General features: G+C 40.8%; 3 protein-coding genes across 13 annotated transcripts in view; all 3 read right to left on the bottom strand.

Moving 5' to 3' along the window:
* Positions 1 to 917: 917 nt before the first annotated feature.
* syap1 (synapse associated protein 1) lies at positions 918 to 14442 on the bottom strand. Of its 2 annotated transcripts, none has more exons than XM_053643339.1 (9): positions 14048 to 14442; positions 13395 to 13513; positions 5160 to 5226; positions 4990 to 5063; positions 4669 to 4808; positions 3325 to 3479; positions 2919 to 2977; positions 2411 to 2549; positions 918 to 1694 (listed from the first exon to the last, which is right to left on the bottom strand). In XM_053643339.1, the coding sequence occupies exons 1-9, from the start codon at positions 14235 to 14237 to the stop codon at positions 1543 to 1545; spliced, it is 1095 nt and encodes a 364-aa protein (XP_053499314.1). In that variant the 5' UTR covers positions 14238 to 14442; the 3' UTR covers positions 918 to 1542. The 2 variants fall into 2 exon arrangements, with proteins under 2 accessions (XP_053499314.1, XP_053499315.1); XM_053643340.1 differs by having other exon boundaries at positions 918 to 1667; positions 14048 to 14440.
* A 3178-nt stretch (positions 14443 to 17620) lies between these two features.
* LOC128619275 (AP-1 complex subunit sigma-2) lies at positions 17621 to 57007 on the bottom strand. 5 transcript variants are annotated; one of them, XR_008387906.1, is made up of 6 exons: positions 56090 to 57002; positions 53193 to 53371; positions 43269 to 43377; positions 43024 to 43161; positions 39732 to 42155; positions 25359 to 27906 (listed from the first exon to the last, which is right to left on the bottom strand). XR_008387906.1 is itself a non-coding variant. In XM_053643345.1 (5 exons), the coding sequence occupies exons 2-5, from the start codon at positions 53369 to 53371 to the stop codon at positions 20586 to 20588; spliced, it is 474 nt and encodes a 157-aa protein (XP_053499320.1). In that variant the 5' UTR covers positions 56090 to 56995; the 3' UTR covers positions 17621 to 20585. The 5 variants fall into 5 exon arrangements, 4 of the variants coding, with proteins under 4 accessions (XP_053499320.1, XP_053499322.1, XP_053499324.1 ...); XM_053643345.1 differs by lacking the exons at positions 25359 to 27906; positions 39732 to 42155 and adding an exon at positions 17621 to 20633 and having other exon boundaries at positions 56090 to 56995; XM_053643347.1 differs by lacking the exon at positions 39732 to 42155 and having other exon boundaries at positions 25359 to 27794; positions 56090 to 57003.
* An 8531-nt stretch (positions 57008 to 65538) lies between these two features.
* LOC128619263 (cyclin-dependent kinase-like 5) overlaps positions 65539 to 72089 on the bottom strand; it is a 78214-nt gene continuing 71663 nt past the window's right edge. For 3 of the 6 annotated variants that reach the window (XM_053643322.1, XM_053643321.1, XM_053643326.1), the window contains 7 exons: positions 71369 to 72089; positions 71115 to 71220; positions 70911 to 71025; positions 70257 to 70362; positions 69908 to 70030; positions 67194 to 67376; positions 65539 to 66357 (listed from right to left, as the gene is read on the bottom strand). The exon at positions 71369 to 72089 is cut by the window's right edge and continues 294 nt beyond it. In XM_053643322.1, the coding sequence (XP_053499297.1) occupies positions 65986 to 66357; positions 67194 to 67376; positions 69908 to 70030; positions 70257 to 70362; positions 70911 to 71025; positions 71115 to 71220; positions 71369 to 72089 (1726 nt within the window). In that variant the 3' untranslated portion in view covers positions 65539 to 65985. Of the gene's footprint in view, positions 66358 to 67193; positions 67377 to 68787; positions 70031 to 70256; positions 70363 to 70910; positions 71026 to 71114; positions 71221 to 71368 lie in introns of those variants that run through there. The other 3 variants (XM_053643325.1, XM_053643323.1, XM_053643324.1) reach the window with 3 other exon arrangements.

Below are 72089 nucleotides of genomic sequence, written 5' to 3'. Positions count from 1 at the left end.
TATAAAATTGTTAGCTTAATCACACGCATTTCTGTCACGGTACTTTAAAGGGGACCTATTATGGCCCCTTTTTTTTTTTTTTACATGATGTAATATACAACCCCAATTCCAAAAAAGTTGGGACACTGTGTAAAATGTAAATAAAAACAGAATGCTATGATTTGCAAATCTCATAAACCCGTGTGTTATTCACAATAGAACATAGAAAACGTATCAAATGTTTAAAGTGAGGAAATGTACCGTTTTAAGGAAAAAAATAAGGTCATTTTGAATTTGATGGCCACAATACGTCTCAAAAAAGTTGGGACGGGCACAACAAAAAGCTGGAAAAGTAAGTGTTACTGAAAAGAAACAACTGGAGGAACATTTTGCTAACTGACAAACATTAACCAAACACCGGCTTGTATTTGGCTAATGTTAAGTACTTCACCAACTCTTCACAATAGCATTTTAGATTTTTTTTTTTTTTTAGCTAACATTAGCCAAATACAAGATGGTGTTTTAGTTTATTGCTAGTTAGATAATTAACCACAGCTTAGTGGTTAATGTTAGTTTGCTACCTAGATGTGTGACATTTCATAAATAATTTCAGTTGTTTATGTGCAAGTGGCATTACTGAGCCAAAAGGCAGCTCTTGAGGTGAGTGTCTGATGATTCAGTTATACATTTTAAACCAGTAGCTATAAGCAGCTATATTTCCCTTCTAGTTAGCTACATTAGCTTTCTATCTCCAGTTTAAGACTAATGTAAACTTGGGGCAACACATGTTTAGTCACTATTGCATTTTAAATCGAATGCGCTAATGTATAAACCACAAGAATAACAAAAAAAACTGGTTTCAACGTCCAATTCCCAAAACACTGCATAGATTTACTACATAAGGTGCAATATAAGGTAAGTACTCAGAGATATCGATATGGTTTAGAGACAAAATAACATTTAATAAACACACAATATTATTATTGAGCAGCTTAGAGATGAGTGATGTACTGAGGAAAAAAAAACATATTACATTTCCTTTAATAAATTCAGTTCAGTTTTGGAAGGTCGGACGAAACGGAAAAACCAACGTTCATCTGCTTTCATCTTCTAAGGTCTCAAAGGATCTGTATGACTATCAGTGTCACATGCAGAGTCTCACACTCTCATTCTGTCTATTACAGATAGACAATAAAGAATAGATTACACACACTGATATCTTGTACTGTATATAAAAAGGTAGCACTAATTATTTGATTCATCCATCAGCGAGAAGAGAGAAATTTACTGTAGATGCTGTGCATTTTCGCTGTAAGTCCACTACATCACAGGAATAGATTACACCCCCTGAATGCAACTACTTTTCCATTTGAAATGCATTCTTAACACAAATCCCCGCCTACTTCATTTAAACAGAGAGAAACAGTTTATATGTAGCACAGAGTGTGATGTGTAAGCCTGTCTTCATTGTGGCTTGCTTGGTCCATCCTTTTACTTTCACGCTCCTTCTCTCTTCAGTGTAGCCATGTTTCCACACTGAAAGTGAGGGCTCATGGGAGTTAGCTAGTCAGCCTGCAACATCTCTTCAATCTCACGGTCCCAGTTTTCGTCTTGGTTATCCGCCTCGGCCACCACCTCGTACTCCTGCAACTCCTGCTGCAGCTCCCGCTCCCACTCAGACGTGTCTTCTGACAGGAGAGAAGGGGGGGGTGGCGCTATGTTACAAACATAACAATTCATCACTAGTTTATTACTAGTAAATTATCACTAGTTCATTACTAATAAGTCATTACTAGTTCATTACTGGCAAATCATTACGTGTAAGTCATTACTAGTTCATTACTATCAAATCATTACTAGTAAGTCATCACTAGTTCATTATTAATGAGTCATTACTAGTTCATTATTAGCAAATCATTACTAGTAAGTCATTACTAATTCATTACTAGCTCATTACTGGCAAATCATTTCTATTAAGTCATTACTAGTTCATTACAAGTAAATCATCACTAGTTCATTATTAATGTCATTACTAGTTCGTTACTAGTAAGTCATTACTAGTTCATTACTAATGTAATTACTAAAAAGTCATTACTAGTTCATTACTAGGAAGTCATCACTAGTTCATTATTAATAAGTCATTACTAGTTCATTACTAGTAAGTCATTACTAGTTCATTAGTAGCACATCATTATGAGTAAGTCATTACTAATTCATTACTAGTAAGTCATTACTAGTTCATTAGTAGCACATCATTACTAGTAAGTCATTACTAGTTCATTACTAGCAAATCATTACTGAGAAGTCATTACTAGTTCATTACTCGTACGCCATGGGCTATGTTCCAAAATACTCACTACCGTAACTAGATAACAAGCCTAATAAGTGTGAATGAAACCAGTCCCAAATCCTTAAACACCCTTCAGCTTACCGTCCTCGGTTTTCTTATCCAGCACCAGCTGCTCCATCCCCTTCCTCAAGTCCTCCTGGTTTATGTTACATGAGTCGAACGCGTCACTTACGAACTCAGACACGCCAGGGCTGGTCGAGATCTCCTCCTCCTCATGATGCTGTGGGGGAGAAGGGTGTGATATTGACAATGACATTATCCATAAAGCAGAGCTAAAATTCTCAAGGACCGCATGTGTAACATGAAATCCAGACACATGGATAGATCTGTCTGGGTTTGCTGATAATGCATGCAAAAAAAATCGAATTCATGCAATTTCTCCCCCAACTGACTCCGCCTCCCAAAGTCTGAACGCGAACTGTACCAGAAAGCAACGTACAGTTCAGATTCAGGATCAACTTAAATTCATATACTGACACTTTGGGCTATTTTTCTTAATATAAAAGTGAAAATATCCCGGCTGATTAACTAAATTTGGGACAAGTTAAACAAATTCAAAATTATGCAAATAGCTAAAGCTATTTTGTACCTCAGTGGACTTTGGCTTGGCGTTGATGGTTGTAGGAGGTGTTTTTGGTCTTCTGGATTCTGTAAAATAAAACAGATGATTTTAGGACGATCGTTTAACACATAAAAAGCAAAACAAGATAAGAATATGAACGTGAATGCCCTGAAATATAAGATGGAGAGATTTTTTTCCAATAATTCACCACATGTTAAGGAACGAAGTCATATTCAATTATCAGTGTTGCATTATTCAAGTAAGGGAATAAAACATGATGAGTTGGAGTAACACCGCTACCATCTTTCCAATATCAGCACGAACTAAGGTGCTTTATTCATCTTGTACCACAGCAGTCTGCTGATGATTAGATCAGTGCAGCTGTTATAGAAGTGAATCTGACCAATCAGACTCAGTGAGATGGGGACAGAACCTGACGTGCTCTCGCTCTGTGGATCGGCTCCGTTTTTGTCGTCCTCTCTCCTCTCCGCAGCCTGCTGCTGTGCCGCCAACGCCGTGAGCTGGGCCGACTGCTTAATGAGAGACACCCGGTAGAAATAGTTCCTCCAGAACACCTCCTCTTTCACACTGAAACGCACACAAAAAAGGTTTCAGAGCCACAATACAACTGCACTCAACCTATGGAGCATTAAAGACATCTGCTAGGTTGCATCCTAGGCTTACAGTATAGACAGTGAAGGACAAATATTGCACTTTGAAATAATGATTTGAAAGCTTAAGATGACTGTTTTTTGAAACAGGGTTGGTATATATGCGGTGGAATGATTATGATAAACCCACTATCGAAGTATCTCCTTACCATGGAGGCTCTTCTGCACCACGGAGAAAAATAAAAATAAAAAAGGTAACTGCAACTTTATACTTTATCTGAGAATTGCGACTTTGTTCCTCACAATTCAGACTTTTTTCCCCCTCACAGTTACAAGTTTACATTTCACAATTCCGATTATTCTCGCAATTTAGACATCCACTTGACACAGTACCTGAAATGTGACTAACTTCAGGTAACGAGCGCACACTAGTGTCTGGTTTTCCTAGTCTTGACTCGCTGATGAGTGTTGTTCTTAGTGTATATAGCCTATTTATAGAGAATGATTGATGCTTTATCCGTGCATTCTTTGTAACTCACTAAATGTCAAGTGGATGTCTAAATTGTGAGAGAAAAAAAATAAAATAAATTGAATTGTGAGATTTAAATTCGTAATTATGTGAGAAATAAAGTCAAAATTGTGTGTGATATGAACTTGCAATTGTGAAGGAAAAAATAGTAGTCAGAATTGCAAGATCAAGTCAAAATTGTGAGATATCTCAAAATTGTTAGAAATAAAGTCAGAATTCCGAGATCTCAAAATTGTTAGAAATAAAGTCAGAATTCCGAGATCTCAAAATCGTTAGAAATAAAGTCAGAATTCCGAGATATCTCAAAATTGCAAGAAAAAGTCAGAATGACCTTTTTTATTTCTCTGTGGTGGAAACGGGAATCCATACCTTATATCTTCACATTTCAAATACATATTTCTGACACCCTCACCCAAATTATTTTCCAGTGACCGGAAGCTTACGAGTTCAAGTTCAGAAATCCCAAACAGCCATTTGACACAGCTGTGAAACTGTCAAAATAGAAATAGCTGCAGTTTTACACTGAGAATGGGAATATCACTCCAACTTCTCGACACTACGACTCCCTTCCTACCTTCAGAAACAAGAACCAAACCTGGCGTTAGCAGGAGATGTAAGAGTTCTCATTCTCACTCACAGTTTCGGAACCAGGTCGAAGCGCATCCTGTTGAGAATCTCGTCTTCCTGCAGCATGACCAGAGCGATGGGATACATCTGCTCAACATCAAAGTGGAACTGCACACCAGCCGGAGGGTCACGAAGGAAGTTCCTCTTGTCCTGAGAGATGGATGAAACAAAACATTTTATTTATTTAGCAGATAATTACATCAAGGTTCCCTTCACTGCTGCTGCTGAATTTTCAATTCTGATTCTCTAGAACGGACTTTCGAACCGCTAATCTACTGACTTGACCTCAGTGAGTGACATGGATGTGGATCAGAGCAGATTACAAACTTACAGCTGATAAGGCTAAGATCTGCTGCTGAATGGTCTCCTCCTCACTGTAGCCCACCCAGGGAGGCACTGCTGCATCTACACATCCACAGAAAAGGAGGAAGAGACAGGATTTGTGATATAATCAGTCAACTAAACTTTTTTTTTGAAACGGCAAATTATATACACCTTTACCTGATTTCTTAGCATTCTTCTCCTGAACAAACTTTTCCTGTTCCTTCTGGAAATCTCCCAGAATGGTCTGTGGACAAAAAGATAGAGATACAGAGAATGAGAGAGGGCTCCAGAGAGACACCAGAAGGAAGTGAAGTGACATACAGTATACAGAGAGAGACAGAGAGAGAGAGAGAGAGAAATTCAGAGTAGGTGTATGGTTACTGACAGCAGGCCATCTTGTTTTCCGAACCAAAAAATTAATCAAAAACACCCCTAAACTTGAAACTTCAACACACTGTGAACAGTGTAAAGTCCATCTTCTCTACATCCCGAGCAAATTACCGCTTACAGGGCCACTTACTCTTTCAGCAGCCATCTACCCTCTTCGTTAATATAAAATAAGCACCACATGACCTCCAGCGACCGGGTAACATTTGGACGGTGCACCATTTTCAGCACAGCAGGAACACGGACATGGTGTTACCTCAAAACTGCGAGAAATAAAGTCAGAATTGCGAGATATACAATCGGAATTGTGAGAAAGTGTTACGAAGCGCTGACGGACACAAGCGCGGGCGAGCGGAGAGATGGCGTGTGACTGAACACAGGACGAGAATCGACTCGGGACCGAGCAGGTAAGCTGTATATCAGGGACGTAGGCAAAAGCGTAGTGAGGGACGAGCGTGAAATCGAGCACCAGGGAAAACACTTATAATGAAACCGGCTTGGTAATCAAACAGAGACGAGGCTGCTGAGCGGTTACTTCGCAAGCGGCTCATGCTAGGGAGGCCCTTATATAACCTTAAGTGTGTACAGGTGTTCGTAATCAGAACTCCGGCGAACTCGATCGCGGGTATGACTGGGAAGTGTAGTCCTCCACCGCCACGTCCCTGGGCGGCACTACACTTTGTGAGCTGCCGCGCCGATTTCGCCGTGTCGTAACAGAGCCCCCCCCCAAAGGGCTCACTCCGGGAACCGAAGTTCTCCGAGGCCTCCCCCCCCTCCGGGGGGCCGGTTTGTCTGGATGAGCCGCGTGGAAGTCCTTACGCAGGCCTGCGTCCAGAATGTCTCGGGCTGGGACCCAGCACTGTTCCTCTGGTCCATACCCCTCCCAGTCTACCAGATACTGAAGTCCCCCTCTCCTCCGTCTGGAGTCTAGAATGTCGCGGACGCGGTAGGCTGGGCGGCCTTCTATCTCCAACGGTTCCGGTGGGGAATCCTCCGGCACCGCTGTGGCCAAAGGGCCTGAGATCACCGGTTTGAGAAGTGAGACGTGGAAAGACGGGGCGATGCGACTGTGTCTCGGAAGGTCCAGACGATACGTGACTTCATTAATTTGCCTCAGTATTCGGAAGGGCCCGATATACTTCGGTTGAAGTTTTGTGCCCGTGAGGGGTCTCAGATCTCTTGTGGAAAGCCACACCCGGTCCCCGGGTCGATAATTGGGGTGAGCCCTCCGGCGCCAGTCGGCCTTTCGTTTAGCGATGCGGGATGCCTGCACCAGCTGTTGATGGGCACGTTCCCAGACCTGTTCACTTCGGCAGAACCACTCATCCACTGCTGGCGAGTCCGTGTGGGACGCGTTCCAGGGGAATAATGGCGGTTGGTGACCCAAGACACACTGGAACGGGGTGAGCTGGGTGGCGGAATGCCGTAGCGAGTTCTGGGCGTATTCCGCCCATGGAAGGTACTGACTCCAGTCCCCTGGGTTGGCAGAGCAGTAAGTCCGAAGGAACTGTATGACTTCCTGGTTGGCCCGTTCTGCCTGTCCGTTGGCCTGGGGGTGGTAACCGAACGTGAGATTAATGGCGACCCCCATCTTCCTCATAAAGCTGGCCCAAACCCGCGATGTGAACTGTGGCCCCCTATCAGTCACAATCTACTCGGGGATGTAGCGAAAGACGTGTTGAAACAGGAGTTCCGCTGTGGTGAAGGCAGATGGGATGGCTGGTAATGGAATTAAGCGCAGGGACTTCGAGAACCGATCTACGACCACCAGTATTGCGGAGTTCCCCTGCGACTTTGGCAGGTCGGTTATGAAATCGAGGGCCAGATGGGACCACGGACGTTCAGGTATGGGTAAGGGCACCAACTTCCCAGCCGGGAGCGCACGTGGGCCTTTGGACTGAGCGCAAGAGGAACACGAGGATACGATGCGCTGAACCTCCCTGGGCATGTTGGGCCACCAGTACTTCTCGGCCAGCAGTTGGTAAGTGCGGCGGGCCCCCGGGTGGCCCGTGGCCAAAGTCGTGTGGGCCTAGGTGATGAGTTCAAGACGGTACCGCTTGGGCACGAACTGCTTGTCAGGAGGACAGGCTGCTGGGATTCTTGCGCTGGGAATACGGGCTAAGTTCTGTGCTAGGGGCCACTCCAAGGCGCCCACTATGCAGGAGGGAGGCACAATGTAACTCTCTTGCTCTGTCGGCCGCTCTGGGGCATAAATGCGAGACAGGGCGTCGGCCTTTGTATTCTTTGAACCAGGTCGGTAAGACAGGGTGAACTGTAACCTGGAAAAGAATAAGGACCAGCGGGCTTGGCGAGGAGTGAGCCGTTTGGCGGTTCGTAGATATTCCAAATTCTTATGGTCCGTGAAGATAACAAATGGGTGTACTGCCCCCTCCAACCAGTGTCTCCACTCTTCAAGGGCCAGCTTGATGGCCAGAAGTTCACGGTTCCCCACATCATAGTTGCGCTCTGCTGGAGACAACTTCCGTGAAAAAAAGGCCACGGGGTGTAACTTGGGACTCTCGCCAAACCTTTGCGATAGAATTGCTCCCACTCCCACCTCCGACGCGTCGACCTCCACGACAAACGGCCTGGAGGGATCCGGGTGTCTGAGAATGGGAGCTGTGGTGAAGGCCCGCTTAAGTCTCTCCAGGGCCTCCTGGGCAGCTGGGGTCCACAGCAGTCGCCTGGGCTTACCTCTCAGGAGCGACATCAGGGGTTGTGCTACTTTACTGAAGTCTCTAATGAATCTTCGGTAAAAATTTGCAAAGCCAAGGAAACGCTGCAACTCCCTGACGGTTCGCGGAGTGGGCCACTCCACGACCGCCCGAATCTTACGCTGGTCCATGGCAACTCCCCTTGGGCTAATGATATACCCCAGGAAAGAGATTGTGTGCTGGTGGAATTCGCACTTCTCGGCCTTTACGTACAGCTGGTACTGCAGGAGGCGTTGCAGTACGTGCCGGACATGCTGGACATGTTCCTCCAGGGAGGTCGAATAAATCAGGATGTCGTCAATGTAGGCGATGACGTACTTTCCTAGCATGTCCCTCAGAGCGTCGTTGATCAAGTTCTGGAACACGGAGGGGGCGTTAGCGAGCCCATACGGCATGACCAGCTACTCATAATGTCCAGACATGGTGCTGAAGGCCGTTTTCCACTCGTCCCCCTCCCTAATACGAATTAAGTTATAAGCGCTGCGGAGGTCCAGCTTAGTGAAGAGTGTGGCGGACCGTAACTGTTCCAAGGCTGAGGGGACGAGAGGCAGCGGATATCGGTACTTAACGGTCACTTGGTTGAGGGCCTGATAATCAATGCATGGTCGGAGGCCCCCTCCTTTCTTCTCCACAAAGAAGAACCCGGCAGACGCAGGGGATGTGGACGGTCGGATGTACCCCTGCCGGAGAGCCTCCTGAATGTACTCCTCCATGGCCAGCTGCTCCGCTTGGGAGAGCGGGTAAACACGGCCCCGGGGAGGAGGTCAATGGCACAGTCGTAGGACCTGTGAGGTGGGAGACAACTGGCCTTCTCCTTGCTGAACACCTCAAGGAGGTCGTGGTACTCGGGGGGAGTTTTAACTGAGGCAGGCGACAGGGGACTCTCCACAGTCGTGGTGGCCAAAGGAACCGTGGGGCCCCTCAAACAATTCTGCAAGCAATACGGGGACCATTGGGTGAGTTGCTTGTCAGTCCAGGAGATTTGGGGGTTGTGCAGTTCCAGCCAGGGGAGTCCGAGTATAACGGGGTGTCTGGTGGAGACCGTGAGGTAAAGGACCAGAGTTTCGTGGTGAAGGGCGCTAACTTGAAGGCAGACAGGGTGTGTGCTGTGAGATATTACGCCTCCCCCTATAGGCGACCCATCAATGGATTGGAGCTCACGAGGACGGAGGAGGGGACGTACGGGAAGGCCGAGCTCCTGCACCGTCTTCTCTTCTATGAAGTTCTCCGCCACTCCGGAGTCGATGAGTGCTGAAAGAACAAAAGAACAGCCTGAATGTTCTATCACGACAGGTACAGAAAATACGTGAGACCTACAAGACTGGTTAGGACTCACCCGGGCATGACAAGGTGGGTTGTCAGTGCGCCCCCCGTTCCCTCGGCGCCTCCTGTGCGGGCATTGGCGGACGGCGTGGGTGTCCTCACCGCAGTAGAAGCACCGGAACTCATTGCGTCTTCTCTCCCTCTCCTCCTCGCGGGACCGTGCCCTTTCCGAGCTGCATGGGTTCGCTTGCTGCGCCCGGCTCAGCTGGCAGTAAACCGTGTGATATGGAACGGTTGGTACGGCGCAGACGGTCCAGCCTTATGGTCAGATCCACGAGGTCATCAAAAGTTAGCTGTTCACCCCGACAGGCCAACTCATGCAGTAACTCCGGATCGAGGCCACGGTGGAACACAGTCTTAAGGGCTGGTTCGTTCCAGCCACTTCGGGCAGCGATAGTGCGAAACTCTAGTGCATACTCTCTTGCAGTACGAGAGCCCTGTTTGAGTTGCATGAGCTCATCACGTCTCCCAGCCATCAGGAGAATGATCAAAGGCACGCTGGAACCAGGCAAGGAAGTCATCTAACGAGGGTCTGACACCCCCTCCTCGCTCCCACTCAGCCGTGGCCCACGCCAAGGCTGTTCCGGAGAGTAACTCCATAAAATGGGTCAACTTACGGACCTCAGGCATCTCTGGGTGACTCTCGAAGAACAGCGCACATTGTAACATGAAGCCCTTGCATCGCTCCGGCTCCCCAGCGTATCTCTCTGGTGTGGGCAGAGGCGGGTTGTGCGCAGCTGGTGTCGGCTGAACATGCGCTGGGGCGGTCGGCGGTGGTGACGCGAGGGCCGGGGGCGTGGCGTTGGTGGATGCGGAAACGCTCAGTCGCGAGACTTCGGTACGCAACGCGGATATCTCATTCCGGTACACCGCTAGCGCGTGGTTTTGTTCCAGGATGAGATGTTCCCAATCCGAGGCGCCCGCTGCCTCCATAGTACGGCGAAGTAATCTGTTACGAAGCGCTGATGGAGACAAGCGCGGGCGAGCGAAGAGATGGCGTGTGACTGAACACAGGACGAGAATCGACTCGGGACCGAGCAGGTAAGCTGTATATCAGGGACGTAGGCAAAAGCGTAGTGAGGGACGAGTGTGAAATCGAGCACCAGGGAAAACACTTATAATGAAACCGGCTTGGTAATCAAACAGAGACGAGGCTGCTGAGCGGTTACTTCGCAAGCGGCTCATGCTAGGGAGGCCCTTATATAACCTTAGGTGTGTACAGGTGTTCGTAATCAGAACTCCGGCGAACTCGAGCGCGGGTATGACTGGGAAGTGTAGTCCTCCACCGCCACGTCCCTGGGCGGCACTACACTTTGTGAGCTGCCACGCCGATTTCGCCGTGTCGTAACAGAAAGTCAGAATTGCGAGATGTACAATCGGAATTGTGAGAAAGTCAGAATTGCAAGATGTAAAATTTGAATTGTGAGAAAGTCAGAATTGCGAGATGTACAATCGGAATTGTGAGAAAGTCAGAATTGCAAGATGTAAAATTTGAATTGTGAGAAAGTCAGAATTGCGAGATGTACAATCGGAATTGTGAGAAAGTCAGAATTGCGAGATATCTCAAAATTGTGAGAAAGTCAGAATTGCGAGATACAGGGCATCCGGAAAGTATTCACAGCGCTTCACTTTTTCCACATTTTGTTATGTTACAGCCTTATTCCAAAATGGATTAAATTCATTATTTTCCTCAAAATTCTACAAACAATACACCATAATGACAACATGAAATAAGTTTGTTTGAAATCTTTGCAAATTTATTAAAAATAAAAAACAAAAAAAGCACATGTACATAAGTATTCACAGCCTTTGCTCAATACTTTGTTGAAGCACCTTTGGCACCAATTACAGCCTCAAGTCTTTTTCAGTATGATGCTACAAGCTTGGCACACCTATTTTTGGGCAGTTTCTCCCATTCTTCTTTGCAGGACCTCTCAAGCTCCATCAGGTTGGATGGAGAGTGTCAGTGCACAGCCATTTTCAGATCTCTCCAGAGATGTTCAATAGGGTTCAAGTCTGGGCTCTGGCTGGGCCACTCAAGGACATTCACAGAGTTGTCCTGTAGCCACTCCTTCGTTATCTTGGCTGTGTGCTTAGGGTTGTTGTCCTGTTGGAAGATAAACCTTCGCCCCAGTCTGAGGTCTAGAGCGCTCTGGAGCAGGTTTTCATCAAGGAAGTCTCTGTACATTGCTGCATTCATCTTTCCCTCGATCCTGACTAGTCTCCCAGTTCCTGCCGCTGAAAAACATCCCCACAGCATGATGCTGCCACCACCATGCTTCACTGTAGGGATGGTATTGGCCAGGTGATGACTGGTGCCTGGTTTCCTCCATACATGACGCTTGCCATTCAGGCCAAAGAGTTCAATCTTTGTTCAAACTTTGGTCTGAGAGTCCTTCAGGTGCCTTTTGGCAAACTCCAGGTGGGCTGTCATGTGCCTTTTACTGAGGAGTGGCTTCCGTCTGGCCACTCTACCATACAGGCCTGATTGGTGGAGTGCTGCAGAGATGGTTGTTCTGGAAGTTTCTCCTTCCTCCACAGAGACACGCTGGAGCTCTGTCAGAGTGACCATCGGGTTTTTGGTCACTTCCCCGACTAAGGCCCTTCTCACCCGATCACTCAGTTTGGCCGGGTGGCCAGCTCTAGGAAGAGTCCTGGTGGTTCCAAACTTCGTCCATTTATGGATGACGGAGGCCACTGTGCTCATTGGGACCTTCAATACTGCAGAGATGTTTCTGTACCCTTCCCCAGATCTGTGCCTCGATACAATCCTGTCTTAGAGGTCTACAGACAATTCCTTGGACTTCATGACTTGGTTTGTGCTCTGACATGCATTGTTAACTGTGGGACCTTATATAGACAGGTGTGTGCCTTTCCAAATCATGTCCAATCAACTGAATTTACCACAGGTGGACTCCAATCAAGTTGTACAAACATCTCAAGGATGATCGGTGGAAACAGGATGCACCTGAGCTCAATTTTGAGTGTCATGGCAAAGGCTGTGAATACTTATGCACATGTGCTTTTTTGTTTTAATAAATTTGCAAAGATTTCAAACAAACTTCTTTCACATTGTCTTTATGGGGTATTGTTTGTAGAATTTTGAGGGAAATAATGAATTTAATCCATATTGGAATAACGCTGTAACATAACAAAATGTGGAAAAAGTGAAGCGCTGTGAATACTTTCCGGATGCACTGTATCTCAAAATCGTATGAGTGTATCAGGTACAGCAGCTATACTGAGGTTTTGAAACAACCTCAGTCCATAATAAACTAAAACTAGTGACCAAGGGCTAAAGGAAGAGTGAAAAAAAAAAGAAGAAAAAGATCAGCTACACTCCCTTCTACCACAGCGCTGCTGAATTCTCTCTTCTGATTGGTCAGAATTCCTATTGCAGTTGCAAAACTCCCAGGATTATATTAACGCGCTCGTTCTAGCATGCTATAGTTTCTACAGTAACAAATTACACGCAAGGACAGACACTCCACATGATCGAAGACTAATAATAAACAGACTATAAACAGTATTGTCAACTAGGTGTTTATTTAAACGTTTACGGAAGGAGTCTCCAGTTTCAGCGCTTTGTAACAGGCAGTAACGTTTTCCGACACGGGAAAACGTTCCATAAGAAGAACACTGCTTAATGTAACATCACGCTATTGATTTATTTTCCTTTAACAGCAAGAAAGTCAGAACAAGTGATAACAGGAGCTAACTTTTTTCGCAGACGTTCCACGACCAAAAGTACATCTTGTTCATCAATAAAAGAAAAAATCCTGTTGAGGCGGAGTGAGAAAACAATCACCCGCTCTTCCTCATATTTGAGATTGCTGACGTTGTTTTCCCTTTTAAACAATCACTGTAACCGTATCGGCCTGGCACACAAACCTTCTCACAGCGATAAGAAGAAATACAACAAATACGGATAGTAATCACTAGTCTGAATATGTTTACTGTGTTTGGGATGCACAAGGACTATTCACACCTTGTCGATGAGCCCGTCGATGTTTCCTTCCTCCACGGTCTTCTTGATGGTGCTTGCGGTTTCTGCCACCGAGTCCGTAATCTTCTTTGTAGCGCTGCTCGCAAAGTTCAGAATGTATCCTTGGGGCACAAACAATAATCCGGTCAAACCAGACAGTTCAACGGTCTGGATCAAGCCAGACTAATTTACTGTAATTAACACACTTAATCTGAGTGATGTTGCATGTATTTAGACAACCTCTTTCATGCTCAGAAACTGTAGCAAAAATGGCACCCAGAGGTGGGGATTACCTATTGTACCTTTAAACTATATTACCTGTTGTACCTTTAATCTATATTCCATTTCAGAGGAGGGGGTGGGGGTTTACCTATTGTACCTTTAATCTATATCACCGGGATTTCCTCTTGACCTTTAATCTATATCTCCTAGACTACCATTAAAGCTTTGCAGTGTAAAAATTGCACTCTATGTGTCCAGGTGAAAGACAAGGAAAAGTTTGGATTTATTTTCCTGCGCTATTACACTTCTATGAACGTAACGAAAGCTAATTAACCAAGAAAAAAAGCTAGCATAAATGACACAAATATAACTATTTGTTTTTAGCTTCAAGCTTTGTCAGTTGTCTGGAAATAAAAAAGGAAATGTCAGCTAACCACTCAGGCCTTTGGCTTGCTGCAGAATCGGCTGGTTTTCTCCCACTTTCTCGTTGCACTCGTGTTTGTTTACTTCACTATTATTTTCTGCGTCCTGTTCACTTCCGCATGTTTCCTCGGCCCGGAGTCCGTCTGTTTTGTGTCCGGGTGTGGACTCGATTCCGAGCCACATCCCCCAGCTTTTAAACATCTTCCTTGTCGGTTCCTTCGAAGATATTCTATTCCCAAACAACGAATTAACCCGAATAAAATCTTGCTGCTAACGGGATTGTTAGTCCATGTTCGGCCTTTCCACGTAGAGCTCCTGAACAGCGGCGGCACACTAGCATACTAAGGAGTACGCCAAAGCAGACGCTTCCTACAATCTCTATAGATACGGTTGCGTACTGCGTAGTAAGGAAGTATGGAATAGTCAACGTCACTATCGGCTTCTTCCTTGTTTACCCAAGAAAACGAAGCGGAAACAGCGCCATCTGGTGTATGGGAATGGCATCGAATAAACACATCATGGCGTGGCTCAATGTTTTGAGTGGAAGTAAATCTTGAATTGATAAATTTTTTGTCCATTTCTGGAAAATTCCTTTTGGCTTTTGGTGCAGTAAGTACACTGAATAACACAAGCCACTTATACACACACACACACACACACACACACCTGATTCAGTAGTCTGAACATAAAACATCCCTCATGAAAAAAATAAACCTCATAGAATTTATAATGGTTTTAATTGGAATTTTGTTGGTTTTAATCGAACTTCTAATGGTCCCTGTGGGTCTCTACTGGTAATTCTTTGCGTTCTATTGGTGGCCAGCTCCCTGGCCTGGAAGTAGACTAGAGTAGGCGAACGAAAACTTTGAAAACGTGATGGAAAACTCTGGCAGGGCCACTGGGTTCACTGTTTTTCTGTTGCAGACTGTTTATCTTCTTTCTCGTCGTATATATTTTTGTTCGTTTCTTGGAAAGTTACGTTCGATAATTTTGGCACAAATTTCATGCCATAGAAATGCCTTGTTGACGAGAGAGATCAGAGAACGACCAGATTGGTTCGAGCTGCCAGGAATGCTACTCAAACTCAAATAATCACTCTTTACAACCGTGGTGAACAGAAAAACATCTCAGAATGCACATACATTGAGGTGGATGAGCTACAGCAGCAGAAGACCACATCGGGCTCCATTCCTGTCAGCCAAGAACAGGAATCTGAGGCTGTAGTGGGCAAGGGTTGACTGAAACTGGACAGTGCAAGACTGGCACCAACAACCATGCTAAGGTAAAAATCACAGAGATCACATTCCCCCACACCATTCTGATGTTTGACGTGAACATTAACTGAAGCGCTTGGCTTGATTCTAAGCGTCTAAACATGATTCATATTCAGCATAATGGTTCATTTAGGAAGGAGTCCATTCTGGAAGCTCATTTCAGTTTAACGTCAGGATTATGATATGAAGGTGGATATTAAAGTGGTAGAGAATCAATCTTGCAGCTAAATTTCCCAGTAGGGCTTCAAAGGTGAAGTTTTTACAAACTGAATAACGGCGCTCATTACTGTCGAAACTAAGTGAACCGGGCAGGAAGATTGATGTTACATCAAAACGAGCCAAAAAACCTCCAGCCCTAAACTGATTACTACAGTTTACACTTTCCCAATGCATCCCTGAGGGGATAAAAGCTTCTTTTATTTTTTTCCCCCAGAGGACTAATAAAGCAGTGCTGCATCATAGTGATCCTTAACAAGAGTAATCTGCAGGATGCGGGTGGCTGAAAATAATGATGAATATGAGGATATGAGTGTGTCCTTTGGGGAGGGATGGGAGAAACGAGCTCACATTTTTATGCTCCACTGGAGGAGAGGCTCGTAAAAACTCGAGCAAGCTGAAAACAACAGCACTTTTAACCTTGGCTCAAATCCTACACGTGCCAGAGAGCCAGTCAGAAACGTAGTTTAAGACTGGTGAAGCAAACTGATTAACCTGTACACGTTTATAGCAACCATAAGGCTAAGGTAGTTTGTCACACACCTGAGTGAACATAATATTCTAATGTATTGTTGAGACACTTTGAATTCATACTGTATACTTACTATGGATGTTAACTTTAAGAGCTTCTAGGGCAACAAATCAATTTCTGTGTCATAACGGCTAATGTTAATGTTAACACCATAGTTATACCATAGCACTGTTGAATTCTCGAATCTGATTGGTTAGAATCTGTTGATTAATCTTCTACAGCAACAGTTTTGAGTTCAGTCCCGGCTGCAAGACAAAATCGCACATTTATACTGACATGATTGTTCTAATACACTATTGTTTCTATAGCAACCAAACAATTCACAGGGACGTCGATGGCAGATTAGGGCTGAGCGATATGATGATATGATATCGATATCATGATAACATATGTCACAATACGCCTTCGTGAGACATTACGGATATCGTGATATCTTTTTAGGAAGACAAACTTTATCTGTTTTATTTTTAAATTACAAACTGACTGGAAGCAGTTGATTTAATGTTAAACATTTGTGTCTTTAAAATCTTAAAAGTGTTAAAAAAAATTTTTTTACAGATTATTTTTTTCCTTTAAAAACATTTCTATTTGTAGATATCAAACAAAATATTGTCAAATTATTATTGTTGTTGTTATTATTATTATTATTATTATTATTATTATTATTATTATCCATCCATCCATCCATCCATCCATCCATCTTCTATACCGCTGATTATTATTATTATTTTGCTTTTTAATTGCGGCATTACATATATACATATATACATATTGTGTATCATAGAAATGTCTTCTAGAATCATAGCTCCACATAATAATAATAATAATAATAAATGTTTTTTAAAAAACATTGTTGTTTAGCAAAGTATGTATAATCATTGAAATGGTGATGTTTTCTGTGTTTTCTGAGATGTTTATCCAACATTTACGGAAGGAGTCTCCAGTGTCAGCACTTAACTAACTGTGAGTAAATTTCCCTCCACATGAAACACAGACAATGTTGCACTTTCCAGCTTATCGAGAAAGTACCGATGTAACTATTAATGGATAAAACATACAGTGTGAGGTATTTTAATTTAAAAAAATGTAATCAATGTAATCATTGTGGTATAAGAGGAATAAAACACTTTGGGAAGTCCTGTTTTAGGAAAATAACCAGCTTCAACACAACAAAATCCCCAGTGTTGATTTAACACCCAGAGTGTTGGATTTACACTCTACAGTATTTATATAAGTCCATCGGAAACTAAATGAACACTCTAGGTGTTAATTCAACACTAGGGTTTTTACTGTGAAGGTTTTCTCTTTGCTTCGTTTTCATGATAAGAGCATGAGCCAGTTTCTTTTCACCTACAAACCCCATGTTGTATTTCCATCATCAGGATTATGACTGCTGGTGGAGTAATTGCTTTCGGAATGCTTATGTGGGAAAGGTTACGGTTTTAAAAAAAAAAGAATTCAATCAATGACAACTCAATCTAGTGAAGAGTGAATGAAGGAGATTTCCTTAAGAGATGGAGAGAATGCTATTAAAGCAGACACGCACCCGAACCTCTTTTAAATATGTGTAAACAAGTTTTATTCCATGTTTGAGCCACAAACACAGCAGGACAGATTTACTTTGAACCACAACATGTAACAGATTTCATCCATGTGGAGATGGATGGGTGAAGGGTGAAGGAATGAAGGAATGTGGGCCGTACAGACCAGATACAGAAAACGTCACAGCGTCACAGCTTTACTGGATGTCGGTGATCAATATGAGCGTAATATACGTACGCTTTATATACAAATATGGCATAAAACAAAGTAAGTACTGATCATAAATGTATAAAATAAAATTAGAATAATAAATGTATAATAAATGTGTAATAAATGTATCAAGTAAGATAAAATTTTGAAAAGTGTTTCTGGACCTGTAATAACTGTATAAACAGAAAGGTACTGTAACTTCTTCCTTTGCATTTTTTGCCCTGATTAGATCCGCCTTCAGACAGAACAGAGAGTGCATCACGGTTTTTCATTTTGTTTAACAAGTAAATGAAGAGAGATCGAGTTTAAATAGAGAGTGGCTCGTAATGTTTAGGTCACAATTGTAATTCACATCACGGGCTCTAAAAGGGACAAACTGCTCCTTTAAAACTGAAGAGTTACAACATTAAAGTGTCAGTTGACTATCAGCAGCTTAACACAGTGGATCATCGTTGCGTTAACGTGTTGTGTTAACATCGGGAACGTTCAGCGCTGTGAAGTCGATACGTCTCTTGTGCTTCCTGCCGCAGCCGAACTCGCCGAGGTGAACTAAAACTCTGCTGCTGACACATCATGTAAACTGATATAAAACATAAACGATAAACTCTTTGGTTTTGTGAATGAATCCCTTTCTCTGTCTTTGTTGTTGTTATTGTTGTTGAAATTGTGGTGTTCTTTTTTTCTGGTTTTTAATTTCTAAAGTGTACTTTCTAGAAACTTCTGATCTGTTCTGTTCTTTCCAAGTTGCTTTAAGTTGACCTCTTGGGCCTTTTCCGTTTACTTATTAAAGCACAGAACCATGATGTGTTTAACAAAGAATTTGTGCCACCAATCCGAACAGAGTATAATGTCAAAGTGGGGGGAAATAAATCCATACCAATAATTATTTAATTCATTCATAAAAAAAAAAAAAAATTTATTGAAATGATTGAAATTTGAGGTAGATGTGTGCGCACGACTTAATTTTTAAAAAAAAAATAACTCCGCCCACTTCTGCTATTATTAATAATTTGTACCTGCGTATAAGATTTTCCTATGAACTTCTGCTGCCTTTAAGTCCTGTTGGGAATGTCGTAATTACAACACACATTAACATCACCATAATGTCGGAACTATGTCGTGATTGCAGAAATCAATGCAAAATCAAGCAAACGCCACACTATTTGGAGAAGCTGGTAATTTTTGATAATGACCACAGATTCTTTTGCAGATTTGGGCCAAGACGCGTCGCGTCATGTGACGACATGAAATGCATCATCAAACGCGCATTCAGCCAAAGCCGTCTTCAGCATTTGCTGGTTCTAATAAACAAAATACCGCATAATGAAATCTAACATGACCCTGACTGAGATGAAGCGGTCACTGAAGACGAAAGAATGCGTGCAGCACGCAACATGACACAAGCACTGTGTCCAGTACACTCCCATGTTAATCAAAATGGCTCCTAAATGTAAAATAATGAGAGTGAAAACTGCCCACTAAAGCATAATTTTTTTTTTTTTTATCCATCCCACAGGATCCCAGTCTTGATGCACACAACTAACTTGAGGTTAGAAAAAAAAACATCAGTGCATAAAACAAGGACATAAAAAAAGTTTGATATGGTTAATTTCTTGGAGCATCCCAAAATCCATGTGTGAAATGATATACTGTTCACAAACATCCAACTCGAGCATGTTCGCCACAAAAAAGGTACAGATACTCCATGTGCACTGGTCATACAGTTTATACAAAGTGAAATGATTTACAATCACACTATCCAGTGTCACCCAGATGAGGATGGGTTCCCTTTCGAGTCTGGTTCCTACTTTATGACGTCTCAGGGAGTTTTTCCTTGCCCTCATCACCTCTGGCTTGCTCATTAGGGCTAAACTGACATCCATCACCATCATTAAAAGCACTATATAAGTAAAACTGAATTGAACTGGACTTACCCAAAGAGGTGAAGGACTCCCCCTCTCCCACCACAAACCCAATTTGTTCACCTTGACATTATAGAGAACTGATTGAGTAGCAAAAATTCTGTTACCAGAAAATGTTGGGAGGAAAAAAACCTAAAAATAAATCAAAACTTTAGCCATGTTTTGTGAAGATTCTTTCGTTTTGTACTTCGTGCTGACTGTGTGTTTTAAATCAATCATCGCACACATGGCCATGTTTCAAAAAGATCATTTGTAAATAAATTTGGACGCATATCATCATCAGAATGATTCTTAACATTCGATTCCACTTTCGAACGCTTCCCTTTCCGAGTGTGAAAGAAAGGAAAATGATCCGGCTTCCGGGACGCCGCTCACGTCTCTTAGCTCCATGTGGAATATAAATATCGCTTTATTTTCAATTTTAACTTCCTGGTTCCATGCTGTAATTCAATATAATATAAAAAAAGCACTAAAATAATTTTTTACAGGCAATAAATGTGTGTGTTATACGTTTAGCCTTTTCTAATAATGTGCAGAAGCAAAAAAGATCGCGATCGATGATGTTGAATACAGAGTGTAAACTTGAGCTGATCTTAAGGCTGAGTTAAGGTGAGGAAAGATGTTTTCCTGATGAATCTGTACAGTGCTACATTGTGTGTGTGTGTGTGTGTGTGTGTGTGTGTGTGTGTGTGTGATGTTTGAAGCACACAGATAGAGAAAAAAAAAAGAAATAATGATGGATGAATTGTCAAAATACACCAAGGTATGTGTGGGTGCTACATCTTTAAACAGACAAACAGTAGGTGTGTGTGTGTGTGTGTGTGTGTGTGTAAGACGTGTCCTTCTTGGCCATTTAGGTGAGTCCAATCTCCTCCAGAACACTGCGAGGGGTCTCTGCTTCCTGAAGAGGGCAAAACAACAGCAGAAGCTTTTATCAGTGATTTTCACACACACACACACACACACACACACACACACACACACACACACACACACACAAACACACACACACACCATGACTGTGTTCCAATACTCTAACACAGGGTGTGTCTCATGTCACCGTCATATCCAAGCTGCAGTTATTTCCCTTGTATATGGACTACAGGTGTAAAGATCGGATGATTCGGATCGCTGCATCAATTTAAAAGGCAACGATTTAAATGACTCAAAGCAAGAAGGATAAATAGCTACTTTAATATGTAGCTAAAAAGTAACTGTAAATGTGTAAATAGGCTAGATGGGTGATTTGAATGTAATGCTGATACTTAAAATATTCATTATGTACGTCATCATAATTCATGTGTATGTATATATATATATATCCAGGAAGTCCACGGGATGTGTGTATCAGTATAATCTAGGAAGCATGTTAAGTACAGGTGAGTATTGGAACACAGCCCTGGTTTACTTGGATTGGAATGGAGATTATCATCAGAGACTTCGTTCACCTACCTGACACTGCTCAAATTCAGGATCAAAGGGTAAGTGAATGAAGTGAGAGGACACGGACTCAGACTCAGACACACATGAACAGTTGGAACATTTTGACGTGTGTGTAACGAGAGACGTGATCAAACAGAATGTTCTGAATTTGCTTTGAATGATCCAAAAATAAATCGTGTGTGGGCATGCTACGTGACTCAGAAGAGACGGCTGACTAACTCGGAGAGGAGCGATTAAAGCGTGACAGAGAGGAGAGGAGAGGAGAGGAGGAGACGCGAAAGGACTACACTCTCAGAAAAAAAGGGTACTATACTCCACCTTTCCTTGTGTACCTGCATCGTTCACCTGGAAACCTGGATAAAGTGTCACTATCAGAAAGATTTAAGATACACAGTCGGACTGTACTTTAAGTAAGGACAGGTAGCAAAGGCGTTTGCTTGAGGGTCTTACACTAGTGACAAGGAATGTTCCAGTTTAGTAGCCTTTTTTCCCTCTAAGAGTGTACAAACACACGTGGATGAGTGATAAGAAGATACACGTGGGCTGGTGAGACACAGAACACACATCACACTTACTTTGGCATCCTACACATTGCGTCAAGCACAAAGTAAAGAGAGAAGTGACTGATGAGAAGAGAGGTCTCTGTCTAAAAGCCCGAAGGTAAACCAAGCTAATCCGCTAATCCAGGTTCTCGATTCAGGAATCCATTCGTCACACTGGCTGAGAATTCCGCATCGGAATGTGAACGCGGATCAAAAATCAAAGTTAGAATCAGAATAAAAATCTGAATCAGAATCAAAATTAGAATCAAAATTGGAATTGGAATAAAGAAACAAAATCTGAATCCGAATCAAATTAGAATTGGAATTAGAATCAGGAAAAAAAACGATCTGAAACAGAATCAAAATTAGAATTGAAATCAGAATCTGAATTAGAATCAAAAGCAGGAAAAAAAGAGAATCTGATTCAGAATAAAAATTAAAATTAGAACCAGAATCAAAATTAGAAGCAGAGTCAGAAAAAAGGATCAGAATCAGAATCTGATTCAGAATCAAAATTAGAATAAGAATCAGAATTAGAATCAAAATCAAAATTAGAATCAGAATCTAAACTTGAATTTGGAATCAGGAAACAAAATCTGAATCTGAATCAAATTAGAATTGGAATTAGAATCAGAAAAAAAGGATCTGAAAGCGAATCAAAATCAGAATCAAAATTAGAATCAAAATTTGATTCAGAATTATAATCAGGAAAAAAAATCTGAATCTGACTCAGAATCAAAATCAGAATCAGTGTCACAATTAGAATCAGAACTAGACATGTGTCATTCAGATTCAATTCATTCATCTTCAGTAAGCGCTTACACCCTAGATGGTGCAGCAGTCCATCACGCACACATACACACACACACAAACACACTTCTAGGGGTAATTTAGAGTATCAAATCCAATTCAGTGCTAATACTGACATGTTTTTTAGGAGGTGGGAGGAAACCAGAGAACCCAGAGTAAACCCACACATCTCAGGATCGACCCCCAGTCCCTGGTGCTGTGACAAGGCAACACTACCACCTGCCATATACACATACCATTTACATTCTAATCAGTGAGACTAAAATGTTTTTATGATAACTGTACAGCTCAACATCACGGTATCTGTTTACAGCTTTTTTATTGATGGGGAGGAGCCTAAAATTACAAACCGCTCCTTTAAAATGGGATTTATGAGATGCTTACTTTTAGTAATATTATATATATATATATATATATATATATATATATATATATATATATATATAAAACTTTTTCAGATATTAACCTGCTAGACTTACCTAGTTGTTCATTTGTAAGAATGTGGTACACATAGAAATAAAATTTGTTGATAAATTCGATATAGATATGTCATGTCCCTATTATGCTACACCACCAAACCACTAAATCATCACAACCTTAAATTGAACCACAACACGTTCTACGTCTCTGATGACTCGGCGCATGAATCTTCCCTGCTTTTCACTCGCTGCTGTCAGCTTTGGTGCATTCAACCCATTTCCACAGATCGATTCCATCCTCAGCCTCTCATTCTCACTCAGACAGGGTTTTTAATGCTTGGCACTGAACATGTGCATCCATCGCTAAAAGGGCTGAATCATTCATGACTCGCTGAGCTCTGCAACACCTCGATGCATCAGCAAAGCGCATTAAAGTGACTCCAGAGTTTCAGGAAGGGCAGCAACCTGCAGAACACTGAAGGCCATTTCGACAGATTCGTATCTACAACAACAGCATCAAGATTTAAACAGGGAACAGAGCAGTTTCCAATTTACACAATTACCATCCCAAAAAGAATCATTTGCGAAATTATTTAAAGAAATGCTTTTAAACTGTAAAATTTTTTAAATGTTTTTTTTTTTTCTCCACTTAAAGGTGCATTAGGTAAGATTAGGTCTCCAACAGTAGGTGGAGTCGACATTTGAATGATTTTTGAATGTCCCAACCATGTTCACGAAGCTCCGGCCTCAGGATCTACGGTGGCCTGTAGAGTGACTGACGGGAGGTCTGTCCACACCCGACCAAGCATTTTTCCAAACGGGTTTTCTTAGGCACTAAATATACTTGTGCTGAAGCCACAGCTTAATTTTTTTTCAATTATCTATATAAACTGGAAGATTATCCAGACTGCTAGATTGTTAAAAAGTGGTGGCTCGTCCATAGGTGTAAACACGCCTATCAACAAACGTTGATCTCCTTAAAGCCCTCATTCACAACTCATTACCTGCTCCATTTGAGTGACCAGTAATTCATTGATCTGCTTGTTTAGAGGTTGCGCAACCATGGAGCAGAGCGGTTTAGCTCCATAGTTATTATTGCACCTAGTGGTCAAAAATGGGAACTGCAAAATAATTTTAATAGAGGGCCACTGGGGTCCGAATCATGCTGCCCTATGCTCGCTCTATTAACGTTTTCAGTGGAGGACAGGTTAATGACAGGGTTGCCAGAGTCATGTTTTATTATTATTATTATTATTATTATTATTATAACAACAAATTGGCCAATATATTGTTTCATAGCTAATACTTGTAATGAAATTGAATAGATTTTTGCAAACAAAGCCAACGTGTACAGTGTGTCTATAAAGGTACAGATACATTTCTATTGTCAGATATACTGCAAAGATTGGGAGATGGAAAAACAGGGATTATGAAGAAGAAAATACCCGTAAATTAGAGATGCATGTGCACCACAGTGACCTTGTTGTTGAGAAAAAGGCTGAGGAAAAAAAAAGAAAAATATTTATGTCTCCCTTTTTACAGTGTCCATTTTTTCAGGGTAGTTTTCAGGTATTTTGTATGGTTTTTGAGGTGTAGTTGAGCTGGACACTTTATATAGTTACTAACGTGTCTTCGAGCTGTACTTTGCATTGGACCGTGTCACTAATCGGCAGTGTTTTGCTCTACAAAACAAGCTCATACAAGTCAGCACATTCCAGTCAGAAATTCAAGCGAATGCAGATTTCTGCCACGACTCTGTGAAAGTGTTGCTTTCTGTTTTGTTTTTATTTGGCCAACTTGTGTGCTTCTTTGTCTTCGTTTTACACAAACTCTCTGATTCACTAGTTAATGCGAGCACCGTCTAGGAGTCTTTAATCTATAGGTTTAATAATTTTACCGTCTGAGTCCTCTTTTCTTTGACAAAGCACTCTTTTAGAGACGTGTTAGAAAGGGAGAGATCTGAGAGAGACGAGTTAATAAGTTCCACAAAGATTTTTCCTTTTCGTATTTAAGTGCTATTCTAGATCTTATTTGGTCTGCAGCAATAATAGCGATTAAACTGTAATAAAACATAACTGCAATAAAAAATAATAACTCCAAGCTAAAAAGAAACTCAGGACATTTAAGAAAAAAATTAATAAATAAAAAACAAGAAACTGGAAAGTGCAGTCCTTCCCATGGTGGAAAACTTACTGTCTGTTACAAAGCACTCACACTGGAGACTCCTTCCATAAACGCTAAATAAATAATTATACCTTTTTCTTTGTCAAGAAACAAAATAGTTTTTATTTTTCAGTTTATTATTTGACTTGCCGCTGTTATAGAAAATGAATCAACACCTTCGAACCGATCAGATTTGAAAATTTGTTAGCGTTGTGCTATAAAATTCTTTTCAGAACCATGAACTTCAAATCAATCGAAATAATCATCACTTTATTCGTCTTTGTTAACAAAACAGATTCCGACAAAACTAATACAACTCTGCACACTTGAGAAACAAAATCGATTACGTTGTTGATTATGCTGTAATCTTGGAAATTATTTCCTAACACAGGCTGCTACACTGTGCAACTGTTTCAACCAGTCCTTCCAGGATTTCGCCATTTTGCGATCGCAGAAATGAACGCAAAATCGAGGAAACTCCGCAGTCTTCGCAGGAGCTTGCAATTTTTCAAAATGACCGCAGATTCGGGCCGAGACGCGTTGCGTGACATCATCACGACACGCGGTCCGCCAAAGCCCCCTTCGTTTCACGTGCGTCGAACGTGAACACAGCTAAAAGGTCTCGTTTACTGACAAACATCACTGCGAAAGACTGCGCGAAACAATTTCGTGCCAATTTCAATTTCGCCAATTTAAGTAGTTTTCCGCATCGAAAAAAAACACACAAAAAAAACTACACAAGTTGCATCGCAAAGTTTGAAAAAAGCCGCAGCAAATTCAAGCATTTTTGGCCGCAACAATCAAAAAAATAACTAGGCAAAATCCTGTATGGGCTGTTTCAATAATCGTATTACGCAGTTATTCTTCAGTCAACCTTTCACATCATTAGCATTGCTCACGCTACAACACTTTACATGAAGTTCAAACCTGATTTCCTCCTGATCTGTATTCAAATTCACATTTCTAACAACAGTTATATTTGCTGAGTGGAGGCACTGGGTTGCCAGATTGGATTTCCTGTCTATTAATTTTCTTTTTTTTTTTTTTTTTAACATTTGTCACAAATATACACTCATCATGTCCATCAAAACCACAGTTTGTTATTGCAAAAAAAAAAAAAAAAAAAAAAAATCAAGTTAGCTATGAAACATGCTAGATATGTAACGCTTTCAGAAATACCTCAATACCTTTGACCCAAACTCCAATCAACCATTTACACGTCACATTTTAGTGTTCAGGCATACTATAAACACTAAGCTGACTAAACGGTATAAGGCTGGAAACAGTCCATTCTGGCAACCCTGTGATGTCTACTAGCTCTATACAAATACAGACATGCAGTATAAACACAACATATACTGACTGACAGATCCTCACCATATTCTCAAGAAGTCATGAGAAAATCAGAGTGTTTTGAAATATTACATATACTCGACAATGTCTCGTCCATAACGTACAAACAAACCTTCCAGCATAGTAAAGGAAAAAAACAACAACAACAACAAAAACACTTCACCCTGAATCATGTTGAATATGTTTAGACTCTGGTGTGAATTTCTTGGTTGGTGCGGTATTTTTGTTGTTCCTGTGAGAAGTTGGCAGCCGCTCCGATGTCACCCGAAGACACTGTTATTGCTAGCTCAGTTATGGATCTCAAACCTAAGTGATAACGTTCAGGTTTCGGTCCTGAAAACGAAAAGAGTGAGAGTTTCTATTCTCGCTCGCCGTTTTTAAGACTTCAACGTCATGTTAACGAGAAATCCGACGTATAAACAGTGGAGACGCTGACGCAAACATTGGACTCAAAGGTCCAGAATGCAACGCAGCGATACGAGTTACGGTACACTCGACTTGGCTAGTTAGAGATCTACGAGCGCGATGGAGTTTACAGTGGTATTGGCATGAAAACTTTGGAAGCTGATCTGTTTGAGCAGAGAATATAAATGAGAGAGCAGGACGGATTAAAGGACTAAAGCGCTGCTCCATCGGTCTCTTTAGGTAGAGCTGACACCAGTAAAGATCACATGTGAATTAGATATACTGATAGGCGCATGGTTCAGGGTGGATTTCTACTTTTAACGTATAAAAGTATACGGGTGCATTGAGTTTCTTTCAGAAGCCTGATCTTCAGAATTTAAAACCTCTACACAGTGCATCAAACATTCAACGTTACAGAAAGGGTTGGTGGAAAATTGTTTAGAATGAAAACAAAAAAAACAAACAAAAACACCAATCATATGATTTATATTCCAATCATACAGTAATAGATTTGAACGATGCAGGCTGGATAATGTGGAAAAAATGACCACCAGGGGGAGCTCTCACTGATTCCACACAGGTACAGGTAGACGAGGGATGAAGGTACACAGGAGTGTGTGTGAGTGTGTGTGTGTGTGTGTGTGTGTGTGTGTGTGTGTGTGCGAGAAAGAGAGCAGAGAAAAGGAATGTGGCAATGGGTGTATGGTGAATGTGGCATGAACAACACACACACACACACACACACACACACACACACACTGGATGACGATGAGACTGGAGACCCAGAGATGCTGCATTCTGATAGGACGGTGGTGGAAGAGGAAGACCAGCAGGCACACCATGCAAGGGGGAGGGGCTCAGCATGCATGACGGGCAGCCACCAACAGCCAATCAGTACACAGGCACGTTAAAGTATTCATGTCTGGGCTGGGGAGGAGAGATGCAAAAAACACACACACAGACACACACACACACACACACACACAGACAGACACACACAACTCAAAACAGAGCAAGCCCACAGATAAACACTTCATACCTGAAAGAAGAGAAGACAACATGCAAGCAGAACGAAAATATGCGCGCACACACACACACACACACACACACACACACACACACACAAACACACACACATTGTAAAAAAAAAAACTCCACAACAAGAGATAAATAGCATGCTCTAACAAACCTCCTTATCGTTCAGATCATGAATTATGATCAAACCCGTCAGGAAAAAATTTAATTGAAATCCTATCACATAAATTCCACACCTCCATGTACAGAAGAGTTTTACATACTCATACACCCACACCCACCCCCCGTCTCATCATGTTCTGCATGTCAATTACACTGTTGCACACAGCCCCCTTTGTTCATGCAACACAGAAACACACTTTTCCAGTGTGTGCGTTATATATTTCTATCCAGAGTCTATCCCGGGAATGCTGGGTGCGAGGTGGGAATACACTCTGGATGGGGCATACACACACTCACACCTAGGGGTAAATTAGTGTAACCAATCCACCTACCTTCATGATTTTGGGAGGAAACCAGAGAACCCAGAGGAAACCCACACTGACACGGCAATACATGCAATATACGCCGGTCTCCTCCCCAACTCCAAAGACATGCGTTGTAGACTGACTGCCATTTCAAAATTGTCCACAGTGTGTGAGTGTGTGTGTGATTGTGCCCTGCGATGGGTTGGTACCCCGCCCAGAGTGTCCCCCGCCTTGTGCCCGAGTTCCCTGGGATAAGCTCCAGGCTCCCTGTGACCCTGTGTAGGATAAGCAGTACGGAAAACGGATGGATGGATGGATGGATGGATGGATGGATGGATGGAAGCTGAACAGTACAGCTCCTAAATTTATGTCTCTTGTTCCTCCTAAATCCCAACCCTTATTCTCACTCTGACTGGCTGATCGTACCCAGAAGAAGAAAAAAGGAGAGTTGAACTTTAGCTGCGGTTTCAATGAGACTTGGCAAGGTTTATTTATTTTAGCAATGTCATTAACGCTGATTTTTAGATTAGATGAACACTGGACTAATGTTGAATTCACGCTCCAGTTCTCTACCATTTACGCTTTCTTTTCCTTATTCGGAGTGTGCGTGTTACCTGACAGCGGCTGAAACCCTGCTGTGCCTTCCGAACTGAACCGATTTATAGTGTTTGAGGGGAAACTCTTAAAATGTTTAGACAGTGAAAAAGACAGATCAAGGATCTGGAGTGAGCTGAAGAGGATTTAACAACAATTCAAACCTCTACTACTTGTGCTAAAGAGCCTCTAGAGGGAAAACCTGCCAACAGAAGAAAAAAAAAGAAAAAAAAACAAACAGAGATTTTGCTATTTAAGGGGATTCTGTATAAGCACTTTAGGAGTGTGACTGCTACTTGGTGACGGTTGTATAAGACAGGGGGTGATCTAAGCTTCTCAAGGACACACACTGTGTACGGAGTGAAAGAAGGACTCTAGAGGACGAATCTGCAGCTAAACATGAAGCGTACACCGTATTCACCTGAGCTCCTTAACTCTGGAACAGACCGGAAGCCTCGGCCGAAGTGTTCGGACCCTTAACTCCTACAGGGTGGACATTTTACAACAGACAAAACATCAAATCAGCATCTTAAGACTATAATGCAGGATTCTGCAAGAGTTCTTCAGCTCCAGGTGGAAAATTCCCTCTCACCCCACACATAGTTGAGCAAAGCATGACTTGGACATGTTTGGTGTTTTACGAAATTTCACCTATTAAAAAAATTTGTTTATCGTACACCTCATCGTACAGTCTGTTATGGAATTCGGCCACAATCGTGTTGTACAGTGCGACAAGTACTAATCTTAAAAGACCGCAAAAACAACGCAAAAATAAAGCTCACATACATGTTTGAGTTTTGTTTATAGTGTGTAGAGATTACATTAATTCACTAAACCACAAATCGCATCTGCGTGACATCACTGAAACACTGAAAGTAAGTAAGTAAGTAAATTTTATTTATATAGCACATTTAAACACAGCAAAGCTGACCAACGTGCTGAACAGAGTAAGAACTAGTTCGATAGAAAACAGAATAAAACCAAATAGAGACAGACAATAGTAAAAATGAGATTAAAGCACCTGGGGGAAGAGATACGCTTTCAGCCTCTTTTTAAAAATGCTAAAAGAAGGTGCAAGGCGGATGTCCATAAACGAGGGCCGACAACTGAAATGAAAACGCTTCTATCCCGCTTAGTTTTTAAACGGGATCGAGTGACATAAAAAAGAAACCTATCAGAAGATCTTAAAAACCTGCTAGATGAATGTGGTGTAAGAAGATCTTTGAGAAGGAAAAGAAGGAGCTTGATCATTAAGTGTTTTAAAGACAAACAACAGAATCTTAAACTGGATCCTAAACCAGACCGGGAGCCAATGGAGCGAGGCTAAAATTGGGGTGACACGATCATATTTCTTTGCCTTGGTCAACAGCCTTGCAGCTGCATTTTGAACCATTTTGACCGATGAAGACTCCAAGTACAATGAATTACAAAGATCTAACCGCGACGTGATAACGCACGGATAACCTTCTCACTGGATCTGGTTGGAGGAAGATTTTACGTGAGAAAGACTTTTATAACTTCGTTATTAGAGTCAAAGCCCCATCGTACGATTAACATGTTTTCGCCAAACCTTTGCTTCGATCCAGCCTGAAGAACGAAGGAACGTTGACTAAAAAGTTTTTACGTGTGTAAATATACTCATCCAAACAGATTTCAGATTAATTCCCAAAGGAATGTCTCGGGAGTCCGATTTTAATTAAGCCGCAAGCACAGCTATATACACTGAAGCTTTCCCCGCTGAGGCCTGAGTGTGTATGTGAGCTGTTTCTCTGGAATCTTTTTTCAGTGCATTCAGGTTGCTGATGGATTTAGTGCTACGGGCTGAGGTGATACAATATCAAAGGGATGGAAAAAAGAAAGCGTTTTGGTTTTTTTTGGATGAAGGAGTAGGGGGAGAAGTTTCGTTTCGTTTGAAGATTGTTTGGAGAAAAAAACAACAACTAAGTGCCTAGACCTTGAAACACATGAGCTAACTGAAACGAGCTAATTACGAACTTGAGAGTGACTTGTTGACTCGAATGTAAAATATTAAAGGAATACTCAAGTGTTTTTCGACTTAAACTCTAACTAGACCGACTAGAACTATTACATGGTGACTAAACAAGAAATGTGCGAGGATGAAACTCCATAACAAAAAAGTTAACAACACAGGTTTTTTTGTTGTTGTTGTTGTGTTCATACGCCATCAAGCCCACATAACCCACGATTCACAATCTCTAGTCTATGAGAAAAAGTCCTAGAGAGAGAGCTGAATTAAATGTTCAAAAGTTAAGTCAATATTTACATGGGGAAAGTTCCTCGTATTCAGAGTCGTGTCACGCACCTGCTCTACTTTCAGATTATTACCTGTCTGTGGTTCAACCTCCTTCAAGGTTGCCAGATTTTTCTTGACTAGAAGACAGGGTTTTTTCCCAAAAAGATTCTATACCACCACCTTTAAAACACAAGCACTTGAATTTAAGCATTTAGGAGTGGACAAAATAGAAATAAGAGATCGAAAATGAGATAGCAAAAATGTTTTTTCTTCCCCTAATAAACAATAAAAACTAAGATTAGTACAATTACAAGCACTGAAATAAATATAGGCAATCTAGTGTTGCCTAGTCGTAACGATCAGAAAAAACCTCTGCAAAATAAGATGCTGTCTCAGCCGATGTCATCCATGCCAAAAAAAAGGTTACTTTTATGATAAATTGTAAATACATATTTACATATGTACTCAAATGGCATAGTTGTTTTGAGTGTATTTACAACCCAAAACACAAAGTTCAGCATGACATGCGGTGGTTACATCAAACTGTCAGACAAATCGATTTAAGTTCAGGGTCTTAACTGAGACATGCCTCCGTTTTAATCCAATTCCAATCCAACCATTTAAATAGATTTTCTATTCAAATTCCCTTATAAGAGTTCATCACTGTATGTACATAATATGCCTTTCAAACGAGCTTCTGTTGTATTTCTCATTTAAACTACATCAAACCCTACACCGGAGAAGCGTAGCATTCAGAGACAGCAATCAGTCTGTCTGTAAACTCAGACCAGATCATGTGGGTGAGAAGAATAACACTGCTATGACTCATAGCCAGAACAAAGTAAAGATAAAGTCCCGCTAAATTAAAATGACACCAGACAGAGAGTCAAACACAAAAGATTACGTAGACTTAGGACAAAATGAAATGATATAATCAACTCAAATGTCAAATTTATATCAAGACATTGGGTTTCAGAGATGTTCCTACACGGTCAAGAGGAACTTGGGACAATAGTGTGTGTTGTTAGTGCATTCTTTAAATCAGGTCTAGATACTGAGAGGACGAGGGCAAAACTACCCATGGGGGATGCAAACTTTGCACTCAAATGCAAGTTTAATACCAGGGTTTAATCGCAGGTGCTGATAATGTGAGCTAAATTGTGTGGGAACGTCTCACTGAGCTGAACCGTTGTACCATCTGGTTAGTGGGTCCACACAGTATTTAGCAACACAATGCACAATACGGGGGGGGGGGGAGATAGAGAGAGAGACATACATCGAGATAGAGAAAGAAAGTGATGGAAAGAATGAGAGAGACAGAGAGAAAGAGAGAGAAATAAAGTGATGAGGAAGGAAAGCGAAGGAAAGACAGAGAGAGGGAGTGAGAGGAAAAGAGTGAGGGTGAGGGAAAGACAGAGAGAATGAGAGGGACAGAGATAAAGAGAGCAAGGGAGAGAGAAACAGAGAGAGAATTAGAGAGAGAGACAGAGAGAATGAAAGAGAGAGAAAGAGAGCGAGAGAAACAGCGAAAAATAAAGTGAGGGAGAGAAGAGAGAGAGAGAGACAGACAGACTGAGGGAGAGCCAGAGAGAGAAAGAGACAGAAAGATTGAGAGCGAGAGAGAGAGAGAGACAGCGAGAATGACAGAAAGAGACAGAGAGACAGAGAGAATGAGAGCGACAGAGAGAGGGAAAGAAAAAGAGAGAGAGACAGGCTGTCCCGACTGTAAACATGATAATGAGCTAATGACTGATTTGATGGCGCTTGCTGAAGGCCATCTGAAGCCTCATTAGGCTCAAATAACACCAGCAAAGACAGAAGACAGTTTCTGAGCTCATCCCTTACACGTGTAACAGAGGAGGAGGAAAACACCAGGAAACATCTCTAAAATAGTAATGTAGTAATAAGAAGAAGAAGAAGAGAAAAATAAAAATAATCTTCAGTTATATCGCAAATTTCACATTTATTTTGCGGCTCGATGTGCTTTAATGTGTGAAGTTAAAAAACTGAAACAAAGAACCAAAACTAAATAAAACAGGAAAAATAGGCAAATAATAAAAACACAACAAATAACAACAGACGGGAAAAAAAATGGGACAAACATAGTGAAAGAGAGAGACGGAGAGAGACACTGAGATAAAGAGAGAAAACAAGAAATAAAGCGAGACGGAGACAAAGAGAGATATAGATATAGAGAGAACGGGAAAGAGAAAAAACGAAAGAGAGAGACAGAGAGAGAGAGAGACAAACAGATAGAAATGGAGAGAGAGAATGAGAAAAAGAGAAGAGGGTGAGATTTGAGATAGAAATAGAGATCGAGAAAAAGAGACAAAGAGGGATATAGAGAGAAAGAAGGAGATGGAGAGAAAATGAAAGGGAAAGAGAGAGTGAGTGAGAAAGAAATAGAGATAGAGGATGAGAAAGAAAGCGAAAAGATGAAAGACAGATAGAGAGAGCGAGAGAGAAAAAGAAGGAAAGAGAGAAAATGAAAGAGAGAGATAGAAGGCAAAGACAGATGGAGATACTGAGAATGAAAGAGAGAAAATAAAATAGGGAAAGAGTATGAGAGAGAGAGAGAGAGAGAGAGTGAGAGAGTGAAAGAGAACAAGAAAGAAAGAAAGCAAATGAGAGAAAAACAGAGAGAAAGACAGCAGTCAAAGATAACATAGGCAAATAACAAAAAACGCAACAAATAATAGCAGTGCCAAAAAAATTATATAATAAAAGGTGTAAGAAAGAATAAAAGGACAATCAATAAAATAATATAAAAGCAAGATGGCATAAAAATAAAGCTAAGTTATATGTTAATGTGAAAAATCTGTTTATTCGTTTTATTTGTAATCCAGTGTTTTCATCAGAGCCTGACGAGCGTTTAATGGGAACGTGTTCCAGATCTTTGGTGCGTGAAAACAAAAAACAATAGACCATCATTCTGCTGAAGAGAGGAGAAGAAAACGTCTCCTAGACTTTCAACACACTTGTTTTCAAAAAGGCATGATATTATTATTTTTATTTTTTATTTTTCCGCTGTGTTAGAGATGCTGTAATCTTTCAGCCATGTTAGTTCAGTCATCAAGCATTTGGTATCAGAGAACATCACGGCAAACCCAAACTCACAGCGTCTGACTGCAGAGCCACGAGCCGCTGTGAGAGGAGACCATTAGGAAGGGGAGGTGATGAAGTTGTATAGAAGATAAAATCATCTAGAAAACTTCAGAGAGGGTTAATTTCACCTACAGTTGCCTACACACACAGTTTATTAATACGTTACTTGTCAAGGATGTAGACACGAGTGTTTTACTGTATATACTCTTTAAATTATCAGGGCTACACTCTCTTCCCATAACAGCGATGTAGCGTCTGCAGTCCGAACGCTCTTCATGCGTTCACTCTCTGAATTTCTCATGCCAATGGACCAATCAGATCAAGCAACTCGAGTTATTACCAGTAAGCAGGAAGCGGCTGGGACTTCTCCCCTTTATAAGATCTCATCATTGGCCAAACCACCCCAGTCGTCAGTCTGGCTCTATAAACACAAAATCCACCAAATCAGAGGGCTAATCTCACTAAATCCACCCAATCAGAGGGCTGATCTCACTAAATCCACCCATTCAGAGGTCTAATCTTACTAGGTCCACCTAATCAGAGGACTAATCTCACTAGGTCCACCCAATCAGAGGACTAATCTTACTAGGTCCACCCAATCAGAGGACTAATCTCACTAGGTCCACCCAATCAGAGGACTAATCTCACTAGGTCCACCCAATCAGAGGCCTAATCTCACTAGGTCCACCCAATCAGAGGACTAATCTCACTAGGTCCACCCAATCAGAGGACTAATCTCACTAGGTCCACCCAATCAGAGGCCTAATCTCACTAGGTCCACCCAATCAGAGGACTAATCTCACTAGGTCCACCCAATCAGAGGGCTAATCTCACTAAATCCACCCAATCAGAGGGCTGATCTCACTAAATCCACCCATTCAGAGGCCTAATCTTACTAGGTCCACCCAATCAGAGGACTAATCTCACTAGGTCCACCCAATCAGAGGCCTAATCTCACTAGCTCCACCCAATCAGAGGACTGATCTCACTAGGTCCACCCAATCAGAGAGCTGATCTCACCAAGTCCACCGAATCAAAGGGCTGATCTCACTAGGTCCACCCAATCAGAGGGCTGATCTGACCAAGTCCACCGAATCAAAGGGCTGATCTCACTAAATGCAGCCAATCACAGGGCTGATCTCACTCAGTATGAGGAATAATGGGTTGGGGCAAATTCTATGTGTTTGAGCAGAAATAAAACGCTCAACCAGCAGCATGTTCCTAACCAGAAACCTGTTTGTTAAAAGAATGCTGGCTGTGTTCTATATTGCTCTGCTATACTACACTAATATACTGCTCTACTTATACTGCTCTACTATTTTACTATATTATTCCAATATATTGCACTACTATACTCTAATGTTCAATGAAATTCCTCTGTTACACTGCACTACTACACCCAAATGTTCTATTTTATCACTCTGCTTATCCTACACTACTATACTATACTACTATATTAGTAGAGTTCTATTATATTACTCAGCAGCCTAACTAGTGCTGCAGTTTAAATCACTCACTTGGAGCCATATTAGTTGTTTTGTCCCAAAACACAACAATTCAGTAACTCTGTGTCTTTTTGTTTTGTCTGTGGCTCTAACAGTGCTTACTAACAGTACTGTAATGAAGCATAAACTCCTGAAATTCAAAAATCGTTTCACTTGCATTGAATATTTGTTTACCTACCAGTCTTGATATTTATAATTTGTATGAACAAGCACTGTGACTAATATTTTTATAATTGGTATTTGACCTTTGGTATTTTGTCTGAGACACTACTTGTGTTTAACATCCAGGTGCTCGTAAACCTTTGCCCGGCAGTGTACGCTAATGTTTAGAGCAGTATTACATGTGTGCAACTCTCTGCTTCAGAGCTCTGACGGGCCTCGGGCGAAACATGTCCAGCCATGCTCATCTACAACCTGCCTCTTCGATTAAAACACAACCCTAGTCATTAGAACAACACGGAACTGGTCTCAGGTGAGCAGACAAGGGCAACGTTTACTAATAGGTCTGACAGAAACCCCCCAGTGTCCCATCGAGCTGCATGCTAGCATGAGCGTTGTAAATGGCTGGAAGCTTTTTAAGCATTCTCTTTCTCTCACATTTGGGTCATGGCTCAGTGTGTGGCTGCTGCACACAACACGGCTTTGTTTCCCGTCGCGCCTTTCCCTTGAGTTCCTGTCACAATGCATTCCTGAAATCAGCATCATGTGACCTGCTGCACCGTACTGTGGCTGGGCCTCGGCATGGCCGGAGTCGACCGCAGTCCAGATCAGGAATTAGGCATCAAACATGATTATGGTTTTGGGAAAATAATTCTTCAGTGAAACAGGGCTTTCGTATATACTACTACTATACGGAATCAGGATTAATATTATTTACATAATAATATTACTTGACACAATTAAAAAAAAAATTCAAGTATAAATATTACGTAAAGTTAAGTTAATAGCTAGTATGGAACTAATAGGGGTGTAACATATCATTTGGAGTATAGCGTATCATATTGAGATTACATTACAGTGCGCCAAAGAAAGCTTCATCTGCGTACCTCACGTACATCACCCTTTTGGTAGAGCAAGACGAAGGCACATATTCATTGTATTGTTACACCACTAGTACCTAAAGTATCTAACTCTGAGCAGCTCTTCCTGGAGGTCAGCCATCCAGCCCACTGTAGTTAAAGTGATTTAACACACCTAACACGTCCATTCTGAAGTGATGAAGTCTAGCATGGGATTTAGAAATAAAGATTCTCACAGCAGACTGACGTCAAGCACAGTTACTATTTCAACCTCGAAGTTAGTGCGTTCTACTTCTGGTCAGTTTATACTTATATTTAATGTTGTGGAAACATCAGTGAAACAAGTTCAGTCCTGTTATCACTTTAGGCTACGTCCACATTAATCCGGATAGATCTGTAAACTGCATTTTTGTTTTTAAAACACTCTCTGTCTACACTGGCGTTTTCAACCATTTTTTCCAGAAAATGCTCGTCCACACAGGAACGTCTGAAAATGCTCACGTGTACGTAAATACGTAAGAAGCTCTGGCCTGCGTCATTTCCGTCATTTGAAAACGCAATCTGAAGGTTGTACAAAGTGCCATTAATCTTTAACAACGCTATCAAACTGGATAACAGGCACAACGACTGCAGTAAAACATCGTCCACCATCTTGTTTTTTGTCGAGTTGAACGGGTCACATGACTGCGCAACATGACTAAAAATACGTCGTCGTTTTTGAGTATCCCTGTTTTTCTCAGTCCACACTACAACGCGAAAACGGCGTTTTCGAATTTATCCACTTGGGAGAGTGTTTTCGAAAAGCTCTATTTTCGCCAGTCAAAAACGCAGTCTTAATAAAAAGCGACGTTTTCAAACTTATCCGGATTAACGTGGACGTAGCATTACACAATCGTTCCCTCAACAGCCTTGATTATTTTTGCTCTCTTGATGCTGGGCATGTTACTGACACTGAAACTGGAAAAACTGGAAAACTACTCCATCCTGAAGACTTTCCTGTGGTGGAAATCCTACTGATTTCTAAAACACTGACACTGGAGTCTCCTTACATTTCCTTACATAAAACTTCACCATATTAACAAGCACATGTTTTTGGTTCATTTGTTTATTATTAGCTTTTGCTTAGTGTGGTGCGTCCACCATACAAATCCCTGTGCATTTGCAGTAACGTGTGCGTTAATATAAACCTGTGATTTGCTGTTACAGAAAATTACTCAACAACTTCTGACCAATCAGATCCAAGAATTCAGTTTTGCTCTGGTATAATTAGTAACTGCGACTAAAATCAATAAAACAGCTGAAAGTAACGTTGCGCCAAATAAGCTATTTGATGTAGGTAACAACTTAAAGTTTGGGAATTAGTATTTGACCTCGTGAACAGTAACCCCTAAATGAAATTGGTGAAGGTTTGGTAATGCTTTATTGCTTAATCTTTAGTATCTGTTCTGTGGGGGTCCAAATGTCTGAGAGCACTAATGAAAATGCTTCTATTTTGCATTCTTTCTAATTTAATGCAACAATTTTCATTGCAAATTATATTATTGACAACAACTTGAGTGAAAAGTAGAACCTTTTGAAAATATCGATATGAATTTCTTCATGTCTCAATAGATCAAGATATCGAACATTTACGTTCTTTGTTTTAACCGTTTCAAAATTCTAAAATCCTTCTGCTTATTTCAGTGTGGTCTCAGACTTTTGGACCTCACTGTACATGTAAGCGACTGTCTGCCAATTAAAATGCCAGCTTTGACATTTTAATGACACTCGTGTTTGCTCTGAATGACTGTTACTTTCGTTACTTTCTTACTGCTAAGGGTAGAGCCTTCGAAGGGAGTATGGTGCAGACATGATCACTTCAGCATGGACCACAGCTGTTCATTCTCAAGACCTTAATTAGATGGAATAAGCGCGTTACATCAGCCTGGTACTAAGCTCTGATAGAGGGCAGATCTCCAGGAACAAGGCACACACCCTGATCTGTATTAGCCCTTCCGTTTAGATTCAGAAGAGATGCCACATGCCAGCAACACTCAATAACCTTCCCGAACAAAACTCGACCCATTCTGACTTAGCCCATTTATGCCAAAGTCGTGCTACTAATCAGGTCATTTTGTGATTTCATTGTACATTTAAAAAAATCATTTAAAAAATCCCCACCCGGTAAGTCAGCAGAATTCAAACCAGCTCATGTTTCATGCTTTAGACCACAGCACTGTTGAATTCTCAATTCTGATTGGTGTTGATTACTGTAGTTTTCTTTAACACAAGCTCTGACAGTTCTTCTACTGTAATTCAAATCACAAGGTTTATATTAATACGCTCGTATCTAATATGTTATCATTTCTATAGTAACCGCTTACGCAGAAAAACCCCAAAAAACTCAGGTAATCCTCGATAATTATATTTTTGGATGGAGTCTCCAATGTCAGGGCTGTTTAACATTCAGTGTTAGGTATTCAGACAGACACGGTTATGTTGAGCGGATGAAAAAAAAAGTATGAGCCGTCGTTCTTTAATTAATAATAAAAAAAGAAAAATTATTCTTGGCAACTTGCTGTGGTATAAGAGGAATAAAACACTTCTGGACATGCTGATATTGGAAAATAATCGACTTCAGGGTGGTAACAGTATATCCACTTTACATCCAACTGCAGCACGCCACTCTGTTGATTATTTTCCTAGAACGGCACACCGTCATGTGTTTGATTCCTTACTAATCATCCCTAAAGTACAGTGTTGCCCCCCCCTGGCATGTGGCCACCTCTTCCTTCTTCATATTAGATGGTAACTGATCTACACGCAGGAAGCTCTGGTCTACAGAAGAGGGAACTAAAATCTGATTGGGTTATCCTAATCAATAATCAATATCAATTCCACTGTACCTGGTAAGAAGCGGATCTGAAAATCAAGATTCTGCAAAAAAATCACACAAGAGAAACGGACGACAGATAGAGAGGTGTGAAAGAGAACAGACAGAAAGAAAGAAAGAAAGAAATCATGTCAAGTGGAATCATAAAAAGTACCAAGTGATTCTGTGCTGAACAAAGCCCATTGACAATAGACAAGAAACAGAGAAGAAAAGGAAAAAAAAATGAAAAGAGAAAGAAAAGATAGCTGGCAACAGCTTCTGAAATGTCAGCAGTAATTACTGTGCCGAGATAAAGAGCAGCTGCGGCGTGCCGGGCTTCTCCTGCAGAACCGACTCTGCCTCAACAATATCTATTTCTGTCATCGGTGTGCACGCTTAATCAAAGGCCATCACAGCAGGCAGCTTGTGCAGTAATAAGTGCCATTTACTCCACGCTGTGATTTATTCCAGCACAGAACAGTTTTCATGAGCTGCTTGGTGAAGACCCGGTGGCCGTGGCAGGGCTTTGAACCTGAAGGAGTGGCTTTGTTTTGCTTTGTTTAATGCAGTGCTTTGAAAAGACGAATTTAAGGAGAGGATACCCGATGGTGTTTTAAGAGAGGAAGGAAACAGACGTGTCTCAAATCGCATACCGGCCCGACACTTGAAAGTATTGAAGATAATTCAATAATAACAAGAGATTAGAAGATTAGTACCTGAGACATTAGTACAATTCAAACGCTAACATTTTTGTAAACAAACAACTGTGCTGTTCAGTTGTATGTGATTGTTCATTAATTTTAAGATAACCTAAAGCTAAAGGTAATGCTTTTTAATTAATGAATTAGTTCAGACATTAGAAATTAAACAACGAACTTCAGAGTTAATATTTCAGTTCGTACAGACGTTTTTTTTTTTCTTGTTTCTTTTTTTCTAAATTTGCGATGCAATTTTGTGCTTTTATTTTTTGGAAACTTGAATTTACAATCGAACAAAATCGTTTCGCACGCTTTTTCGCAGTGATGTTTGTTGGTAAACGAGACCTTTTAGCTGTACTCATGTTCGACGCACGTGAATCGAAGAGCACTTCGGCTGAACACAATTTTTCAATTGCAATTTTTCAAAATGACCGCAGATTGAAAAACAGCAAGCTCCTCCGGATATTGCGGAGTTTGCATGATTTTGCGTTCGCTTCATAGTCCTGGAAGGACTGATAGACCATTAGGAGTGTTAACAAAATAACGAATGCATTTCTGTAATAAAACCACATCATTCAAATAATAAACACATGCATTAAGCCATATTTATTTCATCCAACCACCACCATGAACTTGTGCTTTAATATGTTCATGATGGTTCACTCGCAAAATTTTATTATCAACAATTAATATTATGTTGTAATTTAATTTATACTGATTTACAGGAACTGGGACATGGACTAATCAGGTGTAAATGAACATAAATAAAAGCTTAATAAAAAAAGGTGTTACTTTAATATTGCAGTTTATAATTTACAGTAAATAATATTCACTAAAAAATCATATAAAGCTTTATTCCTTACACTTTATTAAATGTTTTTGATAATTAACTTGTTTTTAGGGGAACTGTGTGCTGGAAAAGAAATGCCACTGCTGTGTTATTTGAAGAAGAAAGGGAAGATGAAAATGGTTAAATCTGAGTAAACATGAGACAGGCGATTGTTGTCACTGCGTCATAAAATGTAAGAGCTGATCATGTTTAATATGCAAATGCTGTTTATGCACCACAGGTTTCCCAGGGGAAAGGGGTTGTTGTTATATTTTGTACTTTTTTTTGCTACATTTCCTGGTATATTTCTGGCATTTCTTTTATGAAACCATATTGTATGAAAAATAACCAACAATTTTTTTTCTGTAATAAGTGCATTTTTCCTTTGAATGTACAATTCAATATCAGTTACAGTTCTGAGATGGAGACAGAAACAGCAAGACAATAAAAACCTCTATATAAACTGGTAGTCATGTCAGTTTTGTGACTAAGCCCCTCCTCTTTTGTTCAATGGTGCATAATGGGACAGGTTAGCGCAAATAAATGTCCGTTTTTCCACGTTTGTTTGGCAAATGCAGTCCGTCCTTTATCCAGTAATGTATTTGCTTACATCTTTCACACAGTTAAGTATATAAGTATGCAGTTTGAGACACAGCTAGAAATGTGTGTACATATGTGCGTGTTAGTGTGTGTTTGTGTATCCAAAACGAGGAAGAGTACACAGTGACAAAGCTCGTAAATCTCCAACAGCTCCAAAACCTGCTGGTGTGAGCGCCATAGTTCTACATTCAAATAGAGAGAGAGAGTGTGTGTGTGTGTGTGTTTTTATGTGTGTGTGGAGTTATTAAAGCTCCTCCAGGCTGTTCAGTTCCTCCCAACTGAGGAATCACCGTCACACCAGGCATAACAGCATTGACAGCTAACAAGAGAGCTACGAAATAACACCAGAAAGAGCACAAGAGAGGGAGGGAGTTAAAAAAAAAAAAAAAAAAAAAAGGAGGGTGATGTAAACTTCTGAACGTGAAATCACAAACGGTGTGTTTCGGAGCTCTGACTGAAAGGAGAGGCTGTTGGGGAAAACATTAAAAAAAAGTAACGCTAATAACACTAATACATAATTATTTGGCTGTATTTACAGCAGCCACTATGACAGGAATCTAAAACAAACCACTTTATACACTGTGCTGCGATATTATAGGATATCTAGGTGCCATTATTTTTGTACTTATACACATATGCTTATTTTACCTTCCACTGTGTGTAGTGCTAGGTGGTCTAGGTGGTATGAGTGTATCAGGTGCAGCAGTGTTGTTGGGGTTTTTTAATACTCATGACTCATGAATGAATCGTTCTTTTGAATTGATTCTTTTTTTTTTTAACTGAATCCACTGAATCGATTCAGGAGTCTATATGAATCGGAATCGAGGTTTGTGATGCGTTTATGCAATGTTAGTGTTATCGGTCTAGTAATTTAACCTTTAGTTTGGTTTACTGTCTTGGCTTCCTTTTTATTCATGGTTTCATTCGTGGTTTCATTCATTCGTCTTAGAATACGCACAATATAAGTGGGATTTCTATTTTTTCTACACTAATCTTCATATCTCCCTGCACTCGTCATGTCTTATTATAATGACAGTCATGTATATAGCACCCTTAGCTGTAAGGTTCATCTTTTTTCTCTGAAGTCTCTCGCTTCTTCGCTTCTCAAAAACCCCAACGAGGCTGGTGAACCTGATCTACTCGTACCAAAATAATACCTGGTCAGCAGTGGTTCTGTGGTTTGATGCTCACTAAATTACCTCCTGCAGCAGGTCAGCCTGTTCGATCGCCTTCAAGACGTTCTTCTTGGACGTCTCTTGAGCTTCTCCACCCAAAAGAAACTCGTCGAGGATGAAGTAGGCCTTCTCAAAGTTGAAGATAATGTCCAGCTCGCACACCTGCACCAACGGAGAAACACCGGATTACTAGTTTAGCTTAGCTTTGCTTTACATTTTCCCACAATTCCAACAGAGCATCGAATATGAAGGACAGGAACGACACCTACACTGCCAAAGTACTTATCCAGCAGCTCCACGTAGCGATGAATGATCTCCAGGGTGATCAGCTCGTTGTCCTGGTCCTCGATGGCACAGCAGAAATACAAACTGGCGTATCTGTGAAAAGCAAAACACGTACAAAATCAGATTTATGAAGCCAACTTCATCAAGCAGGCTCTCAGAATAGAAACGCTTTCAGTGTAACACCATTATCATCACATGTGATGTGCCTGATTACCAATTACAGTTACCAGCCCAAAGCTGATTATTTCCACAAAGGGTTTTGCTCTCCTTATACCACAGTACCAATAATTATGATTTTTTTTATTCATTAATGAATGACACCATATTTTTGATCTATTTATGGTTACATTTAATGTTGAAGGCATGAGTCTTATAACAAATTCATGCTTCATTCTTTAGTGTATGACAGCTTATTTAAAGCTGAACAACGGGTATAGGAAGGTTGTGTAGGATGGTTTTTTCCCCCCAAAAAGCATTGCAGCATAATTAATTTTGCATGGTTCTCAGAGACACTCTTGCTCTTCCACATGAACAGTGATTGTTATGGTTTCAGGAAACCAGGCCACCACTTTCGCCTAGTTCTCCATGAAAATGTCCGTACTCAACTGGCGCTTAGCAACTGCCACAAATTCTCTGTGCTTTTGGCTGATAAAAAGAAAAATGTACTTTGTCGCTCACTCAAATTTCTTTGTTCCAGGTAAAGCACATGCACAGATTTGCCCCAGTCTCGCTTTCTCTGATAATATATAGGACAGGAGAATTGCTGAGCAAGCTCCTTGAAATTATTTAACTCTGTGGAAAAGGACGCCAGCGCTCCAGTCTTGTCAGACTCCCACTCCCTTAATGAAGGACTCGGGCATAATCCGGATTTCGGAACACAACACTGCAGTGGCCGCTTTTTTTTTTTTTCTTTTTTGTTCTGCTGTTTTACGTGGCTATGGGGAATGGCGACAGCTGGTGATTAATCGTTTACATGCTGCGAGGCACTAAAGAGCGCAGAAACGATTTCTAAGGCAGAACGCTGGCCCTGGAGGACCACATCGATGTTTTCCCTGTCATGGCATGCTCGATTCAACTTTTCAGTTAATTATTGAGCACTAGCCCTGTAGGAACAGGGGAAAGTCTCAAAGTAAGCATCTATCGATATCGTTCTACTCCATTAGTCTATATTTGTAGTGTTTGTGTATAGATTTTTGCATGTATCCTGTGTTTATGTGGAGTGTCGTTTGGTGCAACACGAAGAGTGTCATTTGGTGCAATATGAACAATGTCATTTGGGGAAATACCAACAGTGTCATTTGGTGCAATATGAACAAAGTCATTTGGTGCAATATGAACAGTGTCATTTGGTGCAATCTGAACAAAGTCATTTGGTGCAATATGAACAAAGTCATTTGGTGCAATATGAACAGCGTCATTTGGTGCAATACGAACAGCGTCACTTGGTGTAACACCAACAGTGTCATTTGGCACAATACAATATTATTTAGTGCAACACCAACAGTGTCATTTGGTGCAACACTAACAATGGATTATCTTCCAATCCGGGGTGTGTTCTCGCCTCGCACCCAGTGTTCCTCGAGATCCACCTGATTCCATCATGACTTTGACATGTGCTTACTAACAAAGATATGTGTTCCAGAATAGCTGGCAAGTAACCCATAAAAACTTTACCGATCGACACTTAAACCTGGTGGACAGAGAAGTCCTCTGCATGCACAAAAGGTGTGCACAATGCCACTTGCATTGCTGCAAGCCTTAGAGTCAATTAGGGTCATTTTAAAAATGCTGAAAGAAAAGGAGACATTGCCATGCTTGGTCTGTAAAGGAAGTGCAAAACGAGTTGTATTGGCCTCTGGCTAGTTTCCAAATGCTTCCTATAAATATTTACCCAAGCTTAATTGGCTCTGGGAAGCCGTTGCCCTCTGAGACCGCCTCCTCCCTCCTAGATCCTGTCCACGGCCGTTACGAAATAATCCAGCTATGAAACTGCGTTCAACTTCAGGCACCGAGCTAAACCTGAGCAAATTACTAGAAATGGATCTGCTAGTTTACTGAGTGATGAATTGAGCAGCACAGTATACCTTCAGTCTCAGAATGGGACACCAGTAGTCAATATCAAAATAAATGAGTTCTAACACCAAGGTTTGTCTTGTACGAAGCCCAGAATGTGTCGGAGTGCATTAACTGATTATTATAATGCAGTAAAAAGAGCGAGAGGTGTGTGAGAGGAGTGACAAAGACAAAGAGGAAGATATCGTGTCTCTACACACACACACACACACACACACACACACACACACATTCTGAGCAGTACTGCAGGTGGTCTTGGTCTCTAGAGACAAATCAATCAATTTGGCAAGGCTGGGAGACAAACCTACTGATCCCAACAACAACAACAACAACAAAAAAACCTCCTAAATATCCTTAGTACAAAGATGAATTTGTCATATCATCATGTAATGCAGTTTTTTTTGTGAAACACACAATCTATAACGAGCATGCAGATAACACACACTACCTGAGCCAGGAAGTTTACCCCATTTATGCAGATTACAAGGTGTGATGCAATGCATGCCAGCAAATATGACTAAGTGGCAAAAAAAAGTCTTTGTACTGTCTGTAATGACATCGAGCACGTCAGTCATACAGTAACACATTAAATCATTTCAAGCCTTTACTTTTAGAAAGACAAACGAAACGATATAATTTCTAGCTTGAAATGAGTAAAATGTCTAGAAATGGGCTTAATAATGTTTCATTTGTTTCATTATAATCTAATAAGGAGAATTATTAGATTAATATGCAAAACATTTTGCCATGTACATCAGTTGTTTTCTAGAATCTACAATAAGTGCAGCGATGATTTGAGAGTTTCCAGCTCTTTCTACACTCCGGTTTGGAAAGGAAATCAAGTGGGGGGTTTTTTTTCCCTGAAGGACTTTTGGGTCATACTGATTGAATCAGCTCAAGATGTGAGGGGTGAGAAACTGAGATAGTGTCAGGCTTTAAAGGATTGGGAATCTAAGGGAGTGGTCCGACAGTGCTGAACAGAAGTACACTAGATACTGTAGCGAGATTTCACTGACAGAGTCTGATGTGGATATAAGTGATTCTTTGGCATCACTGCCCCTTATTTCCATGGAGAGTAATGGCGAGGTGGCGCAGTAGTGGGTCACACAGCCAGACGGTGAAGCAGCAGCTCTGTGCACATCTGCTGGGCACTGATTACGATGCTGGCCTTGTCATTTGCTAATCAAATGCAGATTAAAATAGAATTGTCGGCTCTGGAGAGGATACAGCATGCGAGACATTGCATCCAAATCTCCCCGGGTCTCTCTTTCTCATTTATCTCACACACAGTGCTGCCACGCTGTCTGATTCACCATGTCGGAACTGGACCAGAACCGCACACCCTCACCACTTTCAACATTTCTGACAGCATTACAGCAGCCTATATGTGTCTTAACTACATACTTGTTTTGTACCACACCTACATTGTGTAACAGTATAATTAACAGAAGTAAATACGGTGTCATTCAACCATACCATATTTAACCTACATAATGATAACGAAAGGGCATCAAGCTACCCTTTAATACTTCAATACCCTTTAATACTTCAATCCAAGCAAGGAGCCGGGCGGTTGAGGGTTAAAAATATTCCAAATGCTTGAATGATACAAAACTTGGATGTTGTATTAAAAATCCAGATATAGATTTACACCCTTAATGAGAAAGCCAGAAACAACAGTGGCAAGGAAAAGTTCCCTGAGAAGACATGTGCAAGAAACCTTGAGAGGAACCAAATAAACCCCTCCTCGTCTTAGTGACACCAGATAGTGGGATTATAAATCATTACAGTATACAGGTTCTAGAAAAGTAAAGAGACTAACAGTACTAAGTGTGTTGAAAGGATGTTCAGTATGAGCAGATTGTGAATAAGAGTACAATAGTTCTTCGGTACAAATTGTAAGATTATCTACTGAATCAAGGGCGAGATTTGGATATAAACTGTTTTTCTAAAGTGGAAATATTTTGGGCAGAGATGTTGGACCATCCAGAGCAGTAGTAAGTCTTGCTAGCCAGACCTATAGCTTTCACTAAAACGTTTGTAAGTCTCGTCAAAAAGATGAGGTAGCTTCAGAAAAGTGGCTGTTTTACCGAAACTTCAAACAACCAACTGCATTTACTTACCACTATAGCAAAACCCTTGAAAAAATGTAACCAGAGGTTGCCATATTCAGATGCTATATAGACCTCTGAAAAGCTCCTGGTGAAAACTGGCACAGAAACGAGTATCCGTGGAAGTACAATAAGCCAATCAAGATTCTGAAGTGCGTGGCCAGAAAAGCGTACAAAAAAAAATCAGAGGATCTGTGTGCCATGGGGAGAACATTTAAGGTTGGAACTATATGAAAAAAAAGCCCAAACATACCAAGAAACACTACTCAAACACCAACTATAACCCACTGATCATGTCCATCTGAGAACAGGTGGGTGTGGCCAAATATTCTAATTCACACGCTTGATTGACATCCCGCTGTCTACAATTCCCAGCCAGCTATGCTACTTAAGCAGAACTAAACAACATGATACAAGAGGCAAGAATCCGGATTGTTTGACACCAATCTACTAAACCGTAGTGTTATCAAAGCAGGCTACACTTTTGGGAAAAAAATGATTTTTGGATGGTTAATGGTTCTAGCTTTTCTAAAGAATTTCTACTTGAAACCTTCTTTTGAAAGGAAAAACTTTTGTTGTAGAGTTAAACATATAACCTTTAAGGGTTATCCATACAACCTTTAAGAATTAACCCTAGGACATGATTCAGGTACTCAACATCCAAAAGGGAATAAACTGGTTATGTTCTTTGGAAGTCCACCAATCATTCAGGTATTGTACTAGACAAGCATTAACTTTAGAAAATACTCTGATTTTAATACTGGGACATCAGGGGGTCTTGTTCAGGGGCACAACAGTGGATGTTCTGAGGCTCTTAATCTTCTGGTCACCGGGCAGAACATTAAATACTTACCTACTACAGCTTAACAATCATGAGCTCAATGGAGGACAGACCAGGTCAGAGATCATGGGATCGGCAGAGCCTATTCCTGGAGGCCAGGAACGAGCAGTTCTGAGAAGAACAAGTCTGGTTAAGGAGCAGGAGAGCAGAAAAAGACTCATTACAGTGTGTGATGGAGGATTTTCACAGCACAGGAAATCTCTTTTAACAAGAGAACAATGATGAGCAGCCAGTCTCTGAGGACACAGCTTGATCTGGAGGGGATTCTCTGTTTTTTCACCCCCCTCTTCTTTCTCTTCTTTCCAGCTGGCTGTATATTTTTTCTTCCTCTCTCCTTCTCCTTAATCTTGTCAGTCTTCATTCCTATTTTAGAATCAGGGCTTTTTTTAACACAACATGAATTCTCTATTCTTCGCTTCTCTCACAATCCTACTCGTGTATTTCCTGAGCCGATGCAGTTTTGTCACCTTTCTGCAACCGTTAAAGTATTGTCTGTGTATTCCACACACACACACACACACACACACACACACACACACACACACAAGGTACCTGCCAAAGGCAGAGTTACATCTCTCTCTTGCACTGTCTGCCTTATTGTGTCTTGGATACACTGCATGCTCAAAGTCCCTCAATGCAGTGAGTAAATCAGTCTCTTCAGTCTTCAGCCTGGAGGTTCTGTTCTTATCATCTCTCAGAAAAAAAATATTATATAGAATCTACTATCAAGAGGATAACTCATATGTCTGAAGCTCCAATGTCTTCCAAGTTAAGTTCATATGAATTCCCAAAATCTTAAGAGTGAGATGTGCCACAGCTCCAGCGCAAGTTCTCCCCTTGCAAGGATATTTACAGCCCTACACAACTCTCAAAACAAAAGTTATTTTGCCTTTTGGGTTGTTTAATTAATTAATTAATTAATTAATTTTTATTTATTAATTTATGAATGGGGTGCAGTGGTGGCTTGGCGGGTAAGGCTCTGGGTTACTGATCGGAAGGTCAGACCCCAGCACTGCCAAGCGGCCACTGTTGGTCCCTTAACCCTCTCTGCTCCAGGGGGCGCCGTACCATGGCTGACCTGCGCTCTGACACCAACCTCCTAACATGCTGGGATATGCGAAGTAAAAGAATTTCACTGTGTTGTAACGTATATGTGACCAATAAAGACTCATGATCGTTAATTATGCACGGTACAAAATCAAACCTAACTGAACAAACCAAAAGCATCCGTTTAGCTCTGATTCGGACGCTGCAAACAGACTAATAGTTGTGAAAGAGCCGTTAGGTAACACGTGACGGAATTCTATATTAAAAGCATCCTGATCGTTTCCAACATACGATTCCACCTTCATCCTTTGAGTCTGATGTTCACATGGAGTGACACCAAACTACGCCCTGAGGAAGACTCGTTATTCGGCTCGTACAGCTGGTTTGAGCTCTGTATGGTCCTTTTGAACCTTTTTAAACATAACAGAGGTACAGAAACCACATAAGCAAGTCTGTTTGAAAACAGTGAACACTTTGTAACAGTGTATGATGAATTAAACGTGCTGTTTGAAGAATGCTAATCTGGCGGCTATACAGGCCGCTTACTTTTTAGCTCCAGGGCAAAAGTATTAGTCTTTGGTCACCAAATACGTCTTGGCTGATTGATTACATTTGGTATAGGTGGAGAATTGTGCGCAGTTGGCCAAACTGTCACTTTTAGGTGTGTGGCTATTTGTTTACGTCCAGACTAGTAGTTCTGGGACTCATCAGGAACACCAATTCACTTTATACGAGTATAGATGTGTGTGCGCGCGCGTGTGTGTGTGTGTGTGTGTGTGTGTGTTTGTGTGTGTGTGTGAGAGACACTCTGTTTTACTCGCTTGTTTTAAGGTGACCTTCAGAATAACTTTGAGTTTCTGATGCTTGCAATACCGATTAAATCCCTCATTTAAAAAAAAAAAAGAAAGAAAAAAAAGAAGAGAAAAATCCTTGAAATATTTGATCTGATCTTCTTGTCCTGTTCGTCCAGATAAGCATTACAGCACACACCCGGGAGAAAAGAACAAAAGAGGGAATCGCACGTGCTGCTGAATAGCTTACTCAACAGTGCGTTCTTGCATACTAACAACATCGTCAGTCATCGATGAATTTAAACGTGCGTCCGGAACGGCCTCCACTTTCACGCAACCTTAGGGCCAGGATACACGGAGGAACCATTCATCAAAGCACTGATATGAATCTGATGATGATAAGCAGCAGAATACTCTAAGTGCGATAATACAAGTGATTCTGATGTAAATTTCATTCTCATGCACCAGCACAGTGAGTCAGTGAGGAAGGCCTGCATGGATACAAAAGGTTTTTAATCACAGTAGAGACCTACAAACACTTTATTAAAGCATTACAGATACTAACAAATATCATCCAATTTGACATGTACTAGTGCTTCTGCTAAATCCAACATATCCAACAGAAATGACACAATAAATGTGCAAGCTAATGTCAGCAGACATGTAGCACACCTTGGCATTTTGGTCTCATCTGTATATCTACGTTGTGTCTATTAAACAAGTGTTCATTTTTAAGATGTGGTGACGCAGAAGCACAATGACAGCCAAGTGGCAGCAATCAAGGAAACCCGAGCCTGCTTATCACCCCGAGAACTCCATATGCACAATGAAACATGGTGGTGGTAGCATCACATTGCGCATTGCGGGGGATGCTTTTCACATTACGAAACTGGTCAGGGTTGAGGGCGAGACGTTAGAAGAAAACCTGTTCCAGTCTGAAAAAGACTTGAGACTGGGGTGGAGGTTCATTTTCAAACAGGACGATGTCCCTAAGCACACTGCCAGTGTAACACTGGAGGGTTTCAAAACCAAGAACCCGATCGTGTCAGAATGGCCAACGTCAAAGGTCAGACGTCAATCTGGTTGAGGATCTGTGGCATGACTTGAAAATTGCATTCTCCATCTAATCTGAGAGAGCTTGAGCAGTTTCACCAGGAAGAACAGGCGAATATATCAGGATCCAGAGTTGCAAAGCTTATAGAGGAATATCTGAGAACTCCTGCAGCCAAAGGTGGTTCTAGCAAGTATTGACCCAGTAAGTGAATACTGAAAGAACCAACAGATGTCTGCGTTTTTTGTTTGATTAACCTTTTATTTACATATTGTGTACATCAAATTCCAATGAAATCTATTTCAATTCCAGATCACATCTTCACTCACATCCATGGCTATGACCTTTGCTAGCTCGCAATGGCTACCACAGCGTGGTCTGTTACAGTACAGTAACGGCAAAGTAACATTCACACATTTGTTAGTTTGTGTGTGTTCAAGCTTCTGTCATTCTCTTGCTAGGCCTGTCTGTCTGTCTGTTTGTTCTAAGGTCATTGTGGTTCTTCGCTCAACCAAGCCCATCAGCTACCATGGCAACTGGGCTACATTAAATATTCTAATTTGCTCTCCTGACACAGTGCGATCAGATGAGTGTCTCCTTTCATCCTTTTCTCAACCTGGGATTCCTATCTGCGTGTTAATGAGGCAGCCTACAGGGGACAGATTAGGAATTCACCGTCACAAAGGCTGCTGTGGTTCGGCCCAAATGGCTTACAGAGAGCAGGACCGTGTGATGATTTTTACGCACGTTCAATGTGAATAAAACAGCTGGGAAAACTTGAAAGCCATCTTTCTCACGGCACAACACGAACGAGCTCAATCAGTAACTCCGCTGGTTAATTTAGTAACTCTCCGAGCAGCAGATAAGGTCGTATTTACTCAGAGAGGTATGCGTGGCCTTTTCCAGTATGAGCTGATGGCATGGTGCAATGTCATCCTCAAACCGACAGCATGTTTGCCTGAGGCGTACTCAGATGCAAAAAGGCAGATCATTTCAAACAAACTGTTTAGCACGAATACAAAATGGATACATTAGTGAAGAGACATGCAGCCGTGTGCAAAAATAAATTGCATCCGCTATGGTTTGAGGGTGAAAATAAAAAGTGTATTTTACAGCTTATCAACAAATTTGGTGTCTGTTACGACAGCTCAACGAAATATTACAGCAAGAGCACCTTAGGCTAATGTGCAGATATGTATCTTTATTAGCAAGTAAAAACATTTGCATTTCCACTGGCATGCTTTAGTTAATTTATCTGAATGTGCCTCATTACAGTGTCTAATGACTTACAACAGTCAACACATGTTTAAGTCTTTTTTAAAGCATGAAAAGCTTAAAGAGGCTCAAAATTAATAGTCAGGGGGCCTAAGACAAAAATATCGACTTTTCACAGAAAAGAGAGTGGAAAAAGATATCAAAGGGAATATCATATAACTCAGAAATGGAAGAAAAGGGCTCAGAGTGGGGGGGAAACTGATAATTAAGGCACTTCTGTAAAACTCATTAATCTGTCTTGGTAATTTCAAAGTGAGGGTGTGTAAACTTTTGCTATTTTTTTGTAACTAATAGTGATCTCACTATTGTAATGTTTTGAGGGGATGTGGTCAGTTGGACAGTTCTAGAAAGCTGAAGGGGGTGTGAACATTTGGACAGTTTCAGAGAGGAGAGTGGGTGGAGTCAGGTGGATGGTTCTACAGAGCTAAAGAGATTGAAGAGAGAGGTGGTTCCAGAAAACTAAAATGCGTGGAGTGAGCTAGACAGGTACCAGAGAGTTGAGGGGGTGGAGTTGATTGGGCAGCTTCACAGAGATGAGTGGGTGGAGTCAGAAGAACAATTCAAAACAGAAGAGCTGAGGGGATGGAATGGGTACTAAACTTGAATACTAGCACCCCTGAGTACTAGCAATGCTAAACCATAAGAACTGTCCCAGCATGAGTTCTAGATATCCTGCTGAAGCTTGCCACGACTGGAAGGATCACTGACCGCTCACTGACCTTTTGTAAACAATCTTGAGGTCTCTCCACTCCAGAAAGCTACACATCTTGGGCTTTCGTGCCAGGACGGTCTGCACCAGCTCACGTGTGATCTTCTTCTTCTCCTTGTCGGACAGTGGAACGTACCATTTCTGCAGGCGAAGCTTGCCTTGCCTGCTGAAGAGCAGCATGAACTGCATCTGAGCGGACAGAAAAAAAGGAAATGAAGAAATGCGAGTGAAGGAAACATGGCTAAAGTGAAACTTTCTTAAGCTCCACTTTGATAAAAGTTAAAATCAGTCCTCAGCTAAATTAGTCCCATTAATACATGATAGTGATGAAGCAGTTTATGTTCCTTCTTCTAACATTATTGTTCTAATCTGGAAGTGGATTTCTAATGATGACTATGTTCATTTAAAAAAAAACAACAACAACAAACATGTATATATGAAATTTGGCAAGACCTGGCCACTGGGGGTTCTATTTAAGAAGGGTGCTTGGATCCCACAGATCGCTGTGAGAATTCTTTTTTACTCTGATTGCCTTGCTTAGAAGGAACAAATGTGCAATTTTGGTGTCATCCTTGACGTTGAGCTGTTTGGTTCGCTTGCAGTTTCAAAAGTTTCAAACTTCCTTCCCTTTCCCTGGTGCCAACTGAAGTGCAATCAAGGCATAAAACCCATTAAATAAAGGAACTTGGAAGAGGAAGTGAGACTACACACATATTGAGATCGAAAGAAACTGAGGTAAAGACAATGCACTTGGTACAGAGTAAAACATAAACAAGCCTGGAGCACTTGAGAGAGAAAAAAAAACACCCATATACCAAACCCAAATTGGAGCTCTGTCTGTCAGCTAATCAACTATGTAAATGTTGATATAACCAACAAGTCAAACTGCACGGCACTCTATATACTATACAAGCCAAAGCAAACACTCCTCACTGACAGGATAGGACTAATATGTTGACTTTCTTATCTTTACTGTGAATCCCTTTTGTAGGACAATATGTTCTTAATACTTAAAAGCAGGGTTGTTACAGTGTCATAGTTTCACGCTTAGTGTATATATAGATAGTGTGTATGTATGTGTGTATATATTCAAAATATAGATTAAATAAATTTTTTTTTTGATAAGCCTGTGTTGTATTTGCAATTGTTTGATATCCATAAGAGCAAATTTAACAAAAGATCAAAATGTTAAACAATAAAGACAATTTTCCACAGCCTTCTTTGCTCATATTTACCAAGGGTGCCAATATTAGTGGAAGGCGCTGTGTGTATATATTTATTTATTTTATCCAATCAAATTCCTTACTCCAGTGGGTTTCATCACTTTCATGTCTATTTTGTGGACCTTAACTAAATCGTACTTGAGCAACCTCAGTTTTTGCCACAGGACATGCGGCTGCACTGAACACCCTTTGGCTGTGTACTTTATCATACACAAAGACTATCAAACACACAGAAGAACACTAAACAAACACCTAAGCAATCTATTGTTGGCTAAGCAGCACTACACACTGCCACACTAGCTAGAGCTTTTCTTTGTTTTGGGTTCTTTTGAGCCCTGTTTTGTCCTTCCAACCAATCTTCTTATGACAACATGATAAATACTGACAGCGAAGAGATCTTACTGAAAAGGAAATTGAACTAGGGATTGTTTTTCCACCTTTTGCTTTCACAAGGATGTCCAAAGAGACTTTTGTGCAAAGACTTCGTAATAATGTTTCCTTTTATTTTCACCACCATGTGTGGTGGTTTGTTTTTTTTTTTGTTTTTTTTTTTAACAGGCGATGTTAATACTGCGAAACGTCATATTTTTACACCCCAACTAAAAAGTTGGGCTGGGTAATATGACAATATAGCAATATCAATATATTAATATGCGACATATCATGTCCTATATCATATCATATGATACACTTTTCTGAATATTGTTGTGCAGATTTTCATGTGATAACTCTATTGTTTATTGGACATTAGAGCTGGGTGATATGTCAAAAACATCACATCACGACACTTGAGGACATTTTGGCGATACACAACACGTATCGTGATGTATAATTTAGTTAACAAACTGTCTGCTAAATGCTAGTAAAATAAACAAACATACTATTTTTTATTTATTTAAAACCATTAAACTGAGTTTGATGATACTTTAACACCTACAAAGACAAAAAAGATTAAGTTAAAAAAAAAAACATCAAATCAATGGCATAAAAAAAGACATCATCATAACAACAATATCTCAGAAAATCTGAGATATCTGAGATATCAATATTATATCAATACCCCCCCCCCCCCCCACACACACACACACATATATATAATGTGTGTGTGTGTGTGTGTGTGTGTGTGTGGCTTGACGTTGCAGCTTCTTGTAATTAGATTAGATGTTTTTATCCAGTTATAGGATTAAAGCCAAAGGTTCTGGATTATCTGAGAAGTAAAAATAAAGGCTGAATTAAATATCTGTACATGGTCTTATTGTAATGCTAACACATTTTATTCTATAACCTCCTAACCTAACCTCCTAACCTCCCAACCTCCTAACATGCTGGGGTATGCAAAGAAAAGAACTTCACTGTGCATATGTATGTGTGACCAATAAAGACTCATTATCATTATCATTATCATTATAAGAGGTGACACATGGTGACATTTAACATTGATAATGCAGCATCACTTAATAATAATAATAATAATAATAATAATAATAATAATAATAATAATCTTTTAGTAATACTTTGCAATAAACCTGAGAGATCGGGTCTCAAAGCGCAGTATTTATTTCTCTGGTATCTCGGTTACTTTTTGACAAGCAGCACTGACACTGTATCAGTTTCCAAACACTCACACACCTTCACCTGCTTTTATTCCCAAAGCAAATGGAATATTCACTGAGACACGACATACCTTTTTTCCGCTTAAATAAATCAAATGTCTTCCAAAATAATGCCGAGCATACCCTGGTTCCGAAGCAGAGTTTTGTTTATCAGTCTTCTGTATATATGTGTATGTGTGTGAGTGTGAGTGTAAATGAGAGTGTGTGCGTGTGTGTGTGTGTTTGCCTTCTCTTCGTTTCTCTTCTCAGTTTTCTATCTGACAGATACACAAAACGGTCATGTGACCTCCAATTTCCAATCGCTTTCAGGATTCATTCTGAGGAACACCATTCGCTGAGAAAAATCCGTTATCCCCGCCCACCCTTGGGGCTCGAATATCTGATTGGTTCCTCTGCGCGTCGGTTATAAATCCTGTGTCTCCGCCCCTTCTCCTGTTTGAAGGATAATAGCCTGTGTAGCAGATCTCCAGGGCTGTGTCATAAACCGGAGCCTGGAGAAATCAATTATGAATAAATAAATTATAAATCACTTTTCAGATAAAGGTCACTGAAAGTATTAGAATCATCCCTAAGGGATTCATGTTTCCTGTAAACAGACAGACAGAGAGAGCGAGTGAGAGAGTCACGTGTTCACTCATCATGACTAGTAAGCTTTAAAAAAAAAACAAAAAAACACCAGATCCATTCGCATAGGCAATGTGTCATGTACAATCAAACCACCATATGTGACTTTACTCACTTAGAACCAAATCATGAATCAATTGCAACCTAATTATGCAGACATCACAAAGACGTTACACGAAAATCAGCATCGTTGCGCCATCTAGTGGCGGATCCTGCTTTATTTCTCACCAGGTTTAATTTAAAAATAAATAAATAAATACATAGATGTTCATAAGCCTCACAGGTATTTCTCTCCCACTGAGCAGGAAATGAAACTTGAGTCTACATAAATTAACCTACAGCACTTTAAATAGCACCCTGCTGTTCGAGGAGTGAGGAAAATGAAGGAAATTTAAAAACAATCATGGGTTGCACTTCCTTCCTGAAACTATTCAAGTTAATCACAAGCCATACTGCTTCAATCATCAGTGTAATAAAGTGTGTAACACTTAATACATTATATATAATGTATAATATAATTGTTGATATGGTAAATCTTGGTTTGAGGAGATGTTATGGAAGGAGTCTCCAGTGTCAGCACTTTGTAACAGTGCATACGTTTTCCACCATGGGACTTTTTTTTTCTGGGAATGACTGTTTATAGCTGCTATAATGCCAGTTATAACAGGAACTAACTTGTTTCACAAACGTTCCAGAACATGAACCGTGACAATAAAGGAATAAAAAGCAGGACATATTTATTAATAAATTAAAACATGTAATGGTTGGTGAATTGGTGGTGTAGGCCAGTGGTTTACAAAATGGGGGCCGCCAGGGGGCGCCCGGGGGGCCTCAAAAATTTGGTGTGAAAAATAAATAAATGTATGTTTTCTCTTTCTCACTCTCAGACAACCACATACACACACAATCAATTCCTAATGTAATGTAAAGATGTAAGATGTAATAATTAATAATAAAAAAGGGGATATATTCAGAAGTCTGTATTTTTAATGTGTTTTAAAGACATCTTGCAAAAGGGGGGCCTCAGTCAAATTTTAATGCCATGGGGGGGGGGGGGGGTTTCCAGGGGGTTTGCCCTGGAAAAGTTTGGGAACCCCTGGTGTAGGCTATAAAACATTATTGGAAAACTTCCAGGTGATTAACAAGACTTCGCATCAGGCCACAATCCCACCCAGGCATAATACAGCCTGCCCCGCCAAGGGTTTTAATCCTCTCTTACACAAATCATGCAGCTCATTGTTTTACAGATATTAAACTGATTAAGAAAAAATAAATAAAAAACACCTGATAGAAAACATAGACAAAAGTTTGTGGACCCTTGACCATCAGAACCATGTCCTGCTCCAGATTTACTCACTTCTTGCTGTTATAAGCTCCACACTTTTCTTCTGGGAAGGCTTTCCACTAGATTTTGGGGCATGGCTGTGGGGATGTGTGTTCATTTAGCCACAAGAGCATTAGTGACTCCAGGAAACAGTGTTGGGACATTGAGGCCTGGGGTGCAGTCAATGTTCCAGTTCATCCCAAAAGGTGTTCAGTGTGGTTGAGGTCAGGGGTCTAAAGGACACTCGAACTCTTCCACTCAAAGCTTAACACACCACATCTTCATGGAGCTTGCCTTGTGCACAGAGGGCATCGTCATGCTGGAGCAGGTCTGGGCTTCTAAGTTCAGTTCCAGTAAAGGAAAATTGTAAACACAGACATTTTATACAATTGTGTGCTTCCAACTTTGTGGCAACAGTTTGGGGAAGAAGCAGAGATGAGTGTGATCAGGTGTCCACATACCTTCCCCCCCATATAGTGTATATTGAGGTCTTTGAAACTAAAGAGTTCAAAATACAGTTCAGCATAGAAATACCCAAGCAGGAGGGCATTATGGGCAATTTGTGGACCAGGGTTTTAGAGATTCATTTTCAGTTGGGTTGCAGGATGGAGTCACATTGGAACATTCTGGATTTATACTCATACTGGTTGGTTTCTGTGCTTCACTTGTATTAGTCAAAGAGCCACATTTATACTAAAACATCTTTATTTAAACCACAAAAAGGACTTTACAGGTTTAAAACAAATACTTGGATTACGTTTTTGTTTTTTTTCTTCTTTTAAAGAGTTCCATTAACGGTCACTGCGCGTGCGCTGTTGCCCTCCGCGTGACCTTCCTCATCGCGCGCACAGCAGCGCACACCTCGCGCTGCGTGATAGTGCCGCGCCGGTTAAACTTGGCGAGGCGCGCGGCTTCCCTACCGACGCGCGCGCACAGCTCCGCCCGCAGCCATCCGGGTACCACAACAGTGTCGATCACAGCCGGGCTCGCCTGTAAAAGGAAAATGGACAGTCTGCAATCACCATTTTGCGACAAGATAGTTTAGGCACAAGCAGTTCACCTAAAAACAAGAAGTTACAACTGCGCATATATACTGGAAATTAAGACATCATGTGTGAAATGCACCCTTGATTTGGATGATGAACTTCTAGCAGAGAGCTATATATAAATAAGTTCTCTAGCCAGCCCATGGTAGAAAACTTGACTTAAGTGCCAACACTGGAGACTCAATAACATCTCAAAGTGTCCCCCTTATTAAATAGCCAATTTGTAATCTGTTCATCAGACATGGATTATGTGGCGTGTCCCTGCTTCACTTCACATTGATCTCATGTGAAAAGTTCTACATATTCAGGCCAAAACTATAATTCAATTAAGAACCATACAGTATCCTGATCAACAGGATGTCCTATAGGTCAGTGTTCATTTTATTACACCACCAGATTGTACTTTTTATCCAGTTAGTTACATTTATTGCTACAGAACACAATTTAGTTCCTGTTCTCACTTCCAGCTATAAACAGCCATACCTTCAACCAGCTTCATGCTCACAAAGAGACAAAAACAAACAAACAAAAAACCCTGCCAAAAATACAAGTCTTCAGTCCTGAATACTGTCCCACTGTGCAAAACTTACTGACACTTAAAGCACCAACACTGGAGACTCCTTCCATTTTGAGGTGTTAAGTTTCAAGGTTTTATTTTGGTGAGGAAATGGTTGTTTATAACTGCTATAGCAGGAGCTAATGTGTTTCATGGACAGTCCACAACATCAAGTGGACTTAACTATGAATGGTTAAAGTACAGGCATTAGTAGTTTTTTTAAACTGTAAGCAAAGTACTTTGTATAAAGATGAATAAGACTTCAGACTATGCTTTTATAAGCAAAGTAACAAATCCAGGATGGTAAAAACAAGAGTGTATAATAAATTTTCAGATAGTCTTTAGTTCATCAACATACCTTCTTAAGTTTGTAAATATAGTTGGAATAAGCCTTGATGGGCCTCCGGGCTTTCCTGCTCACATACTTCTGCTTCTTCAAAGTTGCTCCGTTGTGCCGAGTTTTCATGGTGACCACTGCAAACAACCTTTCACCAAAATGCTTCTGGAAGGTACTGTCCAACAAACACACCTGTTTACCTTTTCAACCCTCTGCACAGGTGCTTCATATGTTCATTATAAGACCTGCACTGATTGTTGGGGGAGGAGTTTCCTGAGTAACACTAACCCATTTAATCCTAAATGCAATTTTCTTTTCAGTTTGTAAAAATAGTTGTTGATATATATTTTAGCGAAACGCAAGCTATTGCATTTTAAAGTACAATTTGTCTAGGTTTTATGTATTTATTCATTTATTTTATTTTAATGTGTGACATAATTAGTCACATGACCAGAACCATGCCACTTAATTTACTTCAAGCATGGCCTGTAACTGAGAAAGATGCTCCAGATTGAGAAAAACAAACAAACAAACAAACAAACATTTTATAATACAGACTCAACCACCATGTTTGATACATATAGCATTTAAATAGACTATTATTGATGTAGGTCCAAGCACCAAGGAATGCTTATTTGACCTGTTTATTATTTTTCAACATATTTTGCAGTGCATTGAATGCTTGAAAACTCATGTATGTTTGTGTAAACATCAGAAATTAAATAATGGTCATCAGGTTCTGGAAAAAAGCTTTGATCCAGGTGTGGCCCAGGGACTCAATAACACCTCATTTTGACTTTTTTCTTAAATATGCAAGCATGGATCTCTGCAACCTGGAGCAAGCTCCAAATGCAAGGGACTATTTCTAAATGGGCTACACATGGGATGGGTTAGAGTTAGGGATAGGGAAGATAGCCCATAGGATCATTGGCTACTGACACGTGGTATCACATGCTAACATGCTAGTCCATTTGGAGCTAGCCCCCAGTAATTTGAGCTGTAACACCTGTTTGGAGCTGGCTCCGGGCTGCAGAAATACGAGCATCCAGTTTCACCTACATGAAATAAATTTGGTAGCCACATGCGTTTTCTTAAGACAAACAAAACTGACAATCACATCACAATCACAAAAATCGTGCCCATCAGGAAGTCGGCCATTTTGATTTTGTGCGTTTGGACAGGTATCAAAAGTTTAAGTACCCCTCCTACAGGATTCATCAGATTCAAAGCAAATTTGGTCAGCATGATGTCAAGATGTCCATGATACTCAACTACCAAGGAAATGTCGATATCTTAAACGGTGTTGCCATGGCCATACAATCGATTAACATTATGCCGCATAAACAGAAAGGGTATACTTTGTGCAATGTGGGTCTTAGTTCATATTTGGATTGAGTGGTAGGATCGGACACAGTCACATTCACATGCCAGTATTGATTCATTGAAATAGCGCGATCAACTGGCAACCTGCTTATAAACCAAAACTAAATACCAAACTTTTTAATACTCCTTTCGGAGGAATCATCAGATTTAAACCGGATTTAGTCAGCATGATATAAAGATGCAAAAGTGAAAAGAGAATTTATGATATGTTAAATGTGACCAAATACTTACATTTCTGTAGCTGGAGCAGATTTCTTTGACTTCAGACTTTTTCTGGTCTTGATATAGACAGTGGAAAATTCCTTTCAGGCTTGCATTACCAACCCAGCATGCTGAGTCACTCATCATCAACCCAATAATAATAATAATAATAATAATTAGTCACAAAAATTCATAATAAAATGTCCTCCCACAGATGTGAAAGTGTCTCTGGCTGGGTGTGTTCTGATCAAATAGAAGCATCTGACCTAAAAATAAGCAGATGAAAATGCAGAATCTGCATCAAGGGTGGGTTTTTTTTTTCTTCTTGTACTCATAATTTCAGATCTGGATCATTTCTTGGTTTCAGGCTTCTTTTCATGTTCAGGTCTGAAAGTTAGCACCACCTCCAGCTGAAGCAAAGCTCCGCCCGTTTTCCAACATATTTTTCCCTAAAACAGAACCCAAACAAAACAAAACAAAAACAGACTAAGAGCAACAGCAATGGCCAAAAAATAAATAAAAACCCTCACAAGGAATAATGTAGTAGGGGAAGGGAAGGTTTGTCCATGTTTTTATCGCAATTGCAATTATCCTCACAGGCAGCAGAGGGCACTAAACATCCGAAATCCCTTCTGAACAGATAGAATTATGATCTTAGGACTGGTTGGACAGCCTCAAGTCAAGCCTAGTGTCACATAAAAATGGATTTCCATTGCAAGAATATAAGGATAACGCAATATTTTTCTTTCTTTTTTCTTTACATTTTTTTTTTTAAAAAAGCCATTTTCTCTGCATTTGCTCTCTGAGCAGCTATACCACAAACCCCTAGACTTGGTTCTGTGTTCTCATACCAAATCATATTTTCTAATCAGGAACAGTACGTGGGCTGGTTTTCTGCCTGGAGTCAAGGGCCTGCACTGAGATGATGATTTTGCAATGAATTTAGCTGCATCAAGTTATTTCATAGTGTTTCTATTTGGTAGGTTACCAGATTGTTGAATTAAACCACATTTGCAATGATTAATGTGGTAATTAACAATATACTAGACTGCTGTTTAAAAAGATCTTATTTTTATGTTAATGTGTGTGTGTGTGTGTGTGTGTGTGTGTGTGTGTGTGTGTGATGCTATCTAGATGCTATTGAAAAACCTCATCTCTGACACTTCCTCTCGGGGACGCCCAGAAAATTAGCATAAGGATCTGCGTGACCCGACTCTGAATATAAGAAACATTCCATGCGTCAACATTAATGTAACTTTTAGACCTGTACCGTAGAAGCAAACGTCTTTAGCTGATGATCAACAACATTTGGGATAAGAAGAACTTCTTGGAAAATTTGTCCATCCTGCTCCACACTAGGATTTAGAAGTCTTATCACCACTATTTAGAGATAACACCTTAAATTGTTTTGTCGAGATAAACAGCATGTTACATTACTAGCGAAATTGATGTCATTTGCACCAGAGGCAAGTGAAAATCAGAATTCATTTGCAGATACTTGCCTCATTAGTTCAAATGTGCATCCCAAAAGGATCATTAAATCGGTGTGCTGTGTAAATTTAGCAAGCACACTTCAAATGCCACATAACGGATGTCACAGAGGCTGAATATTCATTATTTACAATGACAATGCTAGTGAGAGAGAGAAAGTGAGTGAGAGAGAGAGAAATAGAGAGAGAGAAGGTGAGAATATATATAAAAAACCATGCTGGGGGTTTAAAAAAAACACAATTTCCTCTTTGTGAAATCAAAATAGAGTCCACAAGGTTTATTGAGAGATTACTGTCCATAACAGGTGTAAACAGGAAACAGTTTGAGAACTGAAAGTCTCCCTAGTAACGGCATTTACCCATTACAAACGAATACTCGAATGCTGAAGATGAAACATCAACGATCTATGCTACCGTGTTTGTCTATTAGACCGAACGTTTGTTTTCTAATTTCAATCATTCTGAATTGCTGATCTAAATATAACCAAAACAAATAGTCACACATTAGTATTAATGTCGTATGTCCAGTGCCTACTGTGAACCCTCTTCATCCCAGGTTCCACACATCCAACAGAGACAGAGTTCCACTGTTAAGCTGCAGGACCTGGAGTATATAAATATTTACTGCATATATCACAAATACGATATACAAAAGACTCCTAAGATAGGCTGTTATACCCAGTTACACGTTTGGTTATTACTGTACACTTGCGTGTGTAAATACTCACCACACCGCGTGAAGAGACAGAAGCTTTTTTTCGTCTGAGAAACATCTCGTCTATTTATTTAAAGTGCACTCTTAAGGAAACCAGGCGTTCAATGACATTGCGTAGAGTTGTTTTTTTTTTTGTCTGTGTGTATTTTTTTTCTGAGTTAAGGCTATAGACTGTCAGCGGTGTAAGGTGTGTCAGCAGGAGGTCGTTCGTTTCATGGGGGTCTCTCTTTTTATTAAGAAACTCCTGATATATGTAGTACGATGCTGGTGTTAATGTCGTTACGTCATAGAAGCTCGAACCTTCTTCTAATATAGTCACTGATACTAATACGCTGTTATCGAAATCATTTAAAGAGGCGGTTTGTAACATTTAGAAATGTTTCTAAGACATGTAATTGTTCATTCATATCATTTTAAAGATACTTCCAGATCACGTGCGATGCTCAATGTTGCCACTTATTAGATCTGGCTATGTTTTAGTTTGCATTTTTTCCAGCCCTGATATGAGCTCTGCCCACAGCCTGAAGTGTGCTCTAGAGCGCAGTAGTTTTTCCCTAAAAGGCAACTTGGAGAGATTTAGGGGAAAGGAAAGGCTTGTGAATGTTGTTACTGTCACTGCACAGACAGAAGAGGGCTTTAAACATTACAGACTGCCCCTTTAATGAGATGAAACCAGGGGTGGACAAATCAACAGCCCATGTTAATTGTTTTTTTTTTGTTTTTTTGTTTTTTCTTTAATGCGTAGTTGTCTGGTGGACAAGTAGGTTATATGCTGCTGATACAGCAGTCAACATTTTAATTTCTCCCATTTTGACTTTCATGAAAAAAAGTTCCCACACATTATTCAAAATCGAACACTACTAGCTACTGGTTCTTGAATCCCTCCACCTACAAAACTACTACTGTGTCTTGGCCACTGGTATAAATTGGTTGAACTAGACATTTAAATGAGCTTACAGAGTTGACATGCAATCTCTTCAGAATCACAAATAGGCAGCGATGAGGAAAGACTGATGAAACTGAGCCAAATACAATAGTACAGTAAAAAAAAAAAAAAACCCTGTTATAAAACTCTATTGCTATGACGTTGAAACACATATACAGCCAAAATAAAAACTCCAGCCAGTACGGTGTGAGTGCAGAGCTCTGGTCCAAACAGACAAAATGTTCGAGACTTGAAACACAAACACGATATGCTACATCATAGAGGATAAGGATTACGACTACCAAATCACGGGACTGTGCAGCACAGGGGCGCTCGCTAATGAATTTATGATTTGTCCACCCCTCTGAAACACGTTTTTCCCCCTCAATTTACCTACTACCAATAGCAAAATCTATAGTGGGTTAAATATTTGCACCCCATCCAAAGGAAATCTTTTCTGATGATGTACTGATGATTAATTAATATTTTTTTTTCTTTAAACATATTGCAGTAAGCTGTTTTCTTATTTCGCTTTTCCCCCCTCACACATTCATATATTAAGTGTTTATCTCTAAACTGAAATTTAAAAACAATTTTTATTTTCCTGTGTTGGTCTTAATATATTGCAATAAAATAATATTTACAGTGTTTATATAACACTAAACCTGAGAATATACAAATGGCATCTGGCTTTTACACATGAGAACATACCGCATGTCTGCGGCAATTTTGCTTTCTTTGTTAAAAATTATTATTATTAGTTGTTGTTTTTTTTTGCTTATTCAATCTATGGCCAGAAGATGGTGCTATAGCACAGTATGAGAATTTGGTATGTGGCGGACCTACAGCGCTTTTAAAAGCTTTGAGAAATGTTACTTGTTGCATGTTATCGCCGTAGACGAGCGCCTGAGACCGTCTGACTCTCGTCTCCTGTGTCAAATCCACTGAATCAGTTTAGAAATAAATGTAACAGAAAGTTGTGATGTGCATTGTAACGATATTCTTACCTCTTTATAAACTTAGATTTCATACACAAACATTTGACATTCTTAACCAAATATAAGAATTATTATATGCAGAATTATATAACTAGAATTATTATTATACATCTTATACTTAACAAGATATATATTTATATATATTCATTTCCGTCGTATTTCTCCAATAACAAAAAAATACAATAAGTACATAAATAATATTACAAATTCTATTAAATGTGGAAGATTAAAAAAAAAAGAAGATTAAGACATGTCTAGGCCTACCCTTATTGTTCATGAAAAGAGCAGTGTCCTTCAGTGTTTGCTCTCTCTAGCCCTCCAGCCCTCCAGCCCTCCAGATGGTGCTGTGTTTGAGAAACAGGCTCAGTTTAAAGTGCAGTCTCTTTCAGGTCGTTGAGGTTTGGCATGCGTGAGCGTGACGAGCGGACGAAGCCGTGCCCGTTCTGGCCTGCTTTGGATGCCAGCTGCTCTGGGTATGGGTTTCCCTCGGCTCGCCCCAGAGCTGCCGAGTGCCACGTGGATTCAAGCTGACCAGCGTGAGGATATGGTGCCTGACGGGACATGGGCTGGGTCGGTCCTCCAGCCCCTCCTCCTCCAACGTGGCCCCGTGACTCCACAAAGCTTCCTCCTTTGGAGGCGGGGTTACCGTGGGGGAAACGCATGTCTGGTGTAGTGGGTTTGCTGGAGGAGGACGAGGCAGGGAGATGAAGAAGCTTGCGAAGAGATCTGAGAGGCTGGTTCTACGAGAAAACAGCAAGGCAAAGTCAGCAAATTATCCAAAATATATGGATAGATGGATTGACTGATGATGGATGGATAATTGGATAGATGGATGGTTGGATGGATAGTTGGATAGACAAATCGATGGATGGATGGATGATTGGATGGATAGATTGATGGATGGATGGGTAGATAATATAGATAGATGGATGAATGGGTTAATAGATGGGTGTATGGCTTGATGAATTTATATAGATGGATGGATAGTTGGATGGATGGATAGATAGATACATGGATGTATAGATGTATGGACTGATGGATGGATGGATGAATAATTGGATAGATGGATGGATGGTTGGATGGAGGGATGGATAGATACAGCTATGTATGTATGTATGGATAGGTTGATAATTGGATAGATGGATGAATGGATGGATGGTTGGATAGATAGATGGATGGATGCAGGGATGGTTAGATGGATGGATAATTGGATAGATTGATGAAAGGATGGATGAATGAGTAGATCTATGGATAGATGGATGGATAATTGGATAGATTGATGAAAGGATGGATGAATGAGTAGATCTATGGATAGATGGATGGATGGGTTAATAGATGGATGGATGGATTGATTAATTTAAATCATGGATGGATAGATGCATGGACTGATGGATAGATAGAGCTATGTATGTATGGATGGATGGATAGATAGATAGATTGAAAACGCTCCAAGATGGACAGTAAATATGCTGCTAATCCAATCTACAGAAAACTGGGAGGATTTTGAATCTGAGGTAAGCAGTCTCTCTCTCTCTCTCTCTCTCTCTCGCTCTCTCTCTCTCTCTCTCTGAAGTACCTGAGAGTGCGGTTCGGCTAGCCTCTCGGCTGGCCACTCGTCTCTGTCTCTCTCCTGTTCCTGTTCCCGCTCTCGACTCCTCTCCCGGTCTCTGCTGCGTGTCCGGTGTCTGCTGCTGCTCTGCTGCCCAAAGCCCCGGGACGATTTCTGTACCACCACCTGATCCGGTCCCTCGTTCAAGACCTGACCGATGATGGACAAGTGTCATAATCGCTAAAATGTTGAACCCCTGACCAGAGCCAAGCCTGCTGAGATGCCACCAGGAGAGAGGACAAGCTATCTGTCAGTTGGGCTAGTGAAGGTCTAGGAGCTTTATCAGTTCCATATAGGTCACTTGACAGCAATGCAAATACTGACTGTATCCCTCCTCTAAGCTGTACACCAATGGAAACACAACAGGACTGACAGGACTAATAGGATCATTCTCAGTACCGCAGGTAACTTGAACAACTTGAAATGGTGATATGATCACTTTGTATTGATGGATGGGGTAGAGGAGGGGCCGTGACACCAAAATGGATACGCAAATAAGTAACCCACTTATTATTAAGCAATCTGTGACATCACAGTACATTTTATGTAGCTCTGTTTATGTAGCTCGTGTCCAGCTAGCAATAAGCTCCTCGTACTGAGGTTTCTCTTTAAGATGTTAAGTCATTTAAACAGTTTCCTGTCTTTAATTATAGAGCATGATGGCAGTCCACCTGAGTACACAGAAGAGTATCAGCGAGCACGGTCAATAAAAATTACCGCAAGGTACTATGTAATCCCTGTTGATGGGAAAGGACATGTGCAGGTCTCAGTGCTCGCAGAAGTGAAGTGCTCGCATGATATATTAGGCTACTTGGACTGTAGGAAGATGCCGTAGGTAGTAGTAATATCCTCTTGATATTTTCACAGAACACAGGTTGCTTTGCCTTGACTATTAATCTCGAATTACGTAGAAATCGCCGTCACTTCATGTCATCTGTTCATCGGCGTGACACACTAGCTTCACCTGACATGGTGTTGGATGTTGGCATTGGATCGTTTTTTATGAGTAGGACTACACCCAAACAAGCATGGTATCAGATCAATTCCTGATACCAGGATTGGCACAAATGCTTCTCTACTCTGTAATATTTTCCAACTACAAAGTGACCTATATATTTGATATATCTGATAAATTGTCAACATAGCCATACTTCAGTTACATTCATACTATATTCATACGCTTCTGGAAGCCATTCATGCTGACATTATGAAGATATGAAATAACGGTATCTAGAATTTTGGATACAAGTGGCCTTCCTCTCTCCTGAGGAACTCTTTTCCCCATAAAGCTCTATGTTTAGGCAACGGAGAAATACAAATCAAACTGGTCCAAAATTTACACATGTTGGTGACACATCTCTTTCTATATGCTGTACCTGCTGATCATCATCATCATCATCATCATCATCATCATCATCATCATCATGTGTGCCCCATAAAACACCACATCTATGAGGTCTGTTAGTACATGAAAACCTTTCTTAAAGACAACACTGTCTATGAAGGTCATATTTATATCAAGAGGCACACTGTTACCATTATTTATTAAAAAAAAATGTTTTGTAACAGTAAGAATCTGGTATAACCGAAGCGATAACAGGAACTAACTTTCACGTACTGTACCAGAACATTAAATGTAAACAGTTAAACGTTTTGAGTTGGTGTCATTCTTTAGTAAATCAAAAAACGTATACGAGGAAAAAAAATAATGTCGACACGTGCTGTATTTGAAAAATAGTCACCTTCGGGGTACAGTTACTCCGCTTCACGTTGTGCTCCATCGCACCACCCTGTCATTGATTATTTTCCTAGTCCAGCATCCCCCAAGTGTTTTACAGCATGTTACATCACATTATATCACCAATGATCTTTTTTATACTACATTATGAGACTTGTCTTGGTTTTATTTTCTTTAATAAATTAAATTACACCAGACAGACTATCAAAAAATAAATAAAACGATTCGACGACTTTACAACACACTATAAAACATTTCGAAATTGCTTTGTAGATAACTGCAGTGTAGTTTTGGGCTTGATTAAATTGTGAGGAAATAAAATATTGGAAATGTTGTCTATTTAATATTTTGTGTGTGTGTGTGTTTAAAATATTTGTCAGAATACAAATACTACTTAGATTATGATACTTAGTTAATAATTATAATAATAATAATAATAATAATAATAATAATAATAATAATAACAGCAAACTATTAGGATTATAAGTGTTATAAACACCACTTATAATGCATTGTTAGGAATTTATACATGCATTACAAACATGGCTATAAACTGTAATGCTTTTCATAAATAATTCTAACATGCCCAATGCATTCATCGGTCATTATCCAGCCTTCATAGAAAGGATTTGCCTCACTTCTTTCACATTCTAATCTATAACACATTTAAATGCTCTTCACACATAACAACTAGTTTTATTGTATTAAAATTCAATCACAATGTCTGTGTGAACATTTTTAGTATCTGGGATACCAATTTCTCCCATAAGACAGAAACCTCATGGATCAAGTGAACCACAGAGTCACAAATACCTCGCCAGTACTCGTCATCATTCCCGAACAAACGTGGATTAATAATGTTAATAGCATGCAATGCGATTGGCACAAGGTTAGTGGTTAGGTTAGATGTGTTATTATTCAGTATATTAATGGTCATTTGTACCATGGGCGTGGCCACTAGAGGGAGTACTCTCTCTGAGGAGTTATGTTTAAAGCTAAGCTTTGAGTTATACAGTGGAAAAAGAGATTTCTTGATCACAGGACCTCTGGCTTCTCCAGCATCCACCTGGAATACAAGAGGCACAAGACTGACGAGACTGACAGTGGGACACAGGACACCAGTGTTCACACACACACACACTCACACACACACACACATGGGCATGGAAACACAGAATATACAGAAATGCCACTAAATACATATAAAATCCATACATTAAAATCTCTCAACGTACAACGTACAACGTACATCAGACACGCAACACATCACCATGCATGGAGCCGACACTGACCGCTTGAGATTTCTTCTTCTTCTTCTTTATTGCTCGGAAAAAGCCTTGCTTCTCCTTCTCTTTGGCTGGCTCTGGAGGGCCCAAATCCAGCGGCTCAGGCCCCGTCCTGATGAAAAACACACAACCCGTAGATGTTATTAATCAGAGAACGTGACTTGGTATATCGCGAGACCTTTTTAACAGCATGATCGCCCTACGACGTGTCAAAATAACAGATCATTTATATATCATGTAGCAGTGCACAACATAAGTGGAGAGGGTCATGCTGTTATAAAGTCCGAACTCCTGTCATAGAAAACAAAGCAACACTCTCTGACCAATCATATTCGAGAATTCAACAGTGCTGGTGTACAAACTAAAAATAACACTATGATATTTATAAATATCAACTATGTCACTGCCTACAAAAAGACAGGACTACAGAAGTACACAACTGGGGGCGAGCTCAGCAACCTTCGAATGTCAACACAGGGTAAAGGTGTAAATGTTGGTCATAATCTCCGAACTCTATGAATACAGTTATATTTAGACTGGCCGAGAACAGAGTAAGCAACCAGGAAGTCGAACACTTTTTAAAAAAAACTATATCTGCATAGCCTAGTGAAAAACGTGCGTGCATATAAACAGAAAATAGTGCATTGTGTTAAAGCTCACCAGGGGTCGTAAGTGGGTTGGCGTTTGGTGTGGCTGCTGCTCTCCATGTTCACCCCTGAGCTCATATTCTGCCCGCTGCCCTCATGGAAAGTGTTATCCGGTCTAGGAGATGGCACTAAGACAGAATCCCACACAATAAACAATTTTAGAAGGGAGACTTAAAGAAAACGATTTGTGTGTGAATGTGTGTGAGCTCGAACTGACCTCTGTAGAAGCTGCCGACTCGACGTGGCATTGAGTCACTGTAGACCATGCGGTTCTCCTTGGACGATCCTCCGTCCTCTGGATGCTGCTCGTGATAGATGGCTGCCTGCAACACACCACAAGCAGGACGCCAGAAATAACAAACAAATTAGAAGCGATTAGCCTGATTAGCGGGAACCAGCATGTGACCATTATTAGCAAGATTCACACATATCAGGAATGTCAAAGTGAGGAGTGTGTGCAATTAGACTGACCCTGAGGTCGTCAGGAGCATCATCACGGCTGCTGGAGCTGCCCACGTGCCTCGGTAGTGTGCGGTGCTGCAGCTGTGGCGAGAGCATCTGGAGGCTGCTGGCACGAGCGGGAGCACTCTGCCCCAGTGCCAGGCCTACATCGGCTCCGTGCGGTCGACTGCGCTCCCGTCGCACGTACATGGAGTGCCTGTGGGGGCGCTGTTGTGACGAGAAAGGGCTGGTGTAGCCCAGGCCATAGGGGAAGTCACGGGCTCCTCCTCCAGGATCCAGGGTTTCTGTGGCTTTGGCCTCGTCCTGTTGCTGGCCCTTGTGGCGTGTTGATGAGCGGCGGAGCGATGAGTCCACCATGCCGACCTGACGCTCGGACTTGGCACGCCCTCCGGGGCTGTGACGCAAGGCGGGGCTGCCGGGCGCGGCCAGGTTCAGGTTGGCATTCAGATCCAGGCAGCTAGAAGGGAAGTATCGCGAGGGAACCGGTGCATCGTCTTGGAGAAGCCGTGGATCGCTCAAGTTACTGATGGACTTGGCGTCTGTCAGCGCGCCATGGCTCTTAGACAGACTCATAAAAGACGAAGAGCTTTTAGTGCTTGAATTCAGCGGCATTGGCTCGCCGTGGCGTACATGTTTCTCCCGCTCTCCCTGCAGTGTATTATTCTTGCCCTCCACAAACGAGTGGCGGTTGTGGGAACGTGAGGCATTGGATTTGAGGTATTTGGCGCCA

The sequence above is a fragment of the Ictalurus furcatus genome, chromosome 15 (genome assembly GCF_023375685.1).
Source record: "Ictalurus furcatus strain D&B chromosome 15, Billie_1.0, whole genome shotgun sequence".
Classification (NCBI taxonomy): domain Eukaryota; kingdom Metazoa; phylum Chordata; class Actinopteri; order Siluriformes; family Ictaluridae; genus Ictalurus; species Ictalurus furcatus.
Note: the sequence above shows the minus strand (reverse complement) of the source record. Positions and strands in the feature narration are given on the sequence as shown.

Bases quoted from the DNA above. Each gene is read 5' to 3' on its own strand.
- syap1 (XM_053643339.1), bottom strand. From the start codon at position 14,237: ATGTTTAAAAGCTGGGGGATGTGGCTCGGAATCGAGTCCACACCCGGA. The intron at 5,227-13,394 runs GTGTGAATAGTC...TTTTGTCCACAG, and splicing joins TCGACGGGCTCATCGACAAG to ACCATTCTGGGAGATTTCCA. The intron at 5,064-5,159 runs GTAAAGGTGTAT...GTGGATGTGTAG, and splicing joins GAAGAATGCTAAGAAATCAG to ATGCAGCAGTGCCTCCCTGG.
- LOC128619275 (XM_053643346.1), bottom strand. From the start codon at position 53,371: ATGCAGTTCATGCTGCTCTTCAGCAGGCAAGGCAAGCTTCGCCTGCAG. The intron at 43,378-53,192 runs GTCAGTGAGCGG...TGCTTTTCACAG, and splicing joins CTCAAGATTGTTTACAAAAG to ATACGCCAGTTTGTATTTCT. The intron at 34,744-43,023 runs GTAATTTAGTGA...TTGTGTTTATAG, and splicing joins AGGCTGACCTGCTGCAGGAG to AGCCAGACTGACGACTGGGG.